At 45.4% G+C, this 64,977-nt stretch overlaps 1 protein-coding gene across 1 annotated transcript; it reads right to left on the bottom strand.

Moving 5' to 3' along the window:
• Positions 1-44,179: 44,179 nt before the first annotated feature.
• LOC116359739 (glutaredoxin 3-like) lies at positions 44,180-60,731 on the bottom strand. Its single transcript, XM_031813148.1, has 7 exons — positions 60,474-60,731; positions 56,179-56,240; positions 55,972-56,029; positions 46,971-47,023; positions 46,547-46,586; positions 46,337-46,429; positions 44,180-44,851 (listed from the first exon to the last, which is right to left on the bottom strand). The coding sequence occupies exons 1-7, from the start codon at positions 60,714-60,716 to the stop codon at positions 44,801-44,803; spliced, it is 600 nt and encodes a 199-aa protein (XP_031669008.1). The 5' UTR covers positions 60,717-60,731; the 3' UTR covers positions 44,180-44,800.
• Between the last annotated feature and the right edge of the window lie 4,246 nt (positions 60,732-64,977).

Raw genomic sequence — 64,977 nt, forward strand, 5'->3', positions numbered from 1 at the left:
ACGGTCTATTTATTGCCTTACCTCCCTAATCTTACCTCATTTGCACTCACTGTATATAGACTTTTCTATTGTGTTATTTACTGTACGCTTGTCTATTCCATGTGTAACTCTGTGTTGTTGTTTGTGTTGCACTGCTTTGCTTCATCTTGGCCAGGTCACAGATGTAAATGAGACTTGTTCTCAACTGGCCTACCTGGTTAAATAAAGGTGAATAAAATAAATAATAATGATTTTGGGAAATGGGATGCAACCAGCGAAGTTCCATCTAAATGCAGATGATATATGTCTATATTAATATGCTCCTTCTCTGGTTCAGGCTGTTGAAGAGCTCCACATTGCTTTTCAGTCACTACAGGCCTCCCTTTATGGTCTCAAACTGGTCTTGAATGTACAAAAAACTAAATTCATGACCTTTACCAGAGCCTGAACTCTGCCAGAGAACAATGGCATTGTCAAATCTGGTGGCTTATCCATTGAAAAAGTGTCATCCTACAAATACCTAGGTATACCTAAGACAAGTTGTCCTTTAAAGGTCATGTGGATAATCTTGTGACAAAGCTTAAATTGAAATTGGGTTTTTATTTTCGTAATAAGGCTTCCCGCTTATGGCTAGAAAGACGCTTGTTCAGGCCACTTTTCTCTCTGTAATTAATTATGGTGACTTGCTGTTTATCATACAGCCTCCTCTGTCTTACAGAGACTGGACTCTGTTTATCATGCAACCTCTTCTGTCTTACAGAGACTGTTTATCATGCAGCCTCCTCTGTCTTACAGAGACTGGACTCTGTTTATCATGCAACCTCTTCTGTCTTACAGAGACTGTTTATCATGCAGCCTCCTCTGTCTTACAGAGACTGGACTCTGTTCATCATGCATCCTCCTCTGTCTGACAGAGACTGGACTCTGTTTATCATGCATCCTCTTCTGTCTGACAGAGACTGGACTCTGTTTATCATGCAACCTCCTCTGTCTGACAGAGACTGGACTCTGTTTATCATGCATCCTCTTCTGTCTTACAGAGACTGTTTATCATGCAGCCTCCTCTGTCTTACAGAGACTAGACTCTGTTTATCATGCAGCCTCCTCTGTCTTACAGAGACTGGACTCTGTTTATCATGCATCCTCCTCTGTCTGACAGAGACTGGACTCTGTTTATCATGCATCCTCCTCTGTCTTACAGAGACTGGACTCTGTTTATCATGCAGCCTCCTCCGTCTGACAGAGACTGGACTCTGTTTATCATGCAGCCTCCTCTGTCTTACAGAGACTGGACTCTGTTTATCATGCATCCTCCTCTGTCTTACAGAGACTGGACTCTGTTTATCATGCAGCCTCCTCTGTCTGACAGAGACTGGACTCTGTTTATCATGCAGCCTCCTCTGTCTTACAGAGACTGGACTCTGTTTATCATGCAGCCTCCTCTGTCTTACAGAGACTGGACTCTGTTTATCATGCAGCCTCCTCTGTCTTACAGAGACTGGACTCTGTTCATCATGCATCCTCCTCTGTCTGACAGAGACTGGACTCTGTTTATCATGCAGCCTCCTCTGTCTGACAGAGACTGGACTCTGTTTATCATGCAGCCTCCTCTGTCTGACAGAGACTGGACTCTGTTTATCATGCAACCTCTTCTGTCTTACAGAGACTGTTTATCATGCAGCCTCCTCTGTCTGACAGAGACTGGACTCTGTTTATCATGCAACCTCTTCTGTCTTACAGAGACTGTTTATCATGCAGCCTCCTCTGTCTGACAGAGACTGGACTCTGTTTATCATGCAGCCTCCTCTGTCTTACAGAGACTGGACTCTGTTTATCATGCAGCCTCCTCCGTCTGACAGAGACTGGACTCTGTTTATCATGCAACCTCCTCTGTCTGACAGAGACTGGACTCTGTTTATCATGCAGCCTCCTCTGTCCTACAGAGACTGGACTCTGTTTATCATGCAGCCTCCTCCGTCTTACAGAGACTGGACTCTGTTTATCATGCAGCCTCCTCTGTCTAACAGAGACTGGACTCTGTTTATCTTTCAGCCTCCTCTGTCTAACAGAGACTGGACTCTGTTTATCATGCAGCCTCCTCTGTCTTACAAAGGCTGGACTGTTTATCATGCAGCCTCCTCTGTCTGACAGAGACTGGACTCTGTTTATCATGCAGCCTCCTCTGTCCTACAGAGACTGGACTCTGTTTATCATGCAGCCTCCTCCGTCTGACAGAGACTGGACTCTGTTTATCATGCAGCCTCCTCTGTCTAACAGAGACTGGACTCTGTGTATCATGCATCCTCCTCTGTCTGACAGAGACTGGACTCTGTTTATCATGCAGCCTCCTCTGTCCTACAGAGACTGGACTCTGTTTATCATGCAGCCTCCTCTGTCTGACAGAGACTGGACTCTGTTTATCATGCAGCCTCCTCTGTCCTACAGAGACTGGACTCTGTTTATCATGCAGCCTCCTCTGTCTGACAGAGACTGGACTCTGTTTATCATGCAACCTCCTCTGTCTGACAGAGACTGGACTCTGTTTATCATGCAACCTCCTCTGTCTGACAGAGACTGGACTCTGTTTATCATGCAGTCTCCTCTGTCCTACAGAGACTGGACTCTGTTTATCATACAACCTCCTCTGTCTTACAGAGACTGGACTCTGTTTATCATGCAGCCTCCTCTGTCTGACAGAGACTGGACTCTGTTTATCATGCAGCCTCCTCTGTCTTACAGAGACTGTTTATCATGCAACCTCCTCTGTCTTACAGAGACTGGACTCTGTTTATCATGCATCCTCCTCTGTCTTACAGAGACTGGACTCTGTTTATCATGCAGCCTCCTCTGTCTGACAGAGACTGGACTCTGTTTATCATGCAGCCTCCTCTGTCTGACAGAGACTGGCCTCTGTTTATCATGCAGCCTCCTCTGTCTGACAGAGACTGGACTCTGTTTATCATGCATCCTTGCACTTTATTACAGATGCCAAGTCACTCATCCACCATTACACCTCGTACCAAATGGTAGGTTAGATCTCACTTTATATGCACAGAAAGCTACATTTGTATGTGTTCATCTACAAAGCCCTTTTGGGTAAACTCCCTCTTTACCCCTGTATTTAGGTCTCCTTCACCACCAGCAGTTACCCTACCCTGTCTGCTAGGTGGTTGCTACTTAAAGTCCCCAGGACATTCACAGTATTAGGCAAGACTGCCTTCTCTTCCTGTGCACCAGAGGCATGGAATAATCTACAATCCATGCTTCATCTAGTTATGTTAGTGCCTCTGAATGGAATAATCTACAATCCATGCTTCATCTAGTTATGTTAGTGCCACTGAATGGAATAATCTACAATCCATGCTTCATCTAGATATGTTAGTGCCACTGAATGGAATAATCTACAATCCATGCTTCATCTAGATATGTTAGTGCCTCTGAATGGAATAATCTACAATCCATGCTTCATCTAGATGTGTTAGTGCCACTGAATGGAATAATCTACAATCCATGCTTCATCTAGATGTGTTAGTGCCACTGAATGGAATAATCTACAATCCATGCTTCATCTAGATATGTTAGTGCCACTGAATGGAGTAGACTACAATCCATGCTTCATCTAGATGTGTTAGTGCCACTGAATGGAATAATCTACAATCCATGCTTCATCTAGATATGTTAGTGCCACTGAATGAATTTAAAATATTGATGGGAGACTCTGTGACAGAGGAGTGTTAATGCTTTATTTAGTCTGGATCATGTTGTTGTCTTGTCGTATGTTTTAATTCTGTCATGTATTGATTGTTGCTGCCTTCTTGGTCAGGTCTCCCTTGTAAATGAGATTCTGGGTCTCAATGGGCTTTTCCTTAAATAAAGGTGAAATAAATACAAATTGTTGATGATAAAGTGACGTGTATTTCTTTAGGGTTTTACCAGAAGTGGCCGATAATCCCAGCTTTCTTTGTGTGTGGATGACCAGGAGCCTTGGGGTAAGTGTTTATGACTGCAAGCCTGCAATATGTGACTGTTCTGATTGCATGAACAATGCCAAACAATACTGTTGATTTTCATCAGCAACAAAGTATTCATCTTTATGAGAAGTGATTGACTTTTAGGAGGGTGTGTGAGTTCTTTATCCAACCTACAGAAGAGGCCATTGAAACCAGTTTGTTTGCTTTAAAAAAAAAAAACAGGCAAGTCAGTTAAGGACAAATTGTTATATTCAATGACGGTCTAGGAACAGTGGGTGTTTAGCCTGTTCAGGGGCAGAACATATTTTTTTTTACCTTGTCAGCTCGGGGATTCGATCATGCAACCTTTTGGGTTGCTAGTCCAACACGCTAACCACTAGGCTACCTGCTCTAACCACTAGGCTACCTGGCTCTAACCACTAGGCTACCTGGTTCTAACCACTATACTACCTGGTTCTAACCACTAGGCTACCTGGCTCTAACCACTAGGCTACCTGGTTCTAACCACTAGGCTACCTGGTTCTAAACACTAGGCTACCTGGCTCTAACCACTAGGCTACCTGCTGCCCCAATGATGTCTGATTACTGACAACAGCACGGGTTGTGATACGTAGAAACTGCATGGATCAGATGAATCCCGAACAGCAGAACAGTGAGTAATGTCTGCGTACCAAATGACACCTTATTCACCATATAGTGCACTAAACAGGGAATATGGTGCTGTTTGGGATGACAGACCCACAGGTACGGGAGAATCAAGAACACACAGAACACATTATTCCTTGTATTTTGCCATTGACTCTGATGTGCAGCACATCTGTTAACAGTGCAATTTAAACAATGTCAATCACCTTGTTTTGCATGCGGGATAATAACAGTCTGCTGTACCAACAACAGGAAGTCGGTGGCACCCTGATTGGGGAGAAAGGAGTCATTGTAATGACTGATTGTGAAACAGCCACCACTAACACAGAGAGGCGGCTGCCTACCTACAGACTAGATATCATTGGCCACTTTAATAAATGGATCACTAGTCACTTTAATAATGCCATTGTAAGAATGCTTACATATCTTGCACTACTCATCTCATATATATATATATATACTGCATCCTTCACTATCTATTCTTTACTATCCATTGCATCTTAACCACTCTGTCACTGCTCATCTATATATATTTCATCTTATCCCATTCCTTTAGTAGATTGTGTGTATTAGGTTTTGTTGTGGAATTTGTTAGATATTAGGTTTTGTTGTGGAATTTGTTAGATATTAGGTTTTGTTGTGGAATTTGTTAGATATTCCACATTGGTGTGGAATTTGTTAGATATTAGGTTTTGTTGTGGAATTTGTTAGATATTAGGTTTTGTTGTGGAATTTGTTAGATATTAGGTTTCGTTGTGGAATTTGTTAGATATTCCACATTGTTGTGGAATTTGTTAGACATTACCTGTTCAGATATTACTGCACTCTCAGATTTAGAAGCACAAGCATTTCACTACACTCGCAATAACATCTGCTAACCATGTGTATGTGACCAATAACATCTGCTAACCATGTGTATGTGACCAATAACATCTGCTAACCATGTGTATGTGACCAATACAATTTGATTTGACTGGACCGGAATCAGTGGAATGGTATGGAATACATCCAACGCATGGTTTCCATGGTTTCAGTGGAATGGTATGGAATACATCCAACGCCTGGTTTCCATGGTTTCAGTGGAATGGTATGGAATACATCCAACGCATGGTTTCCATGGTTTCCAGGTGTTTGACGCCATTCCGTCTGCTCCGTTCCGGTCGTTCTTATGAGCCGTCCTCCTCTCAGCAGCCTCCTGTCGTACCGACACGGCTCTTATCTGACGGGACGTTTAACTACCAGCCTGATGTGAAATCACACGTCTGTTCTCTCTCACATCACATACATGTAAAGTGCTGACATTTAGCTGTTAAAACATACAGAGAGGAGAGAGCAGAGTGAGAGACCTGGGTCGTGTTCATTAGGACCCTGAACAGAAGGAAATGGACTGAAACAGTGAGCGACGACGTGAGCTTGTCCATTTTAAGAAAGGCACATTTCTGTTTTCTGTTGTAAATGGATTCAAACAGTTTTTCTGTTGCACGCCCTAATGAATACAACCCTTGTTTCACGGTGAGGGGTGAGAAGCGTATAGGCCAGAGTCAATCAGTCCAACTAATGAACACTTTCCCACGACAACGGGACACCTTCCAGAGAGCTGCTGCTTCCTTGGCAATTTCAATATTTTCCACATTCCTCCAGGTTGTTTTATTATGTTGTGGCACTCAGTCCACTACTCCACCCACGTCGATGCTACTGGAGGCTAGAGATCAATCAAACACTGTGTGACTCAGGTTCACACTGACATAAAGCCTGGGCTTCTCTCCTCTCTGACATAAAGCCTGGGCTTCTCTCCTCTCTGACATAAAGCCTGGGCTTCTCTCCTCTCTGACATAAAGCCTGGGCTTCTCTCCTCTCTGACATAAAGCCTGGGCTTCTCTCCTCTCTGACATAAAGCCTGGGCTTCTCTCCTCTCTGACATAAAGCCTGGGCTTCTCTCCTCTCTGACATAAAGCCTGGGCTTCTCTCCTCTCTGACATAAAGCCTGGGCTTCTCCCCTCTCTGACATAAAGCCTGGGCTTCTCTCCTCTGTGATATAATGCCTGGGCTTCTCTCCTCTGACATAAAGCCTGGGCTTCTCCCCTCTCTGACATAAAGCCTGGGCTTCTCTCCTCTCTGACATAAAGCCTGGGCTTCTCTCCTCTCTGACATAAAGCCTGGGCTTCTCTCCTCTCTGACATAAAGCCTGGGCTTCTCTCCTCTGTGACATAAAGCCTGGGCTTCTCTCCTCTCTGACATAAAGCCTGGGCTTCTCTCCTCTCTGACATAAAGCCTGGGCTTCTCTCCTCTGTGACATAAAGCCTGGGCTTCTCCCCTCTCTGACATAAAGCCTGGGCTTCTCTCCTCTGTGACATAAAGCCTGGGCTTCTCTCCTCTCTGACATAAAGCCTGGGCTTCTCTCCTCTCTTTCTCTTATTTTCTTGTCTGTGCAGCTCCTGTCCTCCTCTCCTCCTGTCCTCCTCTCCTCCTCTCCTCCACCACTCCGCTAGTGGCAGGGACGGAAGGAGGGGTAAGGGACAGGGGGAGGGGTAAGGGGCAGGAGGGAGGAGAGTAAGGAACAGGGGTGAGAAGGGTAAGGAACAGGGGGAGGAGGGTAAGGAACATGGGGGAGGAGGATAAGGGAACAGTGGGGGAGGAGGGTAATGAACAGGGGGAGGAGGGTAATGAACAGGGGGAGGAGGGTAAAGAACAGGGGGAGGAGGGTAATGAACAGGGGGAGGAGGGTAAAGACAGGGGGAGGAGGGTAATGAACAGGGGGAGGAGGGTAATGAACAGGGGGAGGCGGGTAAAGAACAGGGGGAGGAGGGTAAGGGGAGGAGGGTAATGAACAGGGGAGGAGGGTAATGAACAGGGGGAGGAGGGTAATGAACAGGGGGAGGAGGGTAATGAACAGGGGGAGGAGGGTAATGAACAGGGGGAGGAGGGTAAAGAACAGGGGGAGGAGGGTAATGAACAGGGGGAGGAGGGTAAAGAACAGGGGGAGGAGGGTAATGAACAGGTGGAGGAGGGTAAAGAACAGGGGGAGGAGGGTAATGAACAGGTGGAGGAGGGTAAAGAACAGGTGGAGGAGGGTAAAGAACAGGGGGAGGAGGGTAAAGAACAGGGGGAGGAGGGTAAAGAACAGGTGGAGGAGGGTAAAGAACAGGTGGAGGAGGGTAAAGAACAGGTGGAGGAGGGTAAAGAACAGGTGGAGGAGGGTAAAGAACAGGGGGAGGAGGGTAAGGAACAGGTGGAGGAGGGTAAAGAACAGGTGGAGGAGGGTAAAGAACAGGTGGAGGAGGGTAAAGAACAGGTGGAGGAGGGTAAAGAACAGGTGGAGGAGGGTAAAGAACAGGTGGAGGAGGGTAATGAACAGGTGGAGGAGGTAAAGAACAGGTGGAGGAGGGTAAAGAACAGGTGGAGGAGGGTAAAGAACAGGTGGAGGAGGGTAAAGAACAGGTGGAGGAGGGTAAAGAACAGGTGGAGGCAGGTAAAGAACAGGTGGAGGAGGGTAAAGAACAGGTGGAGGAGGGTAAAGAACAGGTGGAGGAGGTAAAGAACAGGTGGAGGAGGGTAAAGAACAGGTGGAGGAGGGTAAAGAACAGGTGGAACAGGTGGAGGAGGGTAATGAACAGGTGGAGGAGGGTAAAGAACAGGTGGAGGAGGGTAAAGAACAGGTGGAGGAGGGTAAAGAACAGGTGGAGGAGGGTAAAGAACAGGTGGAGGAGGGTAAAGAACAGGTGGAGGAGGGTAAAGAACAGGTGGAGGAGGGTAAAGAACAGGTGGAGGAGGGTAAAGAACAGGTGGAGGAGGGTAAAGAACAGGTGGAGGAGTGTAAGGAACAGGTGGAGGAGGGTAATGAACAGGTGGAGGAGGGTAAAGAACAGGTGGAGGAGGGTAAAGAACAGGTGGAGGAGGGTAAAGAACAGGTGGAGGAGGGTAAAGAACAGGTGGAGGAGGGTAAAGAACAGGGGGAGGAGGGTAATGAACAGGTGGAGGAGGGTAATGAACAGGGGGAGGAGGGTAAAGAACAGGGGGAGGAGGGTAAAGAACAGGTGGGGAGGGTAATGAACAACGGTGGAGAGGGTAAATGAACAGGTGGATGAGGGTAATGAACAGCGGTTAGGAGGGTAAAGAACAGGTGGAGGAGGGTAAAGAACGGTGGAGGAGGGTAAAGAACAGGGGAGGAGGGTGAAAGAAACAGGGGAGGAGGGTAAAGAACAGGTGGAGGAGGGGGAGGAGGGTAANTAATGAACAGGTGGAGGAGGGTAATGAACAGGTGGAGGAGGGTAAAGAACAGGGGGAGGAGGGTAAAGAACAGGTGGGAACAGGGTAATGAACAGGGGGAGGAGGGTAATGAACAGGTGGAACAGGGTAATGAACAGGTGGAGGAGGGTAATGAACAGGTGAGGAGGGTAAGAACAGGGGGAGGAGGGTAATGAACAGGGGGAGGGAGGGTAATGAACAGGGGGAGGAGGGTAAAGAACAGGGGGGAGGAGGTAAAGAACAGGTGGAGGAGGGTAAAGAACAGGGGGAGGAGGGAAATGAACAGGTGGAGGAGGGTAAAGAACAGGGGGAAGGAGGGTAATGAACAGGGGGAGGAGGGTAAAGAACAGGTGGAGGAGGGTAAAGAACAGGTGGAGGAGGGTAAAGAACAGGTGGAGGAGGGTAAAGAACAGGGGAGGAGGGTAAAGAACAGGTGGAGGAGGGTAATGAACAGGGGGAGGAGGGTAATGAACAGGGGGAGGAGGGTAATGAACAGGGGAGGGGGGTAAATGAACAGGGGGAGGAGGGTAAAGAACAGGTGGAGGAGGGTAATGAACAGGTGGAGGAGGGTAATGAACAGGTGGAGGAGGGTAAAGAACAGGGGAGGAGGGTAAAGAACAGGTGGAGGAGGGTAATGAACAGGTGGAGGAGGGTAAAGAACAGGGGGAGGAGGGCAAAGAACAGGGGGAGGAGGGTAAAGAACAGGGGGAGGAGGATAAAGAACAGGGGGAGGAGGGTAATGAACAGGGGGAGGAGGGTAAAGAACAGGTGGAGGAGGGTAAAGAACAGGGGGAACAGGGTAATGAACAGGTGGAACAGGTGGAACAGGGTAATGAACAGGTGGAGGAGGGTAATGAACAGGTGGAACAGGGTAATGAACAGGTGGAGGAGGGTAATGAACAGGTGGAGGAGGGTAAAGAACAGGGGGAGGAGGGTAAAGAACAGGTGGAACAGGGTAATGAACAGGGGGAGGAGGGTAATGAACAGGTGGAACAGGGTAATGAACAGGTGGAGGAGGGTAATGAACAGGTGGAGGAGGGTAAAGAACAGGGGGAGGAGGGTAATGAACAGGGGGAGGAGGGTAATGAACAGGGGGAGGAGGGTAAAGAACAGGGAGGAGGGTAAAAGAACAGGTGGAGGAGGGTAAAGAACAGGGGGAGGAGGGTAATGAACAGGTGGAGGAGGGTAAGAACAGGGGGAGGAGGGTAATGAACAGGGGGAGGAGGGTAAAGAACAGGTGGAGGAGGGTAAAGAACAGGTGGAGGAGGGTAAAGAACAGGTGGAGGAGGGTAATGAACAGGGGGAGGAGGGTAAAGAACAGGTGGAGGAGGGTAAAGAACAGGTGGAGGAGGGTAAAGAACAGGGGGAGGAGGGTAATGAACAGGGGGAGGAGGGGGAGCCGTCTACATGTTTCCATCTGAAACTGTTTGTATTTTATTATGATGACATCGTCTGATATTTCTTGTTTCTTTCTGTCTTTTTGTTTTTTTCAGCTGTTCACAATAAATTCTGGAGGCCGAATGTTACGGTCTTCTTCTGGTGAAAGAGAGGAGGACCAAAACGCAGCATGGTTATTTATAACATCTTTAATTAAGATGATAACGTGAACAATATACTTATACAAAACAAGAACCGTGGAAAAACGAAACCAGTCCTAACTGGTGTAAAACACAGAGACAGGAACAATCACCCACAAGATACCTAAAGAAAATGACTGCCTAAATATGTGTTTATCGAGACAAACGATAAACACCTGCCTCTGATTGAGAACCACTCTAGGCAAACCATAGACTTACCTAGAATACTCAACTGACCACAAACCCATAAACTACAAAAACGCCTAGACAAAACAAGACACATAAATTACCCATGTCACCCCCGGCCTAACCAACATAATAAAGAAAACACAGAATACTAAGGCCAGGGCGGTGACACCGAAGTTTAGTAGCCACAAGTCTACGCCCCTTCATCAGTGATTGGTCTACGCCCCTTCATCAGTGATTGGGTCAACCGTAGGGATTCTTCAATCAAGTGTTTATTGTCATTCAACGATAGAAGCCGTTTTCATGAAAAAATAATTCACTTGAGAAATACTGCCAAACATCTTAGTTTGATGTAACTATTTTGAGGAAGTGTATACTGGCTATGGCGTCTCAAGAGGGACAAACAGTACTATTGCTGCTTTAACTTGTTTTTTAAGCGACAGTGTTTTTAAGGGCATAAAGCGAGGCTCAGACATTCACTTGACCTGCCTGAGTTCTGCTAGGAGCAAACTCAACCTAGTAGGTAGATGCCCTTAAGGGAGAGGGCCGCGGTGGAAAGAGCTCAACGCCTGAACTGAAACCTAGTCAGTATCTAAAATGGCACACTATTCGCCTACATAGTGCTTTAGGCGCTGGTCAAACGTAGGGAATAGGAAGCAATTGGAGACGCAGCCCTTGCTTTTTCACACTGGGGAATGCAGAGCAGTCAGGCTGAGATAAAGTGAGGCCAATCTCCCAGGCACAGAATCACAAATGACCTGGAAATGATCTATAGTGAACTGTGGCGCAATGACAAGGACCTGGATGGGAACAGAGCAATGACAAGGACCTGGCTTCACTGCTTTTGAACCAGAACATGTCCTGTTTATTTATGCACACACACCACAAAGGAAGTAGAAGCAGACACCTTGCAAGGTCACATCATATAAGTCCCTGATTTATTCTCTCCAATGGAACCAACCGAGCTAGTATGGAGGGAAGCTGGTTTACATGTGAAGACACAGATGTAAGATCACATGTATGGACTGGGGCTGGTGAGAGGATGGACTGGGGCTGGTGAGAGGATGGTCTGGGGCTGGTGATAGAATGGACTGGGGCTGGTGATAGAATGGTCTGGGGCTGGTGAGAGGATGGTCTGGAGCTGGTGAGAGGATGGTCTGGGGCTGGTGATAGAATGGTCTGGGGCTGGTGAGAGATGGACTGGGGCCGGAGAGAGGATGGACTGGGGCTGGAGAGAGGATGGACTGGGGCTGGTGAGAGGATGGTCTGGGGCTGGTGAGAGGATGGTCTGGGGCTGGTGATAGAATGGTCTGGGGGCTGGTGGAGGATGGTCGGGGCTGGTGAGAGATGGTCTGGGGCTGGTGAGAGGATGTCTGGGGCTGGTGAGAGGATGGTCTGGGGCTGGTGAGAGGATGGTCTGGGCTGGTTAGAGGATGGACTGGGCTGGTTAGAGGATGGACTGGGGCTGGTTAGAGGATGGACTGGGGCTGGTGAGAGGATGGACTGGGGCTGGTTAGAGTATGGACTGGGGCTGGTGATTAGAATGGTCTGGGGCTGGGTGAGAGGATGGTCTGGGGCTGGTGGAGAGAATGGTCTGGGAGGGATGAGAGGATGGTCTGGGAGGGATGAGAGGATGGTCTGGGACGGGAATGAGAGGATGGTCTGGGGCTGGTTGAGAGGATGGTCTGGGAGGAAATGAGAGGATGGACTGGGGCTGGTGAGAGGATGGACTGGGGCTGGTGAGAGGATGATCTGGGGGCAGGTGAGAGGATGGACTGTGGCTGGGTGAGAGGAGTGGACTGGGGTGGTGAGAGGATGGACTGGGGCTGGTGAGGAGGATGGTCTGGGGCTGGTGAGAGGATGGTCTGGGGCTGGTGAGAGGATGGACTGGGGCTGGTGAGAGGATGGTCTGGGGCTGGTGAGAGGATGGACTGGGGCTGGTGAGAGGATGATCTGGGGCTGGTGAGAGGATGGACTGGGGCTGGTGATAGAATGGTCTGGGGCTGGTGAGAGGATGGTCTGGGGCTGGTGAGAGGATGGTCTGGGGCTGGTGAGAGGATGGTCTGGGGCTGGAGAGAGGATGGACTGGGGCTGGTGAGAGGATGGTCTGGGGCTGGTGAGAGGATGGTCTGGGGCTGGTGATAGAATGGTCTGGGGCTGGTGAGAGGATGGTCTGGGGCTGGTGAGAGGATGGTCTGGGGCTGGTGAGAGGATGGTCTGGGGCTGGTGAGAGCATGGTCTGGGCTGGTTAGAGGATGGACTGGGGCTGGTTAGAGGATGGACTGGGGCTGGTTAGAGGATGGACTGGGGCTGGTTAGAGGATGGACTGGGGCTGGTGAGAGGATGGACTGGGGCTGGTTAGAGTATGGACTGGGGCTGGTGAGAGGATGGACTGGGGCTGGTTAGAGTATGGACTGGGGCTGGTGAGAGGATGGACTGGGGCTGGTTAGAGTATGGACTGGGGCTGGTGATAGAATGGTCTGGGGCTGGTGAGAGGATGGTCTGGGGCTGGTGAGAGAATGGTCTGGGAGGGATGAGAGGATGGTCTGGGAGGGATGAGAGGATGGTCTGGAGGAATGAGAGGATGGTCTGGGGCTGGTGAGAGGATGGTCTGGGAGGAATGAGAGGATGGACTGGGGCTGGTGAGAGGATGGACTGGGGCTGGTGAGAGGATGATCTGGGGCTGGTGAGAGGATGGACTGTGGCTGGTGAGAGGATGGACTGGGGCTGGTGAGAGGATGGACTGGGGGCTGGTGAGAGGATGGTCTGGGGCTGGTGAGAGGATGGTCTGGGGCTGGAGAGAGGATGGACTGGGGCTGGTGAGAGGATGGTCTGGGGCTGGTGAGAGGATGGTCTGGGGCTGGTGATAGAATGGTCTGGGGCTGGTGAGAGGATGGTCTGGGGCTGGTGAGAGGATGGTCTGGGGCTGGTGAGAGGATGGTCTGGGGCTGGTGAGAGGATGGTCTGGGGCTGGTGAGAGCATGGTCTGGGCTGGTTAGAGGATGGACTGGGGCTGGTTAGAGGATGGACTGGGGCTGGTTAGAGGATGGACTGGGGCTGGTTAGAGGATGGACTGGGGCTGGTGAGAGGATGGACTGGGGCTGGTTAGAGTATGGACTGGGGCTGGTGAGAGGATGGACTGGGGCTGGTTAGAGGATGGACTGGGGCTGGTGATAGAATGGTCTGGGGCTGGTGAGAGGATGGTCTGGGGCTGGTGGGAGAATGGTCTGGGAGGGATGAGAGGATGGTCTGGGAGGGATGAGAGGATGGTCTGGGAGGAATGAGAGGATGGTCTGGGGCTGGTGAGAGGATGGTCTGGGAGGAATGAGAGGATGGACTGGGGCTGGTGAGAGGATGGACTGGGGCTGGTGAGAGGATGATCTGGGGCTGGTGAGAGGATGGACTGTGGCTGGTGAGAGGATGGACTGGGCTGGTGAGAGGATGGACTGGGGGCTGGTTAGAGGATGGACTGGGGCTGGTGATAGAATGGTCTGGGGCTGGTGAGAGGATGGTCTGGGGCTGGTGAGAGAATGGTCTGGGAGGGATGAGAGGATGGTCTGGGAGGGATGAGAGGAGTGGTCTGGGAGGAATGAGAGGATGGTCTGGGGCTGGTGAGAGGATGGTCTGGGAGGAATGAGAGGATGGACTGGGGCTGGTGAGAGGATGGACTGGGGCTGGTGAGAGGATGATCTGGGGCTGGTGAGAGGATGGACTGTGGCTGGTGAGAGGATGGGACTGGGGCTGGTGAGAGGATGGACTGGGGCTGGTTAGAGGATGGACCTGGGGCTGGTTAGAGGATGGACTGGGGCTGGTTAGAGGATGGACTGGGGCTGGTTGAGAGGATGGACTGGGGCTGGTTAGAGTATGGACTGGGGCTGGTGAGAGGATGGAGTGGGGCTGGTTAGAGGATGGACTGGGGCTGGTGATAGAATGGTCTGGGCTGGTGAGAGGATGGTCTGGGGCTGGTGAGAGAATGGTCTGGGAGGGATGAGAGGATGGTCTGGGAGGGATGAGAGGATGGTCTGGGAGGAATGAGAGGATGGTCTGGGGCTGGTGAGAGGATGGTCTGGGAGGAATGAGAGGATGGACTGGGGCTGGGTGAGAGGATGGACTGTGGCTGGTGAGAGGATGGACTGGGGCTGGTGAGAGGATGGACTGGGGCTGGTGAGAGGATGGACTGGGGCTGGTGAGAGAATGGTCTGGGAGGAATGAGAGGATGGTCTGGGAGGGATGAGAGGATGGTCTGGGAGGAATGAGAGGATGGTCTGGGGCTGGTGAGAGGATGGTCTGGGAGGAATGAGAGGATGGACTGGGGCTGGTGAGAGGATGGACTGGGGCTGGTGAGAGGATGATCTGGGGCTGGTGAGAGGATGGACTGTGGCTGGTGAGAGGATGGACTGGGGCTGGTGAGAGGATGGACTGGGGCTGGTTAGAGGATGGACTGGGGCTGGTTAGAGGATGGACTGGGGCTGGTTAGAGGATGGACTGGGGCTGGTGAGAGGATGGACTGGGGCTGGTTAGAGTATGGACTGGGGCTGGTTAGAGGATGGACTGGGGCTGGTGATAGAATGGTCTGGGGCTGGTGAGAGGATGGTCTGGGGCTGGTGAGAGAATGGTCTGGGAGGGATGAGAGGATGGTCTGGGAGGGATGAGAGGATGGTCTGGGAGGAATGAGAGGATGGTCTGGGGCTGGTGAGAGGATGGTCTGGGAGGAATGAGAGGATGGACTGGGGCTGGTGAGAGGATGGACTGGGGCTGGTGAGAGGATGGACTGGGGCTGGTGAGAGGGTGGATTGGGGCTGGTGAGAGGATGGACTGGGGCTGGTGAGAGAATGGTCTGGGAGGAATGAGAGGATGGTCTGGGGCTGGGTTAGAGGATGGACTGGGGCTGGTTAGAGGATGGACTGGGACTGGTGAGAGGATGGACTGGGGCTGGTGAGAGGATGGACTGGGACTGGTGAGAGGATGGACTGGGGCTGGTGAGAGGATGGACTGGGACTGGTGAGATGATGGTCTGGGGCTGGTCAGAGGATGGACTGGGGCTGGTGAGAGGATGGACTGGGGCTGGTGAGAGGATGGACTGGGGCTGGTGAGAGGATGGATTGGGGCTGGTGAGAGGATGGACTGGGGCTGTTGAGAGGATGGACTGGGGCTGGTGAGAGGATGGACTGGGGCTGGTGAGAGGATGGACTGGGGCTGGTGAGAGGATGGACTGGGGCTGGTGAGAGGATGGACTGGGGCTGGTGAGAGGATGGACTGGGGCTGGTGAGAGGATGGTCTGGGGCTGGTTAGAGGATGGACTGGGGCTGGTTAGAGGATGGACTGGGACTGGTGAGAGGATGGACTGGGGGCTGGTGAGAGGATGGACTGGGACTGGTGAGAGGATGGACTGGGGCTGGTGAGAGGATGGACTGGGACTGGTGAGATGATGGTCTGGGGCTGGTCAGAGGATGGACTGGGCTGGTGAGAGGATGGACTGGGGCTGGTGAGAGGATGGACTGGGGCTGGTGAGAGGATGGATTGGGGCTGGTGAGAGGATGGACTGGGGCTGTTGAGAGGATGGACTGGGGCTGGTGAGAGGATGGACTGGGGCTGGTGAGAGGATGGACTGGGGCTGGTGAGAGGATGGACTGGGGCTGGTGAGAGGATGGACTGGGGCTGGTGAGAGGATGGACTGGGGCTGGTGAGAGGATGGACTGGGGCTGGTGAGAGGATGGACTGGGGCTGGTGAGAGGATGGACTGGGGGCTGGTGAGAGGATGGACTGGGGCTGGTTAGAGGATGGACTGGGGCTGGTTAGAGATGATGGGGCTGGTGAGAGGATGGACTGGGGCTGGTGAGAGGATGGACTGGGGCTGGTGAGAGGATGGACTGGGGCTGGTGAGAGGATGGTTTGGGGCTGGTGAGAGGATGGACTGGGGCTGGTGAGAGGATGGTTTGGGGGTGGTGAGAGGATGGTCTGGGGGGGATGATGAGAGGATGGTTTGGGGCTGGTGAGAGGATGGACTGGAGCTGGTGAGAGGATGGTTTGGGGCTGGAGAGAGGATGGTTTGGGGCTGGAGAGAGGATGGTTTGGGGGCTGGAGAGAGGATGGTCTGGGGGGGATGAGAGGATGGTCTGGGAGGGATGAGAGGATGGTCTGGGAGGAATGAGAGGATGGTCTGGGGCTGGTGAGAGGATGGTCTGGGAGGAATGAGAGGATGGACTGGGGCTGGTGAGAGGATGGACTGGGGCTGGTGAGAGGATGGACTGGGGCTGGTGAGAGGGTGGATTGGGGCTGGTGAGAGGATGGACTGGGGCTGGTGAGAGAATGGTCTGGGAGGAATGAGAGGATGGTCTGGGGCTGGTTAGAGGATGGACTGGGGCTGGTTAGAGGATGGACTGGGACTGGTGAGAGGATGGACTGGGGCTGGTGAGAGGATGGACTGGGACTGGTGAGAGGATGGACTGGGGCTGGTGAGAGGATGGACTGGGACTGGTGAGATGATGGTCTGGGGCTGGTCAGAGGATGGACTGGGGCTGGTGAGAGGATGGACTGGGGCTGGTGAGAGGATGGATTGGGGCTGGTGAGAGGATGGACTGGGGCTGTTGAGAGGATGGACTGGGGCTGGTGAGAGGATGGACTGGGGCTGGTGAGAGGATGGACTGGGGCTGGTGAGAGGATGGACTGGGGCTGGTGAGAGGATGGACTGGGGCTGGTGAGAGGATGGACTGGGGCTGGTGAGAGGATGGTCTGGGGCTGGTTAGAGGATGGACTGGGGCTGGTTAGAGGATGGACTGGGACTGGTGAGAGGATGGACTGGGGCTGGTGAGAGGATGGACTGGGACTGGTGAGAGGATGGACTGGGGCTGGTGAGAGGATGGACTGGGACTGGTGAGATGATGGTCTGGGGCTGGTCAGAGGATGGACTGGGGCTGGTGAGAGGATGGACTGGGGCTGGTGAGAGGATGGACTGGGGCTGGTGAGAGGATGGATTGGGGCTGGTGAGAGGATGGACTGGGGCTGTTGAGAGGATGGACTGGGGCTGGTGAGAGGATGGACTGGGGCTGGTGAGAGGATGGACTGGGGCTGGTGAGAGGATGGACTGGGGCTGGTGAGAGGATGGACTGGGGCTGGTGAGAGGATGGACTGGGGCTGGTGAGAGGATGGTTTGGGGCTGGTGAGAGGATGGACTGGGGCTGGTGAGAGGATGGTTTGGGGGTGGTGAGAGGATGGTCTGGGGGGGATGAGAGGATGGTTTGGGGCTGGTGAGAGGATGGACTGGGGCTGGTGAGAGGATGGTTTGGGGGTGTTGAGAGGATGGTCTGGGGGGGATGAGAGGATGGTTTGGGGCTGGTGAGAGGATGGACTGGGGCTGGTGAGAGGATGGTTTGGGGCTGGAGAGAGGATGGTTTGGGGCTGGAGAGAGGATGGTTTGGGGCTGGAGAGAGGATGGTCTGGGGGGGATGAGAGGATGGACTGGGGCTGGGGCTGGTGCTGGTGACAGGATTCTATCAAGACAATGCAGGAGTGGCTTTGGGACAAGTCTCTGAATGTCCTTGAGTGGCCCAGTCAGAGCCTGGACCTGAACCCGATCTAACATCTCTGGAGACACACTGAAATAGCTGTGCATTGACGCTCCCTATCCAACCTGACAGAGCTTGAGAGGATCTGTGGAGAAGAACGGGAGAAACTCCCCAAATACAGGTGTGCCAAGCTTGTAGCGTCATACCCAGGAAGACTCAAGCCTGTAATCACTGCCAAAAGTGCTTCACAAAGTACTGAGTAAATGGTCTGAATACTTAAGTAAATGTGATACTTCTGTTTAGAAAAAAAAAGTAAACTGTTTTTGCTTAATCATTATGGGGTATTGTGCGTAGATTGATGAGGGGGAAAAATCCATAATTTAATCCATTTCAGAATAAGGCTGTAACGTAACAAAATGTGGAAAAATTCAAGGGGTCTGAATACTTTCCGAAAGCACAGTAGGTCACTCGTTTTGCCCATTCAATCAAACAGTAACTGAATGCCTTGATGCCTGCCTGCCTGCTTCATATACAGTATGTGGCCACGGTCATGTGACTCACTGTCTGTAGGAGCCGATCAGATTTCGTGAACGGACAATGCTGTAGATCCTTGCTGACATAATTTACCCATATGGAACCCCTCTGCTAGAAATCCATTAAAGTCACCCATGATGATAATTATTATAATGGGTATAATCATTAGTTTACACAGCTTCAAAGTCAATAGAAAAACAATGTCACAGAGTTTACTAGCTGTATTAACTTTCAAAATTAATAATGCCTTTGATTTTTCACACGGGCTGCGTTTCAGAGGACTTAGATCCGTTGTTTGGCCCATCATCTCTGGCTGCTCATGTGGTTGGTTGCTTTGAGCTGGCGGAGGGTGGTTCCTGTATATATGGTTTAATGTCTATGTATTTTTTGTTGTTGCTACAATGGTAAATAGGTAATCCGTCACAGCGGTTGACATGACACACTGGTTGCCATCGTGGTATTTTTATGTCACAGGAAGCACCTGCTATTAATATGCTTCATCAAATAGCTCAAAGACACATTTGCATAGAGCGAGTTCCAAATGGTACCCTATTCCCCCATAGGCACCCTATTCCCCATAGGGTTCTGGTCAAAAGTAGTGTACTAAATAGGGAATAGGGTTCCTCTGTGGGAATAGGATGTCATTTGGGACGCAGGGATACATACACTTTCAGAAGACTGTGCTCCCAATATGTGACAGCGAGGGGGAAAGATAATGGACCACAACATTAGAAATATGCTGGAAGGCACCAAGCACAATATTATTGAGAACTGACTATTTGATCAAGACAAAATAACATTGAAATATTTCAAAGGACCTTATCTGACAACGTGCAAAGTGGAGGTACTTTATTTTTTGAGTTTTCTAACTTATATCCATTATATGAAAACGAGGTCACTGTACTGATGAAGAATGTACATTACTTTGTTTTTTAACCTTGCAACATAATTTATGAGTCCATGTTACTTGGTCGGCCTCGAGGTCAATTATGAATGAGGGGCAGAAGGGTAGCCTAGTGGTTAGAGCGTTGGACTAGTAACCGAAAGGTTGCAAGTTCGAATCCCCAAGCTGAACAGGCAGTTAACCCACTATTTCTAGGCCGTCATTGAAAATAAGAATTTGTTCTTAACTGACTTGCCTGGTTAGGTAAAGTTACATAATAAAATGAAAGGAGCAGGTTTGGGGGTCAGTTCCTTTTCCAATCCAGTCATTTCAGACTGTTAACCAAATTTCAATGCAACATTTTCCTCATTGAAAAAGCATTGAAGATCATTTGGAATGTCAGTGTACTTCCTGAATTGACACCAACTCTGCTGAACAGTACAACAACGTAGAAAGGCTATCCTCTACCCACCGGGAACACCACATCATTTCAACGTGGATAACTGGGTAATGTTTGGTTGAGACGCTGACGAATGAGATATTCCGGCCACATTAAAAGACAGTCAAGAGTTAGTTGAATTTGCAATGTTTTATCACAGTTCTCTCAACAACCAAATTCCAATAGAGAAAAAAATATTTTAGATATTTTGTTTATTTATACGACAGATTCAAATCAAATTGTATTTTTGTCACATGCTGTGTAATCAACAGGTGTAGAGTAACAGTGAAATGCTTTCTAACGGGTCCTTTCCCAACAATGCAGAGAGACAAATATAGAAAAATAATAACTCAAGGAATAAAAACACAATAAATAACGATAACTTATCAATTAAAACCCCCTAGAGTCCACTGATGCACCATGCCTCACACGGTGACTTCATTTTGAATATTGAATAGCTTCCCATGTGTTTATGCTAGAGCAGGGTTGTCCAACCCTCTTCCTGGAGATCTACCATCCTGTGGGTTCAGTCCAACCCTCTTCCTGGAGATCTACCATCCTGTGGGTTCAGTCCAACCCTCTTCCTGGAGATCTACCATCCTGTGGGTTCAGTCCAACCCTCTTCCTGGAGATCTACCATCCTGTGGGTTCAGTCCAACCCTCTTCCTGGAGATCTACCATCCTGTGGGTTCAGTCCAACCCTCTTCCTAGAGATCTACCATCCTGTGGGTTCAGTCCAACCCTCTTCCTGGAGATCTACCGTCTTGTGGGTTTTCAGTCCAACCCTCTTCCTGGAGATCTACTGTCCTGTAGGTTCAGTCCAACCCTCTTCCTGGAGATCTACTGTCCTGTAGTTTTCAGTCCAACCCTCTTCCTGGAGATCTACCTTCCTGTGGGTTCAGTCCAACCCTCTTCCTGGAGATCTACCGTCCTGTAGGTTTTCAGTCCAACCCTCTTGCTGGAGATCTACCATCCTGTGGGTTCAGTCCAACCCTCTTCCTGGAGATCTACCATCCTGTGGGTTTTCAATCCAATCCTCTTCCTGGAGATCTACTGTCCTGTAGGTTTTCAGTCCAACTCTCTTCCTGGAGATCTATTGTCCTGTGGGTTTTCAGTCCAACCCTCTTCCTGGAGATCTACAATCCTGTGGGTTCAGTCCAACCCTCTTCCTGGAGATCTACCATCCTGTGGGTTTTCAGTCCAACCCTCTTCCTGGAGATCTATTGTCCTGTGGGTTTTCAGCCAAATCCTCTTCCTGGAGATCTACTGTCCTGTAGGTTTTCAGTCCAACTCTCTTCCTGGAGATCTATTGTCCTGTGGGTTTTCAGTCCAACCCTCTTCCTGGTGATCTACCATCCTGTGGGTTCAGTCCAACCCTCTTCCTGGAGATCTACCGTCCTGTAGGTTTACAGTCCAACCCTCTTCCTGGAGATCTATTGTCCTGTGGGTTCAGTCCAACCCTCTTCCTGGAGATCTACCATCCTGTGGGTTTTCAGTCCAACCCTCTTCCTGGAGATCTATTGTCCTGTGGGTTTTCAATCCAATCCTCTTCCTGGAGATCTACTGTCCTGTAGGTTTTCAGTCCAACTCTCTTCCTGGAGATCTATTGTCCTGTGGGTTTTCAGTCCAACCCTCTTCCTGGAGATCTACCATCCTGTGGGTTTTCAGTCCAACCCTCTTCCTGGAGATCTATTGTCCTGTGGGTTTTCAGCCAAATCCTCTTCCTGGAGATCTACTGTCCTGTAGGTTTTCAGTCCAACTCTCTTCCTGGAGATCTATTGTCCTGTGGGTTTTCAGTCCAACCCTCTTCCTGGAGATCTACCATCCTGTGGGTTCAGTCCAACCCTCTTCCTGGAGATCTACCGTCCTGTAGGTTTACAGTCCAACCCTCTTCCTGGAGATCTATTGTCCTGTGGGTTTTCAGTCCAACCCTCTTCCTGGAGATCTACCATCCTGTGGGTTCAGTCCAACCCTCTTCCTGGAGATCTACCGTCCTGTAGGTTTACAGTCCAACCCTCTTCCTGGAGATCTATTGTCCTGTGGGTTTTCAGTCCAACCCTCTTCCTGGAGATCTACCGTCCTGTAGGTTTATAGTCCAACCCTCTTCCTGGAGATCTACCGTCCTGTAGGTTTACAGTACATCTTGAATAGTGAAACGCCAGCATATATTCACTCAAGTCAAGTGAAACGGCTACACATTCTTAATGTCTCATACCTTTTTAGGTGAACATTGTAGTTTGCATCCTTGAACCTTTTGTGTTGGTTGTCGAGAGAAACAGAAGATTTAACTGTCAATCACGTGTATGTTCTCTGGCTCATTCTAAAAACAACCTTCATATCAGTTACCCATTATCCATTACCATACATCTGACAGGCCAAGTGCGCCCCCCTTCCTGTTCATACAACGACCAATAGAAGAATCCTTTACCATCGATGGTTGCCTGGTCTTTGGCGCCACCTGGTGGTCGAAGTGTTCCTGTCCCCATTCCAAATGGAACCCTATTCAAATCTAATGTTAATTGTCACATGCGCTCAATACAACAAGGTGTTATAGACTTCACTGTGAAATGCTTACTATCAAGCCCTTAACTAACAATGCAGTTCAAGAAATAGTTAAGAAAATATTTAGTAAATAAACTAAAGTAAAAATAAATATATATAGATAAAAAGTAACAAGAAATGTACCTATTCCCTGTGTAGTGCACTACTTTAGGACCTAATCAAAAGTAGTGCACTGCATTATATAAGGAATAGTTAGCCATTTGGGACTCGATTCCTTTTGACTGGATGAAGTAGGGTGTGATGAATGAACAACAACGGAGAGATTCCAGGAGAAATGAAAGGATCCCAAGCCATCTCTCGCTCTCTCTCTCTCTCTAGTCACTCTCTCTTAGCCTCTCTTTGTTTTTCTCTCTGTTTCTTGTGTGTGTCTCAGTCTCCCCTCCCTCCACCCCCCCCACCCCCCCCCCCTGTCTCTATAGAGTGGGTTTGCCTGCTTTAATCACCACTATATATTTGCATTGTGGGATTCTGGAAGTGTTTTCAGGGACAGCCAGCGTGTGGCATGCCCACCTTGGCCAGCGCATCAGAGCAATACTAATACCCTCAGAAATACAATCAATCCAGAGCTATCCAGCTGGAAAAAGTCCCTTCCACTTGGAATCGAAAGTATTTTAATGGTTTTTAGGCACTGAATTCACTACGGGTCTCCGGAGAGACTTGGAAACTGAAATTGTGCGAAAGGGAGACACAGACTTTAAAACGGTTCTTGCATTCGAGAGAGAAATCTTTGGCTGGAGGGAAAAAAATTGAATCGTTTTTTTTTCTTCTTGATGACAGTAAATCCCTTCCATTAGTTCTACACAATAAGGCAACAAGGGGGATTTATAAAGAGTGTATCGTCTCAGCATTCCTCTTACGACTGAAAGGAATTTTAATTCCAAGGTGATGGAAAGCCATAGATGTCAGAAATATGGTCTCGTTAAAAATGAGGGCAGTTGACTGTTCATTTCTTTGTAAATATTTCAATATCAAGTCATCTATTCTTCAAGCCAAGGCGTAGCCTGTATGTCTTGTACTGTACTAGGAAATAAAGAGTCCTGGTTGGTTCCTGTCTGGTTACACTTCATCATAACACTAGACTCACATTCTCTCTCTCTATCCCTTTCTCTCCCTCACTCTCCAACTCCCTCTTCACTGAATAATGGAACAAAATGGATGAATAGAAACTACTGATACTCCACATAATGTTGTTTCCCTGTAAACTTACAGTTAAGGACCATACCATTATAGCAGAGAGATGAAAGGGACCAGAGAGAGAGAGAGAGAGAGAGAGAGAGAGAGACTAGAGAGAGAGAGAGACAGACTAGAGAGAGAGAGACTAGAGAGAGAGAGAGACTAGAGAGAGAGAGATTAGAGAGAGAGAGAGAGACTAGAGAGAGAGACTAGAGAGAGAGACTAGAGAGAGAGGGAGAGACTAGAGAGAGTCTAGAGATAGAGAATAGAGAGAGTCTAGAGAGAGAGGGGAGAGAGAGGGAGAAAGAGAGAGACTAGAGAGAGAGAAAGAGAGAGACTAGAGAGAGAGAGACTAGAGAGAGAGAGACTAGAGAGAGAGAGAGAGACTAGAGAGAGAGAGAGACTAGAGAGAGAGAGAGACTAGAGAGAGAGACCAGAGAGAGAGGGAGAGACTAGAGAGAGAGTCTAGAGAGAGAGTCTAGAGAGAGAGAGAGAGAAAGAGAGAGACTAGAGAGAGAGAGAGAAAGAGACTAGAGAGAGAGAGAGAGAGAGAGAGACGAGAGAGAGAGACTAGAGAGAGAGAGACTAGAGAGAGAGAGAGAGAGAGAGACTAGAGAGAGAGAGAGAAACGAGAGAAAGAGAGAGACTAGAGAGAGAGAGAGAGAGACAGAGAGACTAGAGAGAGAGAGAGAGAGAGAGACAGAGAGAGAGAGAGAGAGAGACTAGAGAGAGACTAGAGAGAGACTAGAGAGAGAGAGAGAGAGAGAGAGAGAGAGAGAGAGAGAGACTAGAGAGAGAGAGACTAGAGAGAGAGAGACTAGAGAGAGAGACCAGAGAGAGAGGGAGAGACTAGAGAGAGAGACTAGAGAGAGAGTCTAGAGATAGAGAATAGAGAGAGTCTAGGGATAGAGAGAGAGAGAGGGAGAGAGAAAGAGACTAGAGAGAGAGAGAGAAAGAGAGAGAGAGACGAGAGAGAAAGAGAGAGAGAGAGAGAGAGACTAGAGAGAGAGAGAGAGAGAGAGACTAGAGAGAGAGAGACTAGAGAGAGAGAGACTAGAGAGAGAGAGAGAGAGAGAGACTAGAGAGAGAGAGCAGAGCAGAGCAGAAGTCACGATCAGATGAGCTCCTGCATTTTTCAGCTTTTCTTTAAAAAAGATAGATTAGGAGTTAGATAAACTTGGATTTTTTGTCAGGAACACATACTGGATTCTACCCTCTACAACATAACCCCCACTTCAAATCAAAACTTAAAACCTACAACCTGATGTTGGACGGAATTACAGAATCACCTGGAAGGTTCACTACAACCAAGGATTATTACTCTATACAGCAAATTCTCTGGAAAACAACAGAAACCTGAAAACACCATCCAACCTGGAACTGAGTGAGTAATGTTTAGTCTGAAACTATATTCTATTTCCAAAAGCCAAGAAGAAAAAAACACAACATTACTTTATAAGGACTGAATTCTAACATAATTCTGCCAAGCTTGATACAGCTTCAACTAGCACTGACGTGTCAAGTGAGAGGTGTCAAAGCCCATTAGCCCAACAATGGCAGGAGAGTCACACAGTCTACCCCAACCAAATGGAGAGGCATTAGAAGCTCCCTCCTGCTGTTCAGAGGCAATTAAAATACAGTACCCTGTGTATGTAAAGAATGATAAGGCAAGAAAAGATTACAAAATGAAACTCCTTTTGGAAAATCAAGAGACACTTTTTGCTGACTATTACAAAAATGGGAACATCAGCAACCTTATCTTCCACACAAACCATCCCCTGGCATTGGACAGTGCTATATTAGCACACTACCCCTTTGTTAAGAGAGGGGGGGTTAATGAGGGGTGGAAACTCAGAATACTTGACAACGAGGATTCTGAGTCAGCTAATATAAACCTCTATAAGTCCGTAACAGTAATGGTACAGGGTAACCCCAAACAGTTTCAGCTGGACTTTCACCTAATCAAAGAATTAGCCCAGCAGGAGAAGCTCTCCCTTGATAAAGATACCCCCACCCCGAGAGGATCAGACCAGACCTCTACATTATGTAACCCCACAGACGAGCAACCCCCAGCGGAGAGTCAACCTCCCAGCACAGATTACCACTCCCTCATTGAAATGAAGGATACATTCACCCAGCTGGAAGTAAGGCAGGTGGAGCTGGAACAGCAGGTGATTACACTTCAGTCAGCACAGACCCAGACAACAGTCCAGCACAACAACACCCCCTTAACCAGACCCGGAATCCTGGAGGTGGAGAGAGACATATCTACACTCTGGACTGTGGTGAGACAACTACAACAGGAGAAAGAGCAGGATCAGGAGAAGAACAGAGCACTAGAGGAGAGGATCAGACAGCTGGTGGAGGAGAGGTTGAGGGGGATGGAGGAGAGGGTGAGGGGGACGGAGGAGAGGTTGAGGGGGACGGCGTGTGACAGAGAGCAACCCACTAGAGAGGTGGCCACCCCCACAGAGAAGCCAGCAGAACAGCCCACCTCAGCACCCGACAAAAGTCTCGACACCACAGCACACACCACACCAGACCCTGACCATAGAGTCGACATCACAGCACAACAGACAAATGAAGAACCCCAAGCCCAGAGGCTCTCACCCCCTCTGAACACCCCCCCCTGTCAGCCACCCTGATAGCCCTTCTGACAACCCCCCCACACCCACTGAGGACAAACACAAGACACAGATTGTACTTATGGACTCAAATGGGAAATATATAGAAGAAAAAAAAACGTTTTCCCAAACACAGTGTGTCTAAACTCTGGTGTCCAAACCCCCAGCGTGCCCTAGACCTTCTGTCTGAGGACCAACTAGGCTCACCCAGCCACATAATACACACAGGCACAAACGACCTGAGAGCACAGCAGGAAAGGGTGGCCACAGCACTGAAGGGAGTGATTGAAAAGGCTTCTTCTACTTTCCCCAACGCACAAGTGGTTATCTCCACCCTGCTACCACGAAAAGACTTCCACCCTGCCACAATACAGCGGGTAAATGCAAGTATTTCCCGTGACTGTGCCTCAAAACCAAATGTTTTCCTGGCCCACCACTCCACCCTGGACTTGAACAGCCTCTATGACCAGGTCCACCTCTACAAGGCAGCAGTGCCCACCTTTGCCCGAACCCTAAAGGACATCGCTCTCAAACGTATCCCCAACACTTCACACAGGAGCAACAGATCAATAGACACCCCACCCAGACCAGCGAGACACCCTCCCAGACCTGCAGGACCCCCCCTGGACCTACACATAGAGGACCCACGCCAAGAGGAATTACATCCAGACCACAGCACCCCCAGACACATCCACACCCCCACCCCAACCAATCAACACCCCCCCACGTCAACCATGCCCACACCCCATTTAGACCCCCTCAGATCAGACCTATGCCACTCCTGCCCACCCCATGCACCCCACCCCCGCAAAGAGGGCCTCAACATGGAAGCCACTCATACGCCCAGGTAGTGAGCGGGCAAACAGTCCCAACCCCCACTCTCACACTCGCCCAAGCCAATGGCATGTACCAGATGCTCAGCAGGCTCTGCTCACACTTACTGGCCTGAGGCCAAACCACGACCAACAATATTGGACACTCTATGGAACAAAAAGCCTTCACTATATCATCCTGGAATATCCAAGGCCTGAGGTCATCTGCCTTTGGCCTAAAGTATACAGAGTATACTCTGTATACTTCCGGCCCTTCTTTGGACACTGTGTTAACAACCCTCCAGGCAAGCTTCAATGCCATACAACTCTCCTTCCGTGGCCTCCAATTGCTCTTAAATACAAGTAAAACTAAATGCATGCTCTTCAACCGATCGCTACCTGCACCTACCCGCCTGTCCAACATCACTACTCTGGACGGCTCTGACTTAGAATACGTGGACAACTACAAATACTTAGGTGTCTGGTTAGACTGTAAACTCTCCTTCCAGACCCATATCAAACATCTCCAATCCAAAGTTAAATCTAGAATTGGCTTCCTATTTCGCAACAAAGCATCCTTCACTCATGCCGCCAAACATACCCTTGTAAAACTGACCATCCTACCAATCCTCGACTTTGGCGATGTCATTTACAAAATAGCCTCCAATACCCTACTCAACAAATTGGATGCAGTCTATCACAGTGCAATCCGTTTTATCACCAAAGCCCCATATACTACCCACCATTGCGACCTGTACGCTCTCGTTGGCTGGCCCTCGCTTCATACTCGTCGCCAAACCCACTGGCTCCATGTCATCTACAAGACCCTGCTAGGTAAAGTCCCCCCTTATCTCAGCTCGCTGGTCACCATAGCATCTCCCACCTGTAGCACACGCTCCAGCAGGTATATCTCTCTAGTCACCCCCAAAACCAATTCTTTCTTTGGCCGCCTCTCCTTCCAGTTCTCTGCTGCCAATGACTGGAACGAACTACAAAAATCTCTGAAACTGGAAACACTTATCTCCCTCACTAGCTTTAAGCACCAACTGTCAGAGCAGCTCACAGATTACTGCACCTGTACATAGCCCACCTATAATTTAGCCCAAACAACTACCTCTTTCCCAACTGTATTTAATTTTTATTTATTTATTTATTTTGCTCCTTTGCACCCCATTATTTTTATTTCTACTTTGCACATTCTTCCATTGCAAAACTACCATTCCAGTATTTTACTTGCTATATTGTATTTACTTTGCCATCATGGCCTTTTTTGCCTTTACCTCCCTTCTCACCTCATTTGCTCACATTGTATATAGACTTGTTTATACTGCATTATTGACTGTATGTTTGTTTTTACTCCATGTGTAACTCTGTGTCGTTTTATCTGTCGAACTGCTTTGCTTTATCTTGGCCAGGTCGCAATTGTAAATGAGAACTTGTTCTCAACTTGCCTACCTGGTTAAATAAAGGTAAAATAAAATAAATAGATAAAGAGCAGGAACCCGGACTTCACCAAAGAAATCGGTAACACAGACATTGTCATCCTGCAAGAAACCTGGTATAGAGGAGACGGACCCACTGGTTGCCCTCTAGGTTACAGAGAGCTGGTAGTCCCATCCACCAAACTACCAGGTGTGAAACAGGGAAGGGACTCAGGGGGTATGCTAATTTGGTATAGAGCAGACCTAACTCACTCCATTAAATTAATCAAAACAGGAACATTCTACATTTGGCTAGAAATTCAAAAGGAAATTATCCTAACAGAGAAAAATGTCCTCCTGTGTGCTACCTATATCCCCCCACTAGAATCCCCATATTTTAATGAAGACAGCTTCTCCATCATGGAGGGGGAAATCAATCATTTCCAGGCCCAGGGACATGCACTAGTCTGTGGCGACCTAAATGCCAGAACCGGACAGGAACCTGACACCCTCAGCACACAGGGGGACAAACACCTGCCTGGAGGTGACAGCATTCCCTCCCCCATATGCCCCCCTAGGCACAACTATGACAACATAACCAACAAAAACGGGTCACAACTCCTGCAGCTCTGTCGCACGCTGGGTATGTACATAGTCAATGGTAGGCTTCGAGGGGACTCCTATGGTAGGTACACCTATAGCTCATCTCTTGGCAGTAGTACTGTAGACTACTTTATCACTGACCTCAACCCAGAGTCTCTCAGAGCGTTCACAGTCAGCCCCCTGACACCCCTATCAGACCACAGCAAAATCACAGTCTACTTAAACAGAGCAATACTCAATCATGAGGCATCAAAGCCAAAGGAACTGAGTTAAGAAATGCTATAGATGGAAGGAATGCAGTTTGGAAACCTACCAAAAAACAATTAGGCAACAACAAATTCAATCCCTTTTAGACAATTTCCTGGGTAAAACGTTCCACTGTAATAGTGAACGTGTAAACTTGGCAGTAGAAAATCTCAACAGTATATTTGACCTCTCAGCTTCCCTATCAAATCTAAAAATCTCAAATAGAAAACCGAAGAAAATTAACAACAATGACAAATGGTTTGATGAAGAATGCAAAAATCTAAGAAAGAAATTGAGAAACCTGTCCAACCAAAAACATAGAGACCCGGAAAACGTGAGTCTACGCCTTCACTATGGTGAATCACTAAAACAATACAGAAATACACTACGGAAAAAGAAGGAACAGCATGTCAGAAATCCATAGACTCTAACCACTTCTGGGAAAATTGGAAAACACTAAACAAACAACAACACAAAGAATTATCTATCCAAAATGGAGATGTATGGGTAAACCACTTCTCCAATCTTTTTGGCTCTATAACAAAGAATAAAGAGCAAAAATATACACATGATCAAACACAGATCTTAGAATCAACTATTAAAGACCAGAACCCACTGGATTCCAGAACCCACTGGATTCTCCAATTACATTGAAAGAGTTACAGGACAAAATAAAAACCCTCCAACCCAAAAAGGCCTGTGGTGTTGATGGTATCCTCAATGAAATGATCAAATATACAGACAACAAATTCCAATTGGCTATACTAAAACTCTTTCACATCATCCTTAGCTCTGGCATCTTCCCCAATATTTGGAACAAAGGACTGATCACCCCAATCCACAAAAGTGGAGACAAATTTGACCCCAATAACTACCGTGGAATATGCGTCAACAATAACCTTGGGAAAATCCTCTGCATTATCATTAACAGCAGACTCGTACATTTCCTCAATGAAAACAATGTACTGAGCAAATGTCAAATTGGCTTTTTACCAAATTACCGTACAACAGACCATTCACCCTGCACACCCTAATCGACAACCAAACAAACCAAAACAAAGGCAAAGTCTTCTCATGCTTTGTTGATTTCAAAAAAGCCTTCGACTCAATTTGGCATGAGGGTCTGCTATACAAACTGATGGAAAGTGGTGTTGGGGGTAAAACACGACATTATAAAATCCATGTACACAAACAACAAGTGTGCGGTTAAAATTGGCAAAAAACACACAAATTTCTTCACACAGGGTCGTGGGGTGGGACAGGGATGCAGCTTAAGCCCCACCCTCTTCAACATATATATCAACGAATTGGTGCGGGCACTAGAAAAGTCTGCAGCACCCGGCCTCACCCTACTAGAATCCGAAGTCAAATGTCTGCTGTTTGGTCTGGGGTCCACTCACCAACCAAGACTTCACAAAATGGGACAAACACCAAATTGAGACTGCACGCAGAATTCTGCAAAAATATCCTCCGTGTACAACGTAGAACACCAAATAATGCATGCAGAGCAGAATTAGGCCGATACCCACTAATTATCAAAATCCAGAAAAGAGCCGTTAAATTCTATAACCACCTAAAAGGAAGCGATTCCCAAACCTTCCATAACAAAGCCATCACCTAAAGAGAGATGAACCTGGAGAAGAGTCCCCTAAGCAAGCTGGTACTGGGGCTCTGTTCACAAACACAAACACACCCTACAGAGCCCCAGGACAGCAACACAATTAGACCCAACCAAATCATGATAAAACAAAAAGATAATTACTTGACACATTGGAAAGAATTAACAAAAAAACAGAGCAAACTAGAATGCTATTTGGCCCTACACAGAGAGTACACAGCGGCAGAATACCTGACCACTGTGACTGACCCAAAATTAAGGAAAGCCTTGACTATGTACAGACTCAGTGAGCATAGCCTTGCTATTGAGAAAGGCCGCCGTAGGCAGACATGGCTCTCAAGAGAAGACAGGCTATGTGCTCACTGCCCACAAAATGAGGTGGAAACTGAGCTGCACTTCCTAACCTCCTGCCCAATGTATGACCATATTAGAGAGACATATTTTCCTCAGATTACACAGATTCACAAAGAATCCGAAAACAAATCCAATTTTGAAAACCTCCCATATCTACTGGGTGAAATTCCACAGTGTGCCATCACAGCAGCAAGATTTGTGACCTGTTGCCATGAGAAAAGGGCAACCAGTGAAGAACACACACTATTGTAAATACAACCCATATTTATGCTTATTTATTTTATCTTGTGTCCTTTAACCATTTGTACATTGTTAAAACACTGTATATATATAATATGACATAGACTAGAGAGAGAGAGAGACTAGAGAGAGACTAGAGACAGAGACTAAAGAGAGAGAGACTAGAGAGAGACTAGAAACAGAGAGAGAGACTAGAGACAGAGAGAGAGAGAGTAGAGAGAGAGACACTAGAGACAGAGAGATAGAGACTAGAGAGAGAGAGACTAGAGAGAGAGAGAGAGAGAGTTACCACACCATTACAACAGGGAGATGAAAGGGACCTTTTACTTAACGAACAGAAAGATATTTCTGTCCTGCTAATGCTGTGTTTTATGGTCTCCACTCTGGCACCCTGCAGCTAGTCTCTGTGTTGAGGACATGGGTTCTACTAGAGAGAGCTTGAAGCTGACAATTGATTTGTGTTGGTGATAAAAACCTAAAAGCTAGCATTCTATAGACAAGATGTGGTGTGTGTGTGTGTGTGTGTGTGACTCGAGATAGAGAGAGCCTGGAAGAGTTAAGAACAATGCCTCATTGTCTCATCTTCCTGGCATCTGGGAAACTAGGTAAAAGACCATCCTGTGTAGATAACCAATGTGGCTTATGGGAAGTTTAGAAGTGACTGACTAAGCAATCTTAGGTATCAGCTATATAAAAACTGCATCGTCTGTAAAGGCTAGACTCTCAGCCTAACATTCAGTCAAGACTGGTGGGCCTACGGTCTCATTATTGCAATAATGAATCGATATTAAATAAAGATGATTGTTTTGAAGAAATGACCAAGACCAAGTTTCTCTCAGTGCTGAATTTCCACGACAGGAGAGACCATCGTCATCCTCTACACTAGGGGATCCCTTTGAAGATCGAAACTGAAGGGTCATTTTGGGGTCATTTTCACTACTGTCACGCCTCCTGCTGCTCTCCCTCTCCAGGTCTCCACGTCACTGGTCTACTAACCACAGGTCCTAGAACCATCATTACACACACCTGGATCTCATCACCTCCATTCCCTTCCCTCTATCTGGCCCTCTGTAGTCATCAGTCATCACACACACCTGGATCTCATCACCTCGATTCCCTTCCCTCTGTAGTCATCAGTCATCACACACACCTGGATCTCATCACCTCGATTCCCTTCCCTCTATCTGGCCCTCTGTAGTCATCAGTCATCACACACACCTGGATCTCATCACCTCGATTCCCTTCCCTCTGTAGTCATCAGTCATCACACACACCTGGACCTCATCACCTCGATTCCCTTCCCTTTATCTGGCCCTCTGTAGTCATCAGTCATCACACACACCTGGACCTCATCACCTCGATTCCCTTCCCTCTGTAGTCATCAGTCATCACACACACCTGGACCTCATCACCTCGATTCCCTTCCCTCTATCTGGCCCTCTGTAGTCATCAGTCATCACACACACCTGGACCTCATCACCTCGATTCCCTTCCCTCTATCTAGCCCTCTGTAGTCATCAGTCATCACACACACCTGGACCTCATCACCTCGATTCCCTTCCCTTTATCTAGCCCTCTGTAGTCATCAGACAGTCTTGGGTTACGTTCATTAAAAGAAGGAAAACTGATTCTGTAATAGGACTGGCAATCTGAGCTCATTCAGATGAGGAATCAGGCCTGGGCCAAAGCAAGGAAAACTGACTCTGTAATAGGACTGGCAATCTTTCTGACAATTGAGAAACAGATGTACTATCTTGATTAGGAAAATCCAAATCAAGATATTTTAAATTTTTTAAGCTCCATCTCTGATCCTTCTAAATGTTGGAAAAACAGTAAATGCACTGAAACGTATAAATTCCTCTTCTTTCCTTCCTGAGCAAGTTCTGTCTGACTCTGGCACCATAACTGAGAAGAATGAAATAAGTGATGTTTTTAATGATAATTGTATCGTGGCAGGCGTTTTGTTTGAGAGAAGCGGTGGTGTAATTGATCCTGGTCAGTCCATCTACCGGTCTTCCCACTGCCAGCCTCTCAGCTGACTCAACGGTTAACCCATCAACTTCTAGTGAATCTTTGTTTTCATTTCAACAATTTACTATCTGTGATGTGCTACATGCCTTGATTAAGATTTGTGTTTTAAAACAAATCCACTGGGGAGGATATGCTTGATCCGTTTTGCCTCAGCCCCGATTTCTGAATCATTAACCCATATTTTTTTACCTGAGGATATCTTGTACTATCTGGTACTATCCAGATATCTGGTACTATCTGCTACTATCCAGATATCTGGTACTATCCAGATATCTGGTACTATCCAGATATCTGGTACTATCTGGTACTATCCAGATACCTGGTACTATCTGGTACTATCCAGATATCTGGTACTATGTGGTACTATCCAGATATCTGGTACTATCTGGTACTATCCAGATATCTGGTACTAAGGTTTGGAAGGCGGCCCAAGGTGGTGAACCTTGTGACCTAAATATTTCATCTCCCTATTTCTTTCTTGCCTCGCTAAAATATAAAAAATCTTCATAGATTCTCAGCTAAGATCTTTCTTATCTTTGAAATGTATTGTAAATGTAAATCAGTCAGGTTTTAGACCAGGTCATAGCACTATCTCTGCTGCATCCCTAGTTATAAATGTATGGATAAAAGGCAACATTGTGCTGCCCATCTTCATTGACCTGTCAAAGGCTTTCAACACTGTTGATCCCTCACTGCTAATTCAGAGACTTTTCTTCATTTGGCCTAGACCAGGCTGCATGTAACTGGTTTAGAAATGACTTGACAGATAGAACTCAATGTGTATCTACTGATGGTGTTAAATCAGGTTTCCTGGACATTATTAAAGGTATCCTGCAGGGGTCAGTTCTGGGTCCTGTACATTGGTGTTAAATCAGGTTTCCTGAACATTACTAAAGGTATCCCACAGGGGTCAGGTCTGGGTCCTGTACATTGGTGTTAAATCAGGTTTCCTGGACATTACTAAAGGTATCCCACAGGGGTCAGGTCTGGGTCCTGTACATTGGTGTTAAATCAGGTTTCCTGGACATTACTAAAGGTATCCCACAGGGGTCAGGTCTGGGTCCTGTACATTTGAGTGTTTACATTAACAATATGGACTTGTAACCTGTAACCTGTAACCTGTAAACAATGTAACCTGTACTTGTATGCCGATGATACTATTGTGCCCACGGTTGACCAGGCTCTATCTGAACTACTGTCTGCCTTCGTTGTATTACAGAAACACTTTATCGACCTAAAATTTGTTTTTGAATGCAGGTAAAACTAAGTATATGTTGTTCTCTAGAGTGCATAAAAATAACTCTGATTTCAGCATATGTACTTCAGATGGTGTCCATAATGATCGTGTCCCTGCTAACAAATGTCTGGGCATCTGGAACGATGAGAGGCTTAGTGAAGACGCTGAGAATAAAAATGGGCTTCTTTTAACAGAAATAGGTCCAGCCTCTCTCTAAATAGTAGAACGCAGGTTATTCGGTCGACGTTCCTATCGGTCCTAGACTATGGCCAATCAAAATTAGTTTTATCCGGACAAAAAGGGCTTTATTTCAGACATAAATACTCGTCAGTTACATCAGTTATCCGGGTGGCTGGTGTCAGACGATCCCGCAGGTGAAGAAGCTGGATGTGGAGATCCTGAGCTCATAGTGCACTGCGCTTTATTACGGGTGACAGGTTTAGTACTGCGTTCCCTGCGTTCTCTACCAGAATGTTGGTTAGACCTCTTTGATGTCACGTAAGTTGATGCATTGCTATGTTTTAATGTATAAAGCTCTTTTTACAAAAAGTCCCACTGTGAACCTAACATCATTACTACACTTTAGACATCGCTTTAGAGTCATCACACTCTGGAAATGCCTCTACTGAGTTCGGTAAATCAGATATTAATTTTCTTGTACCTTATTTGTAGAACTATTTTTAAAATGTTCTGAAATGTGATGTTCTGGCGCTTCTTGGTGAATTCAGAAAGATGATCGAGGTCCTTATTACTGATGAATGTGATGTTCTGGCGCCTCTTGGTGAATTCAGAAAGATGATCGAGGTCCTTATTACTGTTGAATGGGATGTTCTGGCGCCTCTTGGTGAATTCAGAAAGATGTCGAGGTCCTTATTACGGATGAATGTGATGTTCTGGCGCCTCTTGGTGAATTCAGAAAGATGATCGAGGTCCTTATTACTGATGAATGTGATGTTCTGGCGCCTCTTGGTGAATTCAGAAATATGATCGAGGTCCTTATTACTGATGAATGTGATGTTCTGGCGCCTCTTGGTGAATTCAGAAAGATGATCGAGGTCCTTATTACTGATGAATGTGATGTTCTGGCGCCTCTTGGTGAATTCAGAAAGATGATCGAGGTCCTTATTACTGATGAATGTGATGTTCTGGCGCCTCTTGGTGAATTCAGAAAGATGATCGAGGTCCTTATTACTGTTGAATGGGATGTTCTGGCGCCTCTTGGTGAATTCAGAAATATGATCGAGGTCCTTATTACTGATGAATGTGATGTTCTGGCGCCTCTTGGTGAATTCGGAAAGATGATCGAGGTCCTTATTACTGATGAATGTGATGTTCTGGCGCCTCCTGGTGCATTCAGAAAGATGATCGAGGTCCTTATGTTCTTTATACTTGCATTTTGTATTTACATTGATGTGTGTATGCTCTGTCCCTCAGGGCTCATTTGTAAAAGAGACCTTGGTCTCAGTATGAAACCCTGATAAAATAAAGGGCCAATTACATATTTTTTTTTGAATAAATGATATTTCAATGGCTGGGCCTATGTCATGATATTTCCATGGCTGGGCCTATGTCATGATATTTCCATGGCTGGGCCTATGTCATGATATTTCTATGGCTGGGCCTATGTCATGATATTTCTATGGCTGGGCCTATGTCATGATATTTCCATGGCTGGGCCTATGTCATGATATTTCCATGGCTGGGCCTATGTCATGATATTTCCATGGCTGGGCCTATGTCATGATATTTCCATGGCTGGGCCTATGTCATGATATTTCTATGGCTGGGCCTATGTCATGATATTTCTATGGCTGGGCCTATGTCATGATATTTCCATGGCTGGGCCTATGTCATGATATTTCCATGGCTGGGCCTATGTCATGATATTTCTATGGCTGGGCCTATGTCATGATATTTCTATGGCTGGGCCTATGTCATGATATTTCTATGGCTGGGCCTATGTCATGATATTTCTATGGCTGGGCCTATGTCATGATAGTTCTATGGCTAGGCCTATGTCATGATATTTCTATGGCTAGGCCTATGTCATGATATTTCTATGGCTAGGCCTATGTCATGATATTTCTATGGCTAGGCCTATGTCATGATATTTCTATGGCTAGGCCTATGTCATGAAATGTATCATGCTCATATTGCTAAATAGTCCGATAAAACATCTGTTAATGTAATCATTCGCAATGCATCTTAATAAACCAATATCCCACAAGTCAAAGTAGGGGTGGAACATTTGTTTTTTTACAGTGGTCTCCAGAGCTCATCCTCACGATTTGGGATGATATAAAAACCCTGGAGGGAGTCTGAATATATTGACACCACGACATCATCACCGCCAGCTCTGAGGAAACAGACAGATGCATATTTATAGCACCGGCTGCAGACAGACAGGGTGATAGAGCTTCTCTGGAGGGGAGAGCGTTCTATTCTAAAGACCAATCATGTCTTGACTCTCGGAACATATTCTGCATGGAAAAATGGTTCAATGTAATGAGCATAAACCTGAATAGCTGAATCAGAACTGGTAATGAGAGCACTTATCCAACAGTAGCCTAAAGGATGGGCATTTATTTCTGGAGGCTACACACACACAGTACTGACACAAAACGTCTATTATCTCCCAAATTTTACTTCCTGTCTAGGAAGGAAGGAAGCCTCTCTCTCTCTCTCTCTCTCTCTCTACGAAACCTCTCTGATCTCCCAAATGTTACTTCCTGTCTAGGAAGGAAGGAAGCCTCTCTCTCTCTCTCTCTCTATGAAACCTCTCTGCTCTCCCAAATGTTACTTCCTGTCTAGAAAGCTATTTGAGCTCATGACATCTTTATGAATTGATATATTTTAAACATGGCTCTGCACTGCAATTTAGGATTTAACAACAGTATTCCATCATTCCGTACAAGATTCCGTCCTAAAAACCAATCTAAACAAACAATGAAAAATGCATGCAAAGATGTGGAACAGATCTGCATTATAATATACACTGCTCAAAAAGATAAAGGGAACAGTTAAACAACACAGTGTCAAATCAAACTGTCCACTTAGGAAGCGGATTGACAATAAAGTTCACATGTTGTTGTGCAAATGGAATAGACAACAGGTGGAAATTATAGGCAATTAGCAAGACACCCCCAATAAAGGAGTGGTTCTGCAGGTGGTAACCACAGACCACTTCTCAGTTCATATGCTTCCTGGCGGATGTTTTGGTCACTTTTGAATGCTGGCGGTGCTTTCACTCTAGTGGTAGCATGAGACGGAGTCTACAACCCACACAAGTGGCTCAGGTAGTGTAGCTCATCCAGGTTGGCACATCAATGCGAGCTGTGGCAAGAAGGTTTGCTGTGTCTGTCAGCGTAGTGTCCAGAGCATGGAGGCGCTACCAGGAGACAGGCCAGTACATCAGGAGACCTGGAGGAGGCCGTAGGAGGGCAACAACCCAGCGGCAGGACCGCTACCTCCGCCTTTGTGCAGGGAGGAGCAGGAGGAGCACTGCCAGAGCCCTGCAAAATGACCTCCAGCAGGCCACAAATGTGCATGTGTCTGCTCAAACGGTCAGAAACAGACTCCATGAGGATGGTATGAGGGCCCGACGTCCACAGGTGAAGGACGTTTGGCATTTGCCAGAGAACAACAAGATTGGCAAATTCGCCACTGGACCCTGTGCCCTTCACAGATGAAAGCAGGTTCCCACTGAGCACATGTGACAGACGTGACAGTCTGGAGACGCCGTGGAGAACGTTCTGCTGCCTGCAACATCCTCCAGCATGACCGGTTTGGCGGTGGGTCAGTCATGGTGTGGGGTGGCATTTCTTTGGGGGGCTGCACAGCCCTCCATGTGCTCGAGAGAGGTAGCCTGACTGCCATTTGGTACCGAGATGAGATCCTCAGACCCCTTGTGAGACCATATACTGGTGCGGTTGGCCCTGGGTTCCTCCTAATGCAAGACAATGCTAGACCTCATGTGGCTGGAGTGTGTCAGCAGTTCCTGCAAGAGGAAGGCATTGATGCTATGGACTGGCCCACCCGTTCCCTCGACCTGAATCCAATTGACCACATCTGGGGCATCATGTCTCGCTCCATCCACCAACCTCACGTTGCACCACAGACTGTCCAGGAGTTGGCGGATGCTTTAGTCCAGGTCTGGGAGGAGATCCCTCAGGAGACCATCCGCCACCTCATCAGGAGCATGCCCAGGCGTTGTAGGGAGGTCTGACTGAGGTACATGTAATACCATCTCTTCTGTATTAAGTGATTGTGCATGCTTAAATAAATAAGGGTTAAATAAAATAAAGGTTGAATAAATAAAGGTTGAATAAATAAAGGTTGAATAAATAAAGGTTGAATAAATAAAGGTTGAATAAATAAAGGTTGAATAAATAAAGGTTGAATAAATAAAGGTTGAATAAATAAAGGTTGAATAAATAAAGGTTGAATAAATAAAGGTTGAATAAATAAAGGTTGAATAAATAAAGGTTGAATAAATAAAGGTTGAATAAATAAAGGTTAAATAAAATAAAAGGTTGAATAAATAAAGGTTGAATAAATAAAGGTTGAATAAATAAAGGTTGAATAAATAAGGGTTAAATAAAATAAAGGTTGAATAAATAAAGGTTGAATAAATAAAGGTTGAATAAATAAAGGTTGAATAAATAAAGGTTAAATAAAATAAAAGGTTGAATAAATAAAGGTTGAATAAATAAAGGTTGAATAAATAAAGGTTAAATAAATGCTTCTGTGAGATAACAGGGAAGACTGATCCGGGGGATGTACCTGCTGAATTTCTTATTGATCCACACTGAATCATTCTATAGCTAGAGGACTCCTGATATCTCCAGAAGGGATGTCTGTATCTGTTGTGGTCTAGTACTGTCTTTTTGATAGCTAGGTCCATCTACTGCCTGTCTTCCCAGTGGTCAACTATCATTCTATAGCTAGAGGACTCCTGATATCTCCAGAAGGGATGTCTGTATCTGTTGTGGTCTAGTACTGTCTTTTTGATAGCTAGGTCCATCTACTGCCTGTCTTCCCAGTGGTCAACTATCATTCTATAGCTAGAGGACTCCTGATATCTCCAGAAGTGATGTCTGTATCTGTTGTGGTCTAGTAATGTCTTTTTGATAGCTAGGTCCATCTACTCCAGAAGCGATGTCTGTATCTGTTGTGGTCTAGTACTGTCTTTTTGATAGCTAGGTCCATCTACTCCAGAAGTGATGTCTGTATCTGTTGTGGTCTAGTACTGTCTTTTTGATAGCTAGGTCCATCTACTGCCTGTCTTCCCAGTGGTCAACTATCATTCTATAGCTAGAGGACTCCTGATATCTCCAGAAGTGATGTCTGTATCTGTTGTGGTCTAGTACTGTCTTTTTGATAGCTAGGTCCATCTACTCCAGAAGTGATGTCTGTATCTGTTGTGGTCTAGTACTGTCTTTTTGATAGCTAGGTCCATCTACTCCAGAAGTGATGTCTGTATCTGTTGTGGTCTAGTACTGTCTTTTTGATAGCTAGGTCCATCTACTTTAAGTGCTGCCTGTCTACCCAGTGGTCTACTTGGTGTGTGAACTGCTGACTGCTCATAACTTGCAGATAGTTGTTGACACATCAACCAGGATCAAGGGGCGGGGCAATTTGTGACATGTGTTGGTAATTAGTGAGTGTATTGGAGGGGGAGTGGTTTCACCTCTCCTAGGTAGTCAGCAATTAGTGCAGGGAGGTGTGGTCTTCACCTCTGTTAGGTAATTCGTTCTTCAGTCTCCCCTGGTTTCTCAGCAGCAGCTGTAAGCGACGGAGGAAGTCTAGGTCTCTGGCAGAGTTTAACTGCCGTTCTGCAGTCAAGAACACAGAGTTCATCTCAGCCTATGCTGCCCTTCAGTCCCTAGACATTTTGGCCCCGACGGAGACATGGATCACCCCAGAGAACACTGCTACTCCAGCTGCTCTCTCTTCATCTGACTACCTTTTCTCTCCTAGTCCGAGAACATCTGGTTGTCGAGATGGTAGCACAGGGCTACTCATTTCTCCTCTGTGGAAACTTCATGTGGGCTTTTTACTGAGGAGTGGCTTCTGTCTGGTCACTATCATAAATGCCTGATTGGCTGAGTGCTGCAGAGAAGGTTGGCCTTCTGGAAGGCTCTCCCATCTCCACAGAGGAGCTCTGTCAGGGTGACCATTGGGTTCTGGGTCACCTCCCTGACCAAGGCCCTTCTCCCCTGATTGCTCAGTTTGACCAGGCAGCCAGCTCTAGGAAGAGTCTTTGTGGTCCCAAACTTCTTCCATTTAAGAATGATGGAGGCCACTGTGTTCTTGGAGACCTTCAATGCTGCAGACACATTTTGGTACCCTTCCCCAGATCTGTTCCTTGACACAATCCTGTCTCGGAGCTCTACGGACATTTCCTTTGACCACATAGCTTGGTTTTTGCTCTGACACACACTGTCAACTGTGGGACCTTATATAGACAGGTGTGTGCCTTTCCAAATCATGTCCAATCAATTGAATTTACCACAGGTGGACTCCAATCAAGTTGTAGAAACATCTCAGGGATGATTAATGGAAACAGGATGCACCGGAGCTCAGTTTCAAGTCTCATAGCGAAGGGTCTGAATACTTAAAGGTATCTTTATTTCTACAACTGTTTTTACTTTGTCATTATGGGGTATTGTGATGTCATTATGGGGTATTGTGATGTCATTATGGGGTATTGTGATGTCATTATGGGGTATTGTGTGTATATTGATGAGAATTAAAAAATATAAAAACTATTTTAGAATAAGGATGTAACATAACATGTGGAAATAGTCTGAATTCTTTTTTTAAATGTTTTTTATTTTACCCCCCTTTTCCTCCCCAATTTCATGGTATCCAATTATTAGTAGCTACTATCTCGTCTCATCGCTACAACTCCCATACGGGCTCAGGAGAGACGAAGGTCGAAAGCCATGCGTCCTCCACAACCCAACCAAGCCGCACTGCTTCTTAACACAGCGCGCATCCAACCCGGAAGCCAGCCGCACCAATGTGTCAGAGGAAACACCGTGACCCTAGCGACCTGGTCAGTGTGCACTGTGCCCGGCCCGCCACAGGAGTCGCTAGTGTGCGATGAGACAAGGATATCCCTACCGGCCAAACCCTCCCTAACCCGGACGATGCTAGGCCAATTGTGCGTCGCCCCATGGACCTCCCGGTTGCGGCCGGCTGCGACAGAGCCTGGGCGCGAACCCAGAGTCTCTGGAGGCACAGCTGGCGCTGCGATGGTCTGAATACTTTCTGAATGCACTGTAACCATGTAAATGTAAGAAAACGATAAACACAATCTATAGCAGGGGTTCACAAACGTTGTCACTCAGGCCCCGCCTTCCAGTACTGGGGGAACATTCTGAGTGCACCACGTCCATTTCTATGGAGGGAGGGGAGGGGTCCAATGACCTGTGCACCACGTCCATCTCTATGGAGGGAGGGGAGGGGTCCAATGACCTGTGCACCACGCCCATTTCTATGGAGGGAGGGGAGGGGTCCAATGACCTGTGGACCACGTCCATCTCTATGGAGGGAGGAGAGGGGTCCAATGACCTGTGGACCACGTCCATCTCTATGGAGGGAGGGGTCCAATGACCTGTGGACCACGTCCATCTCTATGGAGGGAGGGGAGGGGTCCAATGACCTGTGCACCACGTTCATCTCTATGGAGGGAGGGGTCCCAATGACCTGTGGACCACGTCCATCTCTATGGAGGGAGGGGAGGGGTCCAATGACCTGTGCACCACGTCCATCTCTATGGAGGGAGGGGTCCAATGACCTGTGCACCACGTCCATCTCTATGGAGGGAGGGGAGGGGTCCAATGACCTGTGGACCACGTCCATCTCTATGGAGGGAGGGGTCCAATGACCTGTGCACCACATCCATCTCTATGGAGGGAGGGGAGGGGTCCAATGACCTGTGCACCACGTCCATCTCTATGGAGGGAGGGGAGGGGTCCAATGACCTGTGCACCACGTTCATCTCTATGGAGGGAGGGGTCCAATGACCTGTGCACCACGTCCATCTATATGGAGGGAGGGGAGGGGTCCAATGACCTGTGGACCACGTTCATCTCTATGGAGGGAGGGGTCCAATGACCTGTGCACCACGTCCATCTCTATGGAGGGAGGGGTCCAATGACCTGTGCACCACGTCCATCTCTATGGAGGGAGGGGTCCAATGACCTGTGCACCACGTCCATCTCTATGGAGGGAGGGGTCCAATGACCTGTGCACCACGTCCATCTCTATGGAGGGAGGGGTCCAATGACCTGTGCACCACGTCCATCTCTATGGAGGGAGGGGTCCAATGACCTGTGCACCACATCCATCTCTATGGAGGGAGGGAGGGGTCCAATGACCTGTGCACCACGTCCATCTCTATGGAGGGAGGGGTCCAATGACCTGTGCACCACGTCCATCTCTATGGAGGGAGGGAGGGGTCCAATGACCTGTGCACCACGTCCATCTCTATGGAGGGAGGGGTCCAATGACCTGTGGACCACGTCCATCTCTATGGAGGGAGGGGTCCAATGACCTGTGCACCACGTCCATCTCTATGGAGGGTGGGGAGGGGTCCAACGACCTGTGCACCACGTCCATCTCTATGGAGGGAGGGGTCCAATGACCTGTGGACCACGTCCATCTCTATGGAGGGATGGGTCCAACGACCTGTGGACCACGTCCATCTCTATGGAGAGGAGGGGTCCAACGACCTGTGGAATGGCTGCCAGTCTACTCATTATGTCATCATTGACTTGAATGTGGAGGCCACTTCTATGTATTTGCTCTGCCTGCTGTGTTCTAAGGTTCTAGTTCTTTGCTCTGACTGCTGTGTTCTAAGGTTCTAGTTATTTGCTCTGACTGCTGTGTTCTAAGGTTCTAGTTATTTGCTCTGACTGCTGTGTTCTAAGGTTCTAGTTTTTTGCTCTGACTGCTGTGTTCTCTAAGGTTCTAATTCTTTGCTCTGACTGCAGTGTTCTCTAAGGTTCTAGTTCTTTGCTCTGACTGCAGTGTTCTCTAAGGTTCTAGTTCTTTGCTCTGACTGCAGTGTTCTCTAAGGTTCTAGTTCTTTGCTCTGACTGCTGTGTTCTAAGGTTCTAGTTCTTTGCTCTGACTGCTGTGTTCTCTAAGGTTCTAGTTATTTGCTCTGACTGCTGTGTTCTCTAAGGTTCTAGTTATTTGCTCTGACTGCTGTGTTCTAAGGTTCTAGTTCTTTGCTCTGACTGCTGTGTTCTTTAAGGTTCAAAAGACAAATAAGGAAACCAGTCAGGCAGCATCATGGATTTGATTTATTATATTTGCAGCTGGTAGCAGAATGCAGTTTGATCAATCAGGTTCATTTGGACACCTGTGCTATGTTCAGAAACATCAATGGATGGATAATATAATGTATTTCAGAGAGGGGGAGAGAAGAGGGAAGAGGGTAGAGAAGAGGGTAGAGAGAGGAGGAAGAGGGTAGAGAGAGGAAGAAGAGGGTAGAGAGATGAAGAAGAGGGTAGAGAGAGGAAGAAGAGGGTAGAGAGAGGAAGAAGAGGTTAGAGAGAGGAAGAAGAGGGTAGAGAGAGGAAGAAGAGGATAGAGAGGGGAAGAAGAGGGTAGAGAGGGGAAGAAGAGGGTAGAGAGGGGAAGAAGAGGGTAGAGAGAGGAAGAAGAGGGTAGAGAGAGGAAGAAGAGGGTAGAGAGAGGAAGAAGAGGGTAGAGAGGGGAAGAAGAGGGTAGAGAGGGGAAGAAGAGGGTAGAGAGAGGAAGAGGAGGGTAGAGAGGGGAAGAGAAGAGGGGAAGGGGAGGATAGAGAGAGGAAGAGGAGGGTAGAGAGGGTAGAGAGGGGAAGGAAGAGTGCAGTAAGTCCATAGCTCATTCCCATCACAGTAACAGTACTACAGGAATCTAGCATTCACCCCTCAGGACAGAAGAAAGGTCTCCACTGTCTTTAAGTTCCTGTAAAAACACAGAACACATGTCAATACAGGTCTGATCTTCATACCTACTGGACCTGTCATGTAACCTTCCAACAGCATCAGAAACACATTCTATTGATGCACAATAACTATGAAAGGATACACAGAGAACTCCAGTCTCATGAAACTAACTATGAATAGATACACAGAGAACTCCTGTCTCATTAAACTAACTATGAATAGATACACAGAGAACTCCTGTCTCATTAAACTATGTATAGATAGATACACAGAGAACTCCTGTCTCATGAAACTAACAATGAATAGATACACAGAGAACTCCAGTCTCATGAAACTAACTATGAATAGATACACAGAGAACTCCAGTCTCATGAAACTATGTATAGATACACAGAGAACTCCAGTCTCATGAAACTAACAATGAATAGATACACAGAGAACTCCAGTCTCATGAAACTAACTATGTATAGATACACAGAGAACTCCAGTCTCATGAAACTAACAATGAATAGATACACAGAGAACTCCAGTCTCATGAAACTAACTATGTATAGATACACAGAGAACTCCAGTCTCATTAAACTATGTATAGATACACAGAGAACTCCTGTCTAATGAAACTATGTATAGATACACAGAGAACTCCTGTCTCATTAAACTATGTATAGATACACAGAGAACTCCTGTCTCATTAAACTATGTATAGATACACAGAGAACTCCTGTCTAATGAAACTATGTATAGATACACAGAGAACTCCTGTCTAATGAAACTATGTATAGATACACAGAGAACTCCAGTCTCATGAAACTCAGTGACATGTTATCACAATGCAGTCCTTATAAAGAACAGTGATTGACAGGTGATCTACTAAAACTGAACTCCAGCTGACATCAATCACTAGGCACTGCTGGGCAATACGCTGCTTTAAACCCACCCGGACCTCAGGCCTAGTTTATGCAAAGCAAGGCCCTTGGTGAAATAAGTAGGCATATCTAACAGAGGATTACTGTTAGACGCACACTGGGGACTTTACTATCTCAATGTTGTGTAACCTTCCCGTAGCATGGTTTAATGTAGTTCACTAAGAAACCTTGGTATTGACATTACACCAAAATTTTCCTCTGTGCTTTTTTTTACTACCGAGGATGACCTCCCCCCCCCCCCCCCCCCCCTTCCATGCTGCCTGTCTGACTGTACATGGCATGACGACATTAAGCAGGCTAAGAAAACAGAACACTGTGCTTTAGTGACACCTGGTGGAGAGTCTGTGGTACTGCTGTTGCCTCTGTCTGTGACACTGTGACATATGCCTGGCTGATCCTATAAGAGTTGGTTTCCCCCAGACACCAGATTCAGCCTAGTTTAGGACTAAAAAGCTATTTTAAATGGACTATCTCAATTGTAAATGGTTTATAGACATATCAAGACTAGTCCAGAACTAAGTGGAGGTAATAATAAGTGCAATTATAGTCTGAGGTGTAAAACAAAAGTCAATTCTCACCTTCACAATGTCCAGCCCGCCAATGAGCTCCCCGTTGACGTATAGCTGAGGGTACGTTGGCCAGTTTGAGTATGTCTTTAGACCCTGTCTAACCTGGACATTGGTGATTGGAAGATAAATGCAGAAAATCATGTTAACATGCAGAAAAACATCTTTAGGTTTCATCATAATGGTTTTGCAAATGTCATAGACAGATACAGCCTCTTTTACCTCTTCATCTTCCAGGATATCAAAGGTGCTATATTCCACCCTGTAAACAGGAAACACAGACAAGATATTAACCATCATATTATAAACACAGGCAAGATATAATGAACTGAGCTGTTCATGATCATGATAGTGGTGTTACCTCACCCTGAGCTGTTCATTATCTCCAGTATCGTGATATAGTGGTGTTACCTCACCCTGAGCTGTTCATTATCTCCAGTATCGTGATATAGTGGTGTTACCTCACCCTGTTCATTATCTCCAGTATCGTGATATAGTGGTGTTACCTCACCCTGTTCATTATCTCCGGTATCGTGATATAGTGGTGTTACCTCACCCTGTTCATTATCTCCAGTATCGTGATATAGTGGTGTTACCTCACCCTGTTCATTATCTCCAGTATCGTGATATAGTGGTGTTATCTTACCCCGAGCTGTTCATTATCTCCAGTATCTGAAGACTGAATCCACACTTGGCTTGCTGCAGATACAGGAAGAAAAACAGACTTTAGAAACCAAACAGATAACGTAATCATACCCGTATAGATAACTTAATCATACCCACATCTTAACAAAGAATATACACTTTATAATCAACATATTAACTCAACTCAGATCCTTCAACAGGTGAGTCCACACAAAACCATTTTATTGCAGAACAAAATCACAGGAAGTAATGTTTCTGGTCTTCAAATAGTTTCTTTTTTAAGACAAAGATCTTTTCAAATAGCTAATATAAAAATGGTGCTTTCTGAGTGAGTAGGAGACATGCTTTCAAGATAATGGTTTTAAGTGGCGGCCTAGTGGTTAGAGCGTTGGGCCAGTAACCCGAAAGGTTGCCGGATCGAATCCCCGAGCTAAAAATATGTCATTCTGAACAAGGCACTGTTCCTAGGCCGTCAGTGTATAAATAAGAATTTGTTCTTAACCGACTTGCCCAGTTAAATAAATAATTCCCATTAATAAAAAGCACTACTCTGAAGCAGGAGGAGTTTGGTTTCATTCTGGAGGGAAGAGGTCCTAACTCAAGCTTTCATTGAGCAAGTTTCAACTTGCTATTGGTTCCACAGGACCCCACTTAGAAACGGTCTTTTAAGAAATGGAGGGAAAACGAAATAAAGATCCGTATCTACAAATAGAATCCCAGCGAGTGAAAAGGGAGAGACGGGATTCACAGGGGACCTGGTTTAAACTACTCTGAAGATATCTCTTCATCTGCTCAGATCAGCAATCAATATGAAGAGGTAGGAGGGGGGGTACTCCTGAACCATTAGTGTCTGTGTGTGTGTGTGTGTGTCTGGGGGGGGTACTCCTGAACCATTAGTGTGTGTGTGTGTGTGTGTGTGTGTGTGTGTCTGGGGGGGGTACTCCTGAACCATTAGTGTCTGTGTGTGTGTGTGTGTGAGAGAGGGGGGGGGGGGAATGCCACTGCTCTGTGAGGTGCAGAACATTATTGATTTCAGATTAGCCTCAATTCTGTTGACATGTATGCAATACCAATTCTCCTTATCTACTAGATTGGCAGAGTATATATATTATATTAGAATAGTATTATATAGTAGTATATAGGCCAACTGTACTATATTATATACTATATATTATATTAGAATAGTATTATATAGTATTATATGGGCCAACTGTACTATATTATATACTATATTAGAATAGTATTATATAGTAGTATATGGGCCAACTGTACTATATTATATACTATATATTATATTAGAATAGTATTATATAGTAGTATATGGGCCAACTGTACTATATTATATACTATATATTATATTAGAATAGTATTATATAGTAGTATATGGGCCAACTGTACTATATTATATACTATATATTATATTAGAATAGTATTATATAGTAGTATATGGGCAAACTGTACTATATTATATACTATATATTATATAGTAGTATATGGGCCAACTGTACTACACTATATACTATATATTATATTAGAATAGTACTATAGTAGTATATGGGCCAACTGTACTATATTATATACTATATATTATATTAGAATAGTATTATATAGTAGTATATGGGCAAACTGTACTATATTATATACTATATATTATATTAGGATAGTAGTATATGGGCCAACTGTACTATATTATATTAGAATAGTAGTATATGGGCCAACTGTACTACATTATATACTATATATTATATTAGAATAGTATTATATAGTAGTATATGGGCCAACTGTACTACATTATATTAGAATAGTAGTATATGGGCCAACTGTACTACATTATATACTATATATTATATTAGAATAGTATTATATAGTAGTATATGGGCAAACTGTACTACATTATATACTATATATTATATTAGAATAGTATTATATAGTACTATATAGGCCAACTGTACTACATTATATACTATATATTATATTAGAATAGTATTATATAGTACTATATAGGCCAACTGTACTACATTATATACTATATATTATATTAGAATAGTATTATATAGTACTATATAGGCCAACTGTACTACATTATATACTATATATTATATTAGAATAGTATTATATAGTACTATATAGGCCAACTGTACTATATTATATACTATATATTATATTAGAATAGTATTATATAGGCCAACTGTACTATATTATATTAGAATAGTATTATATAGGCCAACTGTACTATATTATATTAGAATAGTATTATATAGGCCAACTGTACTATATTATATTAGAATAGTATTATATAGGCCAACTGTACTATATTATATTAGAATAGTAGTATATGGGCCAACTGTACTACATTATATACTATATATTATATTAGAATAGTATTATATAGTAGTATATGGGCCAACTGTACTACATTATATTAGAATAGTAGTATATGGGCCAACTGTACTACATTATATACTATATATTATATTAGAATAGTATTATATAGTAGTATATGGGCCAACTGGTACCTCTTGAAGTAATGTACTGGATTATATTAGAATAGTATTATATAGGCCAACTGGTACCTCTTGAAGTAATGTACTGGATTATATTAGAATAGTAGTATATAGTATTATATAGGTCAACTGGTACCTCTTGAAGTAATGTACTGCAGTTATATTAGAATAGTATTATATAGTATTAAATAGGCCAACTGGTACCTCTTGAAGTAATGTACTGGATTATATTAGAATAGTATTATATAGGCCAACTGGTACCTCTTGAAGTAATGTACTGGATTATATTAGAATAGTAGTATATAGTATTATATAGGCCAACTGGTACCTCTTGAAGTAATGTACTGCAGTTATATTAGAATAGTATTATATAGTATTAAATAGGCCAACTGGTACCTCTTGAAGTAATGTACTGGATTATATTAGAATAGTATTATATAGGCCAACTGGTACCTCTTGAAGTAATGTACTGGATTATATTAGAATAGTATTATATAGGCCAACTGGTACCTCTTGAAGTAATGTACTGGATTATATTAGAATAGTATTATATAGGCCAAACACAAGCCTCAGTTTATTGTCCATGTATGTTTCTGCATACCATTTATTTATGATTAGCTGCAATTATATTCAAGTCCTATTCTCCTTTTCTATTCCATTTTATTATATATATTTAAAAATATATATATATATCTTTATTTAATTAGGCAAGAACAAATTCTTATTTACAATGACGGACTAGGAACTGTGGGTTAACTGCCTTGTTCAGGGGCAGAACGACAGATTTTTACCTTGTCAGCTCGGGGATTCGATCTAACAACCTTTCGGTTACTAGTCCAACGCTCTACCCACTAGGCTACCTGCCGCCCCCAGTCTATTCCATTAAGTAAGTACACAGACCAAACAAACACACAGGTTTATTGTCCTGTTATATAGTGACACCTACGTACCTCTTCATTGTCCGGTTATATAGTGACACCTACGTACCTCTTTATTGTCCTGTTATATAGTGACACCTACGTACCTCTATTGTCCTGTTATATAGTGACACCTCTTTATTGTCCTGTTATATAGTGACACCTCTTTATTGTCCTGTTATATAGTGACACCTACGTACCTCTATTGTCCTGTTATATAGTGAAACCTACGTACCTCTCTATTGTCCTGTTATATAGTGACACCTCTTTATTGTCCTGTTATATAGTGACACCTACGTACCTCTTTATTGTCCTGTTATATAGTGACACCTACGTATCTCTCTATTGTCCTGTTATATAGTGACACCTACGTACCTCTTTATTGTCCTGTTATACAGTGACACCTACGTACCTCTTTATTGTCCTGTTATACAGTGACACCTACGTACCTCTCTATTGTCCTGTTATATAGTGACACCTACGTACCTCTCTATTGTCCTGTTATATAGTGACACCTACGTACCTCTTTATTGTCCTGTTATACAGTGACACCTACGTACCTCTCTATTGTCCTGTTATATAGTGACACCTACGTACCTCTCTATTGTCCTGTTATATAGTGACACCTACGTACCTCTTTATTGTCCTGTTATATAGTGACACCTACGTACCTCTCTATTGTCCTGTTATATAGTGACACCTACGTACCTCTCTATTGTCCTGTTATATAGTGACACCTACGTACCTCTAATGTCCTGTTATATAGTGACACCTACGTACCTCTTTAATGTCCTGTTATATAGTGACACCTACGTACCTATATTGCCCTGTTATATAGTGACACCTCTCTATTGTCCTGTTATATAGTGACACCTACGTACCTTTATTGTCCTGTTATATAGTGACACCTACATACCTCTATTGTCCTGTTATATAGTGACACCTACGTACCTCTCTATTGTCCTGTTATATAGTGACACCTACGTACCTCTTTATTGTCCTGTTATATAGTGACACCTACGTACCTCTCTATTGTCCTGTTATATAGTGACACCTACGTACCTCTCTATTGTCCTGTTATATAGTGACACCTACGTACCTCTAATGTCCTGTTATATAGTGACACCTACGTACCTCTTTAATGTCCTGTTATATAGTGACACCTACGTACCTATATTGCCCTGTTATATAGTGACACCTCTCTATTGTCCTGTTATATAGTGACACCTACGTACCTCTATTGTCCTGTTATATAGTGACACCTACGTACCTATATTGCCCTGTTATATAGTGACACCTCTCTATTGTCCTGTTATATAGTGACACCTCTCTATTGTCCTGTTATATAGTGACACCTCTCTATTGTCCTGTTATATAGTGACACCTCTTTATTGTCCTGTTATATAGTGACACCTACGTACCTCTCCATTGTCCTGTTATATAGTGACACCTACGTACCTCTTTATTGTCCTGTTATATAGTGACACCTACGTACCTCTATTGTCCTGTTATATAGTGACACCTACGTACCTCTTTATTGTCCTGTTATATAGTGACACCTCTCTATTGTCCTGTTATATAGTGACACCTCTTTATTGTCCTGTTATATAGTGACACCTCTTTATTGTCCTGTTATATAGTGACACCTACGTACCTCTTTATTGTCCAGTTATATAGTGACACCTCTTCATTGTCCTGTTATATAGTGACACCTACGTACCTCTATTGTCCTGTTATATAGTGACACCTACGTACCTCTTTAATGTCCTGTTATATAGTGACACCTACGTACCTATATTGCCCTGTTATATAGTGACACCTCTCTATTGTCCTGTTATATAGTGACACCTACGTACCTTTATTGTCCTGTTATATAGTGACACCTCTTTATTGTCCTGTTATATAGTGACACCTCTTTATTGTCCTGTTATATAGTGACACCTCTTTATTGTCCTGTTATATAGTGACACCTACGTATCTCTCTATTGTCCTGTTATATAGTGACACCTACGTACCTCTTTATTGTCCTGTTATACAGTGACACCTACGTACCTCTTTATTGTCCTGTTATACAGTGACACCTACGTACCTCTCTATTGTCCTGTTATATAGTGACACCTACGTACCTCTTTATTGTCCTGTTATACAGTGACACCTACGTACCTCTCTATTGTCCTGTTATATAGTGACACCTACGTACCTCTCTATTGTCCTGTTATATAGTGACACCTACGTACCTCTATTGTCCTGTTATATAGTGACACCTACGTACCTCTCTATTGTCCTGTTATATAGTGACACCTACGTACCTCTCTATTGTCCTGTTATATAGTGACACCTACGTACCTCTCTATTGTCCTGTTATATAGTGACACCTACGTACCTCTCTATTGTCCTGTTATATAGTGACACCTACGTACCTCTAATGTCCTGTTATATAGTGACACCTACGTACCTCTTTAATGTCCTGTTATATAGTGACACCTACGTACCTATATTGCCCTGTTATATAGTGACACCTCTCTATTGTCCTGTTATATAGTGACACCTACATACCTCTATTGTCCTGTTATATAGTGACACCTACGTACCTCTTTAATGTCCTGTTATATAGTGACACCTACGTACCTATATTGCCCTGTTATATAGTGACACCTCTCTATTGTCCTGTTATATAGTGACACCTCTTTATTGTCCTGTTATATAGTGACACCTACGTACCTCTCTATTGACCTGTTATATAGTGACACCTACGTACCTCTCCATTGTCCTGTTATATAGTGACACCTACGTACCTCTTTATTGTCCTGTTATATAGTGACACCTACGTACCTCTATTGTCCTGTTATATAGTGACACCTACGTACCTCTTTATTGTCCTGTTATATAGTGACACCTCTCTATTGTCCTGTTATATAGTGACACCTCTCTATTGTCCTGTTATATAGAGACACCTCTCTATTGTCCTGTTATATAGTGACACCTACGTACCTCTTTATTGCCCTGTTATATAGTGACACCTCTTTATTGTCCTGTTATATAGTGACACCTCTTTATTGTCCTGTTATATAGTGACACCTACGTACCTCTTTATTGTCCTGTTATATAGTGACCCCTACGTACCTCTTTATTGTCCTGTTATATAGTGACACCTACGTACCTCTTTATTGTCCTGTTATATAGTGACACCTACGTACCTCTTTATTGTCCTGTTATACAGTGACACCTACGTACCTCTCTATTGTCCTGTTATGATATAGTGACACCTACGTACCTCTCTATTGTCCTGTTATATAGTGACACCTACGTACCTCTTCATTGTCCTGTTATATAGTGACACCTACGTACCTCTCTATTGTCCTGTTATATAGTGACACCTCTATTGTCCTGTTATATAGTGACACCTACGTACCTCTCTATTGTCCTGTTATGATATAGTGACACCTACGTACCTCTTTATTGTCCTGTTATATAGTGACACCTCTTTATGGTCCTGTTATATAGTGACACCTACGTACCTCTTTATTGTCCTGTTATATAGTGACACCTCTTTATTGTCCTGTTATATAGTGATACCTCTTTATGGTCCTGTTATATAGTGACACCTACGTACCTCTTTATTGTCCTGTTATATAGTGACACCTACGTACCTCTTCATTGTCCTGTTATATAGTGACACCTACGTACCTCTCTATTGCCCTGTTATATAGTGACACCTACGTACCTCTTTATTGTCCTGTTATATAGTGACACCTCTTTATGGTCCTGTTATATAGTGACACCTACGTACCTCTTTATTGTCCTGTTATATAGTGACACCTCTTTATTGTCCTGTTATATAGTGACACCTCTTTATGGTCCTGTTATATAGTGACACCTACGTACCTCTTTATTGTCCTGTTATATAGTGACACCTACGTACCTCTTCATTGTCCTGTTATATAGTGACACCTACGTACCTCTCTATTGTCCTGTTATATAGTGACACCTACGTACCTCTTTATTGTCCTGTTATATAGTGACACCTCTTTATTGTCCTGTTATATAGTGACACCTACGTACCTCTCTATTGTCCTGTTATATAGTGACACCTACGTACCTCTTTATTGTCCTGTTATATAGTGACACCTCTTTATTGTCCTGTTATATAGTGACACCTACGTACCTCTCTATTGTCCTGTTATATAGTGACACCTACGTACCTCTCTATTGTCCTGTTATATAGTGACACCTACGTACCTCTTCATTGTCCTGTTATATAGTGACACCTACGTACCTCTCTATTGTCCTGTTATATAGTGACACCTACGTACCTCTTTATTGTCCTGTTATACAGTGACACCTACGTACCTCTTCATTGTCCTGTTATACAGTGACACCTACGTACCTCTTCATTGTCCTGTTATACAGTGACACCTACGTACCTCTTCATTGTCCTGTTATACAGTGACACCTACGTACCTCTTCATTGTCCTGTTATATAGTGACACCTACGTACCTCTTTATTGTCCTGTTATACAGTGACACCTACGTACCTCTTCATTGTCCTGTTATATAGTGACACCTCTTTATTGTCCTGTTATATAGTGATACCTCTTTATGGTCCTGTTATATAGTGACACCTACGTACCTCTTTATTGTCCTGTTATATAGTGACACCTACGTACCTCTTCATTGTCCTGTTATATAGTGACACCTACGTACCTCTCTATTGCCCTGTTATATAGTGACACCTACGTACCTCTTTATTGTCCTGTTATATAGTGACACCTCTTTATGGTCCTGTTATATAGTGACACCTACGTACCTCTTTATTGTCCTGTTATATAGTGACACCTCTTTATTGTCCTGTTATATAGTGACACCTCTTTATGGTCCTGTTATATAGTGACACCTACGTACCTCTTTATTGTCCTGTTATATAGTGACACCTACGTACCTCTTCATTGTCCTGTTATATAGTGACACCTACGTACCTCTCTATTGTCCTGTTATATAGTGACACCTACGTACCTCTTTATTGTCCTGTTATATAGTGACACCTCTTTATTGTCCTGTTATATAGTGACACCTACGTACCTCTTTATTGTCCTGTTATATAGTGACACCTCTTTATTGTCCTGTTATATAGTGACACCTACGTACCTCTCTATTGTCCTGTTATATAGTGACACCTACGTACCTCTCTATTGTCCTGTTATATAGTGACACCTACGTACCTCTTCATTGTCCTGTTATATAGTGACACCTACGTACCTCTCTATTGTCCTGTTATATAGTGACACCTACGTACCTCTTTATTGTCCTGTTATACAGTGACACCTACGTACCTCTTCATTGTCCTGTTATACAGTGACACCTACGTACCTCTTCATTGTCCTGTTATACAGTGACACCTACGTACCTCTTCATTGTCCTGTTATACAGTGACACCTACGTACCTCTTCATTGTCCTGTTATATAGTGACACCTACGTACCTCTTTATTGTCCTGTTATATAGTGACACCTACGTACCTCTTTATTGTCCTGTTATATAGTGACACCTCTTTATTGCCCTGTTATATAGTGACACCTACGTACCTCTTTATTGCCCTTCATGAACAGCATGACTGGACTCCTGTTGATGGTCGACTTCAACCTGGAGGTTATAAGGACAGTCCATAAGTCACACAATACCACGTGTGTGTGTGTGTGTGTGTGTGTGTATATAAAGGTGTGTTTTACCTGTGTGTGTGTGTGTGTGTGTGTGTGTGTGTGTGTGTGTGTGTGTGTAAAGGTGTGTTTTACCTGTGCTCCAGTGTGACAGCCTTGGGACAGGTATTCTCCAGCTCTCCAGATTCCGCTAGTTCCTACAACAGGTATCAACACTGAGATGGGTCACTGGGTCACTGCAGAGGCCCTTTGTTCTACTGAATCACACTATCACACACCTACAGTCTGAATCACACACCTACAGTCTGAATCACACTAACACACACCTACAGTCTGAATCACACTAAAACACACACCTACAGTCTGAATCACACTAAAACACACACCTACAGTCTGAATCACACACCTACAGTCTGAATCACACTAAAACACACACCTACAGTCTGAATCACACTAAAACACACACCTACAGTCTGAATCAGACTAAAACAGACCTACAGTCTGAATCACACTAACACACACACCTACAGTCTGAATCACACTAACACATACACACACCTACAGTCTGAATCACACTAACACATACACACACCTACAGTCTGAATCACACTAACACACACACCTACAGTCTGAATCACACACCTACAGTCTGAATCAGACTAAAACAGACCTACAGTCTGAATCACACTAAAACACACACCTACAGTCTGAATCACACTAACACACACACCTACAGTCTGAATCACACTAACACACACACCTACAGTCTGAATCACACAAAAACACACACCTACAGTCTGAATCACACTAACACACACACCTACAGTCTGAATCAGACTAAAACAGACCTACAGTCTGAATCACACTAAAACACACACCTACAGTCTGAATCACACTAACACACACACCTACAGTCTGAATCACACTAACACACACACCTACAGTCTGAATCACACAAAAACACACACCTACAGTCTGAATCACACTAACACACACACCTACAGTCTGAATTACACTAAAACACACACCTAGTCTGAATCACACAAAAACACACACCTACAGTCTGAATCACACTAAAACACACACACCTACAGTCAATCACAGACACCTACAGTCTGAATCACACTAACACACACACCTACAGTCTGAATTACACTAAAACACACACCTAGTCTGAATCACACAAAAACACACACCTACAGTCTGAATCACACTAAAACACACACACCTACAGTCAAGCACAGACACCTACAGTCTGAATCACACTAAAACACACCTACAGTCTGAATCAGACTAAAACAGACCTACAGTCTGAATCACACTAACACACACACCTACAGTCTGAATCACACTAACACATACACACACCTACAGTCTGAATCACACTAACACACACACCTACAGTCTGAATCACACTAACACACACACCTACAGTCTGAATCACACACCTACAGTCTGAATCAGACTAAAACAGACCTACAGTCTGAATCACACTAAAACACACACCTACAGTCTGAATCACACTAACACACACACCTACAGTCTGAATCACACTAACACACACACCTACAGTCTGAATCACACAAAAACACACACCTACAGTCTGAATCACACTAACACACACACCTACAGTCTGAATCACACTAACACACACACCTACAGTCTGAATCACACACCTACAGTCTGAATCAGACTAAAACAGACCTACAGTCTGAATCACACTAAAACACACACCTACAGTCTGAATCACACTAACACACACACCTACAGTCTGAATCACACTAACACACACACCTACAGTCTGAATCACACAAAAACACACACCTACAGTCTGAATCACACTAAAACACACACACCTACAGTCAATCACAGACACCTACAGTCTGAATCACACTAAAACACACACCTACAGTCTGAATCACACTAACACACACACCTACAGTCTGAGTCACACAAAAACACACACCTACAGTCTGAATCACACTAAAACACACACCTACAGTCTGAATCACACTAACACACACACCTACAGTCTGAATCACACTGAAACACACACCTACAGTCTGAATCACACTGAATCACACACCTACAGTCTGAATCACACTAAAACACAGACCTACAGTCTGAATCACACTAACACACACACCTACAGTCTGAATCACACAAAAACACACACCTACAGTCTGAATCACACAAAATCACACACCTACAGTCTGAATCACACTAACACACACACCTACAGTCTGAATCACACTAACACACACACCTACAGCCTGAATCACACTAACACACACACCTACAGTCTGAATCACACTAACACACACACCTACAGTCTGAATCACACTAACACACACACCTACAGTCTGAATCAGACTAAAACACACACCTACAGTCTGAATCAGACTAACACACACACCTACAGTCTGAATCAGACTAACACACACACCTACAGTCTGAATCACACTAACACACACACCTACAGTCTGAATCACACTAACACACACACCTACAGTCTGAATCAGACTAAAACACACACCTACAGTCTGAATCAGACTAACACACACACCTACAGTCTGAATCAGACTAACACACAAACCTACAGTCTGAATCACACTAACACACACCTACAGTCTGAATCAGACTAACACACACACCTACAGTCTGAATCAGACTAAAACACACACCTACAGTCTGAATCAGACTAACACACACACCTACAGTCTGAATCAGACTAACACACACACCTACAGTCTGAATCAGACTAACACACACCTACAGTCTGAATCAGACTAACACACACACCTACAGTCTGAATCACACTAACACACACACCTACAGTCTGAATCACACTAAAACACACACCTACAGTCTGAATCACACTAAAACACACACCTACAGTCTGAATCACACTAAAACACACACCTACAGTCTGAATCACACTAAAACACACACCTACAGTCTGAATCACACTAACACATACACACACCTACAGTCTGAATCACACTAACACACACACCTACAGTCTGAATCACACTAACACACACACCTACAGTCTGAATCACACTAACACACACACTACCATTCAAAAGTTTGTGGTCACTTAGAAATGTCCTTGTTTTTAAAGAAAAGCACATTTGTGTCCATTAAAATAACATCAAAATGAATCCGAAATACAGTGTAGACATTGTTAATGTTATAAATGACAACTGTAGCTGGAAATGGCAGATTTTTTTATGGAACATCTACATAGAAATATTGGTCGGAACCAGTCCAGAACTGCTCAGTCCCCCCCAATTTTTTTAATAGATTTTTTATTTATTACAAATGGAATGATTCACTTTGCCGTTGTAGTAGTTGGGATTCGGTAGTTGATCGCGGTGAATCAAATCCTGGGAATTTAAATTATATTTTGTGAGTCGAACAGTAACAGAAAAACTATTTTAGTAGCCTCCCTTTCGGATTATGTTGCTGTAAAACTTGTTTGGTAGATACCTCAGGTTGATCTGGGTATTTAAATGAGACTCTGCAACTTAATCGCTGCTAGTCAAGCCTGCAGTGAACACATCTAAAAATGGAAGAAAAATATGACTCGAGAAGTACATTTCCTGAAGACAATTATGATGTGATTTGTGCTCGCGTCAGCTGTCTAAATAGATTGTGCATGCTAGATTGTGTTAAATGTAGAATTCAAACTGAATAGAAGCTGAAGCAGATCAACACAGTAAAGACCCCTGTCAACTGTGTTGATCTGTTTCAGCTTCTATTCAGTCCCTGATGACTTTAATAGAATGCTATACATAGAACACCCATTATGATGAATGACAGAACAATGCCCTCGAACTGGGCTGGGACATTTTTAACTGGTCTAGGAACAGTGGGTTAACTGGTCTAGGAACAGTGGGTTAACTGGTCTAGGAACAGTGGGTCAACTGGTCTAGGAACAGTGGGTTAACTGGTCTCGGAACAGTGGGTTAACTGGTCTCGGAACAGTGGGTTAACTGGTCTCGGAACAGTGGGTTAACTGGTCTAGGAACAGTGGGTTAACTGGTCTAGGAACAGTGGGGTTAACTGGTCTAGGAACAGTGGGGTTAACTGGTCTAGGAACAGTGGGTTAACTGGTCTAGGAACAGTGGGTTAACTGGTCTAGGAACAGTGGGTTAACTGGTCTAGGAACAGTGGGGTTAACTGGTCTAGGAACAGTGGGTTAACTGGTCTAGGAACAGTGCCTTGTTCAGGGGTAGAACGACAGATTTGTACCTTGTCAGCTCTGGGATTTGAACTTGCAGGTGTTTTATCAAGGTTATTTTATTTTTTATTTTTTACAAGGGTTACATTTATCATTTTTGTTGTTGTTGTCCATGTTTGTTTTGTTTTTCGCTCGCTCGCCTCAGTTCTCTGGAAAAGAAAAATGTGTGTTTAACATGACTCACCTTGACAATGTCCAGTCCCCCTACGAGTTCTCCGTTAACGTAAACCTGAGGGTAGGTGGGCCAGTTGGAGAAGGTCTTCAGCCCCCCTCTCACTTCCTCGTCTGACAGGATGTCAAAACTGCTGAACTGGATAGCATGGTCCTTGAAAAGCGCCACTATCTGACGACTGAAACCTGGGTGATGAGGAGAACACAGTGTGTTTGTAAACCTAGTATAAGACACGGCTGTTATACTGGATAGCATGGTCCTTGAAAAGCGCCACTATCTGACGACTGAAACCTGGGTGATGGGGAGAACACAGTGTGTTTGTAAACCTAGTATAAGTCACGGCTGTTATACTGGATGGCATGGTCCTTCAATAGAACTACAATCTGACGACTGAGGAGAAATCAACGAGATGTTAGTTCAATGTTATGGTATGTTAATACCCCATAATGACATCACAATACCTCATAATGACATCACAATACCTCATAATGACATCACAATACCTCATAATGACAAATGTTATTGTATGTTAACAGGAACAGAGTCAGGATATTAAATCAGGTTGTTAGTTCAATGTTATTGTATGTTAACAGGAACAGAGTCAGGATATTAAATCAGGTTGTTAGTTCAATGTTATTGTATGTTAACAGGAACAGAGTCAGGATATTAAATCAGGTTGTTAGTTCAATGTTATTGTATGTTAACAGGAACAGAGTCAGGATATTAAATCAGGTTGTTAGTTCAATGTTATTGCATGTTATCAGGAACAGAGTCAGGATATTAAGTCAGGACATAATTGCAGATGAGTTTGGTCAGCAGCATGTTTGTTACCCTCATATAAAAAGGGCCATTTGGAAACACATGAACAAGACATGAAGATAAAAGCTAAAATAAAGATGGTCCCAAACTCTAGCCTGGTATCATCACATTCATTTTAAGTAATACAAAGTGTGTATATAGATACATACAGTGGGGAGAACAAGTATTTGTCTCAGCCTCCAGTATTTATGCTGCAGTAGTTCATGTGTCGGGGGGCTACGGTCAGTTTGTTATATCTGGAGTACTTCTCCTGTCCTATTCGGTGTCCTGTGTGAATTTAAGTGTGCGTTCTCTAATTCTCTCTCTCTTTCTTTCTCTCGGAGGATCTGTGCCCTAGGACCTTGCCTCAGGACTACCTGACATGATGACTCCTTGCTGTCCCCAGTCCACCTGGCCGTGCTGCTGCTCCAGTTTCAACTGTTCTGCCTTATTATTATTCGACCATGCTGGTCATTTATGAACTTTTGAACATCTTGGCCATGTTCTGTTATAATCTCTACCCGGCACAGCCAGAAGAGGACTGGCCACCCCACATAGCCTGGTTCCTCTCTAGGTTTCTTCCTAGGTTTTGGCCTTTCATGGGAGTTTTTCCTAGCCACCGTGCTTCTACACCTGCATTGCTTGCTGTTTGGGGTTTTAGGCTGGGTTTCTGTACAGCACATTGAGATATCAGCTGATGTACGAAGGGCAATATAAATACATTTAGTTTGCCAAAAGGCACCTAAAGACTCTCAGACCATGAGAAACAAGAATCTCTGGTGTGAAGAAACCAAGATTGAACTATTTGGCCTGAAAGCCAAGCATCACATCTGGAGGAAACCTGCCACCATCCCTACGGTGAAGCATGGTGGTGGCAACATAATGCTGTGGGGATGTTTTTCAGCGGCAGGAACTGGGAGACTAGTCAGGATCAAGGGAAAGATGAACGGAGTACAGAGAGATCCTTCATAAAAACCTGCTCCAGAGCACTCAGGACCTCAGACTGGGGTGAAGGTTCACCTTCCAACAGAACAATGACCCTAAGCACACAGCCAAGACAACGCAGGAGTGGCTTCGGGACAAGTCTCTGATTGTCCTTGAGTGGCCCAGCCAGAGCCTGGACTTGAACCCGATTGAACATCTCTGGAAAGACCTGAGATTAGCTGTGCAGCGATGCTCCCCATCCAACCTGACAGAGCTTGAGAGGATCTGCAGAGAAGAATGTGAGAAACTCCCCAAATACAGGCGTGCCAAGCTTGTTGCGTCATACCCAAGAAGACTTGATGCTGTAATTGCTGCCAAAAGTGCTTCAACAAAGTACTGAGTAAAGGGTCTGAATACTTAGTGACTCCCCCTTCCTCTCCTCTCCTCCACTTTCCTCCCCCTTCCTCTCCTCCACTTTCCTCCCCCTTCCTCTCCTCTCCTCTCCTCCACTTTCCTCCCCCTTCCTCTCCTCTCCTCTCCTCCACTTTCCTCCCCCTTCCTCTCCTCTCCTCTCCTCTCCTACACTTTCCTCCCCCTTCCTCTCCCCTCCTCTCCTACACTTTCCTCCCCCTTCCTCTCCTCTCCTCTCCTCTCCTCCACTTTCCCTCCCCCTTCCTCTCCTCCACTTTCCTCTCCTCTCCTCCACTTTCCTCTCCCTTCCTCTCCTCCACTTTCCTCCCCCTCCCCCTTCCTCTCCTCTCCTCTCCTCTCCTCCACTTTCCTCCCCCTTCCTCTCCTCTCCTCTCCTCCACTTTCCTCCCCCTTCCTCTCCTCTCCTCCACTTTCCTCCCCCTTCCTCTCCTCTCTCCTCTCCTCCACTTTCCTCCCCCTTCCTCTCCTCTCCTCTCCTCTCCTACACTTTCCTCCCCCTTCCTCTCCTCTCCTCTCCTCTCCTCCACTTTCCTCCCCCTTCCTCTCCTCTCCTCTCTCCTCCCCCTTCCTCTCCTCTCCTCTCCTCTCCTACACTTTCCTCCCCCTTCCTCTCCTCTCCTCTCCTCTCCTCTCCTACACTTTCCTCCCCCCTTCCTCTCCTCTCCTCTCCTACACTCTCCTACACTTTCCTCCCCCTTCCTCTCCTCTCCTCTCCTACACTCTCCTCCACTTTCCTCCCCCTTCCTCTCCTCTCCTCTCCTCTCCTCTCCTCTCCTCTCCTCTCCTCTCCTCTCCTCTCCTCTCCTCTCCTCTCTCCTCTCCTCTCCTCTCCTCTCCTCCCCCTTCCTCTCCTCTCCTCTCCTCTCCTCCCCCTTCCTCTCCTCTCCTCTCCTCTCCTCCCCCTTCCTCTCCTCTCCTCCCCCTTCCTCTCCTCTCCTCTCCTCTCCTCTCCTCCCCCTTCCTCTCCTCTCCTCTCCTCTCCTCTCCTCTCCTCTCCTCCCCCTTCCTCTCCTCTCTGTAAATATGATCCGTTTTTTATGTTTTAATACATTTGCAAACATTTCTAAACCTGTTTTTGCTTTGTCATTGTGGGGTATTGTGTGTAGATTAATGAGGAAATGAGACAAAAAAATTGTTGTCAATTTTAGAATAAGGCTGTAATGTAACATAACAACATGTGGGAAAAGTCAAGGGGTCTAAATACTTTCCAAAGGCCCTGTATCTTACTACTGACATGGGTCCACATTGGCATGGACAGGACCACTGTTTAAATATGAGGCAGGTATGTGTGTTGTCCTTGATACATGAGTGTGAGTCATGTTTGAGAAGAGACTGTGACAGAAGGGAATAGACAGATGGAAACGAGGATGGAGGGAGAGAATGAGAGAGAGAAAGAATGAGAGAGGAGAAAGAGGGAGAAAGAGAAAGAGAGTGAGAGAGGAGAAAGAGGGAGAAAGAGGGATAGAGGAGAAAGAGGGAGAGAGAGGAGAAAGAGGGAGAAAGAGGAGAAAGAATGAGAGAGGAGAAAGAGGGAGAGAGGAGAAAGAGGGAGAAAGAGGAGAAAGAGGGAGAGAGAGGAGAAAGAGGAGAAGAGGGAGAAAGAGGGATAGAGGAGAAAGAGGGAGAGAGAGGAGAAAGAGGGAGAGAGGAGAAAGAATGAGAGGAGAAAGAGGGAGAAAGAGGAAGATGAGAGAGGAGAAGAGGAGAAAGGGAGAGAGGAGAAAGAGGGAGAGAGGAGAGAGGAGAAAGAGGGAGAAAGAGGAGAGAGGAGAAAGAGGGAGAGAGGGAGAAAGAGGAGAAAGAGGAGAGAGGAGAGGAGAGAGGAGAAAGGAGAAAGAGGGAGAGAGGAGAAAGAGGGAGAGAGGAGAAAGAGGAGAAAGAGGAGAAAGAGGGAGAGAGAGGAGAAAGAGGGAGAGAGGAGAAAGAGGGAGAGAGAGGAGAAAGAGGGAGAGAGGAGAAAGAGGGAGAGAGGAGAAAGAGGAGAAAGAGGAGAAAGAGGGAGAGAGAGGAGAAAGAGGGAGAGAGGAGAAAGAGGGAGAGAGGAGAAAGAGAGAGAGGAGAAAGAGGGAGAGAGGAGAAAGAGGGAGAGAGGAGAAAGAGGGAGAGAGGAGAAAGAGGGAGAGAGGAGAAAGAGGGAGAGAGAGAAAGAAGAGGAGAAAGAGGGAAGAGGAGAAAGAGGGAGAGAGAGGAGAAAGAGAGGAGAGAGAGGAGAGAGGGAGAGAGGAGAAAGAGAGGAGAAAGAGAGGAGAAAGAGAGGAGAAAGAGAGGAGAAAGAGAGGAGAGAGGAGAAAGAGGGAGAAAGAGGGAGAGAGGAGAAAGAGGAGAAAGAGGGAGAGAGAGGAAAGAGAGAGAAAGAGGGATA

Source organism: Oncorhynchus kisutch, unplaced genomic scaffold (assembly GCF_002021735.2).
Source record: "Oncorhynchus kisutch isolate 150728-3 unplaced genomic scaffold, Okis_V2 Okis04b-Okis11a_hom, whole genome shotgun sequence".
Lineage (NCBI taxonomy): Eukaryota > Metazoa > Chordata > Actinopteri > Salmoniformes > Salmonidae > Oncorhynchus > Oncorhynchus kisutch.

What these genes read in the sequence shown, in the direction of transcription:
- LOC116359739 (XM_031813148.1), bottom strand. Translation starts at nt 60,716, where the DNA reads ATGCTATCCAGTATAACAGCCGTGTCTTATACTAGGTTTACAAACACA. An exon ending in GGGGACTGGACATTGTCAAG is followed by an intron (nt 56,241 to 60,473) that starts GTGAGTCATGTT and finishes TACCTGTTGTAG; the next exon opens with GAACTAGCGGAATCTGGAGA. An exon ending in GCTGTCACACTGGAGCACAG is followed by an intron (nt 56,030 to 56,178) that starts GTAAAACACACC and finishes TATAACCTCCAG; the next exon opens with GTTGAAGTCGACCATCAACA.